The 72,089-nt window shown below is 28.4% G+C and overlaps 1 protein-coding gene and 1 pseudogene across 1 annotated transcript; both read left to right on the top strand.

The window, feature by feature from the left end:
* The first annotated feature begins 32,907 nt into the window (after positions 1 to 32,907).
* On the top strand, positions 32,908 to 33,561 carry LOC137635224 (thymidylate kinase pseudogene; annotated as a pseudogene).
* A 2,413-nt stretch (positions 33,562 to 35,974) lies between these two features.
* On the top strand, positions 35,975 to 46,278 carry LOC137635223 (uncharacterized). The gene is made up of 2 exons (XM_068367681.1): positions 35,975 to 36,107; positions 46,037 to 46,278. Exons 1-2 carry the CDS (start codon positions 35,975 to 35,977, stop codon positions 46,276 to 46,278), a joined length of 375 nt encoding a protein of 124 aa, XP_068223782.1.
* The last annotated feature ends 25,811 nt before the right edge of the window (positions 46,279 to 72,089 follow it).

The raw sequence follows: 72,089 nt of genomic DNA, 5'->3' as shown, positions 1-72,089 counted from the left end.
ATCTGGGGCTCAATATATAAATCTGCCGGGAAATAATGCTGCGGGCGTTGTTCCGAAAAAGAAAAACCAAAACAGAGTTATGTTTGTAAAATTGCGAATATTTGAAAAAACCTAAGGGCAAACTAGTGAAACTTTCGGTATTCGCTAGTTTGTTCGTCTTGGGTTTTGTATAAAAAGCATTACTGTAAACCGATCGATCCTTTTAAATTCTAGCTATTTGCCAAGCATTTTGAATACCAACATCAAGCACCCATTCTATTCATTCTAGACATAACTTATAGATAATTTTTACCGATCTATAATATAAAAGAAAAATAAAATACTTAAACACATTGCATAAGTTGCATATCCACGCTGTCTATTTTTAATGTACAAAGGTTATCCCTATATAACTTCAAATTATATTTAAGTCTGTTGTTTATTATACATTACTGAGGTATTTAATGATTGGACAATGTGTATTCTGGATGAAGAGGTACAGAACGCACATTGCAAATATATTTTGTGTGTCGAGAACATTCGCGGAATTTTGGGTGGCGCTGGTCTCCTTTCTTGGTCCAGTGCTGCTCACCATTGTACAGCATGGAATCCATTGCCGGTGTCTTAAGGCCAGGAGATGTACGAGGAGCATGCATTGTGAAAAATAACCAGTTAGGTTTGAGATAATTTCAGTAATGTTAGGAGAGAGTTTTGTAAGGGCGCAATTGATGTCATTCTCTGAGTTCAATCTATTTCACTCCCTGTTTCGGATGATCAAAAGAGCCGAAAAGCCGGCCTCACACATGCAAGTTGAAGCAAATAGTAAAAACATTTGCTCTGCCTCTAAACGTGCCAGATGGAACTCTTTGTTGTGGCTAATTCAAAATGTAGATAATTTCATGTAGTTAAATTCATTTTATGTGTGATAGCTTGTTTTTAAGCCAAGTAGTGCTTCGAGACCATTTTTTTTTCCCAGATGTTCAGTGTTATATATTTATGGATTCTGAATAGAAGCATATAGTCAGGTAGCCGAACTCTTTATTTAGCTTAAAAAAATTGCTCGCAGCTGATTTCATGTTAGAATAATGCAACAAGTGTTTTTTTTAAGTGTGAAGGCATGGAGAAGTCTAGTTCAGCTTGTTGGACATTGTAAATGTGGTTGGTACAGCCGCTATGACAGTTTCCAAGATGGCTGGCGCCAGAATTTGTTTTACTCATACTATAGGTTGTAATGGACAGAAATTTGTTATGTTTGTGACAATTACACCACATTTCAACTGGAGAAACATGTTTATGTACTTTATTTTTGTTTTGGACCACAAAAGTTTGTATTATTATTATTGCTAATTTTATGAGGAAAATGAAGATATTGGGTAAAAATGAAATGAGGGTAAATGATCTGAAAAATAGACTTAGCAGAACAATCACTACGTGTATTGAAGGAAACGAAGAAACAAACAAACATTTCACTAATGCCTAATTAAACTTGAACAGTAAATGGATTTCTGCAAAGGCTTTTACATTCACATGCTTGTGTGCATCCAAGTCCATTATGTGTACACTTGTAACGTCGAGTTGCACAAACTGCTCGACATTTGCATGTTCTGAGCCCCAAACAGGATGCAGTGATTCGATTCCCAGTCATCAGTTGTGGCCGAAGTATCTCACTACCTTCTTTTACCACTAGTTCCCACCCACTTTCCTCAGATGTGGGAAGATGTGGTTCAGCTTCCAAGGTTCTTCTCCACACTAGGGACAGATAATATGCGTGCCAGGTGTGAAGAATCAAAGCATCACGGGTTGGAGGAGGATTCTCAATTGATTTGGTCAAGCCACGAAATAGATCACACCTGACTTTGTGGATGGCGTTTTCTTGGCTATTGAGAACATATAGCTTGTAGACAAAGGACTCTGTATCAGCAATCACATTCTCATCTGGAAAGTCTTCCTTGCCGAGATTCTGCAGAAGCTGTGAGTTTTGTTGGAAGATAACCCATGCAGAGGGCTTCCCAATTCCAGCAAACTGGCTTGTACTATCCAAACCTGTTACAGCATGAAATGTGAGAAGTGATGCTCTCTGCGATTCTGTGATGTTGATGGAATAAACAGGAATAAAGTGTTGCTTTTTAGGCATTCCGGCTTTCATCCAGAGATAGGGGCTGAGCTGTGGCTGAGAGGCAAGAAAGAGAACAAAAACATCGGTGTCTCGGCTCACATCAATAGTTTGTGGGTATCCCTGTTCACTTGCATCCTTCATATGGAGAAGAATCCTAATGTCCACCTCTTCATCCTCAGCAGATGATGTCCACCCTTTTGCAAGGTCCGTGAATCCTCCGTTCAATACCAGCTCCGCTCCTTCATGATTGTGGAGCTTGTTTGCTAACTCTAGGAATAGAAAATTAGCCAAGCTCGCTTTGTTTTCATCTACGGAGATGAATCTATCCTACTGCCCAATGGATTGACTTGTTTGCACATCTCATCTGATTGCTTTCTTGCCTCGTACTCTGACTTTGAGCTGTTGACTTGATTATTTTCTTCCTTTACTGGTCAAAGGCAAGGTCAACCCTAGAACATCTGTTGGAAAACACGCGACTGACATAATCAGCAACAGCATTGGTCCATTCGCCGAGAGTTTTAGCGTTCATCCTATTTCCTAGTATCTGGATCATGGCCATTCCATCAATGACAGTGTGTAACATTATGTGGCAAGCCTTGCTGGAGAATCTTGGCAAGGTCTGCTTTGTTGAGTGTTCTGAGGTAGACGCAGTCTGCCATCAGGCACTGCCAGAGAAAGTGGCACTGCACAAATCTCTTGCTCCAACATTTTGTTCATGTCAATATCTCTGCCTGCTTGCATTGCTGTCACCACATGCGTGAGTAGTTTTCTGTTAGCCTTTAGTGCATCAGTTATTTCCTATTCAACATTGACTTCCACAGTGTACATGCTCTCAAACGTTTTAAGATTCTTTGATTTGATTCTGTCGTGAAAACCTGTTGTCTTCTTAGTGAACCGGTTCTCCACAAACTCTGACACAATCTGCTTCCCTGTAACTTCAGCATGCAGAAGGTCATTCGTAACCACTTCACTTGCAATATCACCTGTTGTAATTGAGACCAGTTCTTAGGAATTGCGATCAAATGGATTGCGAATCTCGAACAGGTCAATGAGCTTTTGCACATTATCTTGGTCTTGCTTCATTCTCTTGGAACCAAAATGTTAATGTGCAAATTCACGCTCATCATCGGCTTTTTCGTTGCCAGCTACATTGAACATTGTCTTAGTATCTCTGGTTAGCTGAGCTTTCTCATTGAAAGTTAGGCCCCATCTGTCACAGCCGGTGTCTGTTTTGTAATCCCCACCAGCCCTCCAGCTACCTTGCCTGCATTGTTAACATGTTCAATAGCCTGGTTTTCAGGTATTTCATTCAACTTGAGCTTTGTTTCTTTTGTTACAAATTCTCCTTCAAACTCTCGTATAGCTAGTTGTCTGTATAATTAATAAATCTGCATCATCAGGTGCTTGTTTCACCGAGATACCATTTTCAGCTAGTTTTCTGGACAACTGGCTGATAAATCGCGGTTTGTTATTCTCATTTGATAGGATTTTTTCTTGACTACACATACTTTGGTGTTAGGGTAAAAAATTTTATCAGTAGTTTGCAATGTGCGTGATATCTCTGCATACTTTGTACTAGATTTTTATACACCGTATCCATCAAACACAATGACTGCCTTTGTGTGGTAATACTGTTTGATGTGGCAAGCTCGAACTGAAGATCAGCAGTACTAGTGTCTAATGTATGCATTATTCTTTGAAACAGAAGAGTTGTATCAACAGAAACAATATCTTCTCGAATTGTGACACTTGAGTTTATTGTTACCAGAGGTAACACACGGTTCTTGCACTTCAATTTTACCTCACCGAAAACTTGTCCAGTTATGGCATTCATAGACTCCAATCCAATTTCATAGCTTTTGTAGCAGTTTATTTTATTATCACCAGTTATCCCAGTTGCAAGTGACATAATCTCCTTAGTGACTTTGGTGCACATTTCACGTGTATCTGGCATGCCAAGAATCCATCGACTCAATACACTATCGGTTATCCCTCGTCCATGTGTCGGCCCTCTTGGGGTCTTCATCGTCCTCATTAGCGTTTGTTCAACAGTAAAATCTGACTGACCATAGACCAGCCCAATTCTTGTTTGAGCGCCTGATTGTAAAAAATCCTTTCTTTGTAAACTTGACAAAATGTTCATCAGGCATATGCTGATGTAAATCATGAATATCTTGCAAGTATAAGTAGCACGATATTGCATAAACTAAGTGACCAGCTGGATGAAAGTAAGGTATAAACTCTTGAACACACATAGGTGTAATTCCCAATTTCCTAGTCCTTCAGCCTCTATAGAGTGTGGCATCACAGTCACCATCTGGAAATATTGCATCCAAAGCCTTGCTGTTTTGACCCTTAAGGCAACTTCTTGCTCATGAGTGTTAAATCTCTTTACAATGCTATTTATGATAGCCAATTCCTTTGCTGATGTTGCAGTCAATATTTTGTTATCATACTGCTGAAGCATGGACTGAACCTCTAGTTTATCCTCATCAGAAATGATTGCCCCAGATAAAAGAAGCTGGCCTAATGCAGCATATGTTAACAGATGTGCTCGAAGGGCTCTGGGAAAGCTGTGTCCTGTCATCATTTTGTCTGTAGATTTAGGTGCATAAAGTGTCTCCTACACTTCTTTTAATCCACTACCGGCCTTGATGTACCCAATAGAACCCATAGGTGACATTAAGCGATGAAAACCACCTAGTCGCATGAAAACTTTACCTAAATTCAAACTGTTTTCAGTAGAGGACATAATCTCTCTTGCCTTCCATTATAGTGGCTGGTCAAAAGTAACACATGTCACACTCCTACTCGCTTTTCTACATGAATCAGATGCAAAATGTAATACGCTGTTTATTGCATCAGAAGAGGTAGCCCTTGAATTAAGGAAAGGCAAAAAGCCCTTCCAGTGTGGAATATCCTTAAATTTCATCCACTTCCCACTCAACCATAGTAAATGACAAGATGACTTATTCTTTTTACTAGTAAGTTTCTTTAAATCCTCAATTTCAATCCTATTCAGTCGTGATCAAAATTCTATAAATTTAGCGCTATTATCATTTACATGGCGATATTGTGGTGGTTCGTGTGATAAATACAGATGAAAAATATACTGTTTTTGGAAACAAATCGGCTAAATTTTCTTCGTAATAACTAGAATTTTCTTTTATTTTGTTCCTTTTCCAATACAATTACATAATCAGACAATGTGTATTGTTTTGTATTGTACTTTGGTGATGATAAGGTCACACTAGTAATTATTGTACCTGTTGCTGTTTTTTTAAATTTTATTGTATTTTCATTTAAATAAAAATTCTCTTTGAATAAAAGCTCATTATCCTCCAAAATACTTTTCCATGGACAAGACGGAATTAGAATATACTTGAAAAATTCCTGGAGTTCATTACTATTTTTTTCTGGCAAACTTCTAACGATAAAATATTTATGGCTATTATTTACATCCCCTGTATATACTTCTTCGTTTTTCTCTATGTTATATTCTCTATTTGTTGGACAAAAATAAATATCTAAAAATAAATAATCACCCATTTTCAGGTCGGCAAATTGTTTAATTTCTAAATCGTCATGATCAATATTCTGTAAATATCTAAATTTGGCGCTATTCTCATTTACAAGGTGATATTGTGGTGGTGATAAATCAGGATAGCGATATCGTGGTTTGTGTGATAAATCATGAAAAGATACTGTTTTTGGAAACAGATTGGCTAAATTTTCTTCGTAATGATTAGTAATTGGTTTATTTTTTTCCTTTTCCAATACAATTACATAATCTGCAAGGTGGTTTTCTTCTAAGAAATCATTGTATGATTTGATTATACGCAAATACTCACAATTACCATCTGGATTTAACACCAATGGAAATAGTTTTTGAGAGTTTAAACCATAAACTAAATACATACTATCGAATAGCATTTTACGGCCGCCTTTTTTACAAATAACCCTCCGCTTGGTTGTTATCATTTCATGATAATAGAATATTATATATTTATCGCTTGGAATGTCATCACAAATTAAAATATTTTTATCAAGACAATACAAATAATAATGAACGTTTTTGAATAAATTAACTTTAACGGGATTCCGTATGTCGTCCCGTACGTCGTCCATCGTAAGAATAACTGAAAACAAAAGATAATATATGTATATGTATATACATATAAAACATAATATATATAAATTAGAACGAAATCAAATGAAATATATAAATTTAAGAAAATTGAATATATAAGAAAAAAAATTCAGCATAGTAATTAGAATTGTAATCAATGTTATGTCAGGTATATAAGAAAAAAATTCATTGTGGCCTTATCATTATAATTACTATCAACACTATGAACATTTTTATGGTTTAATTTCAAAGTTAACGCGAATTATGAATTTTTCAAATGAACGTGAAACAATAGCAGACATTCTCTGTTTCAAGAATTGTGATGAAAAAGAAATAGAAAACAGAAAAAATCTTATCCAAGAACCAACCACTAAAAAATATTAAAACAAGACACCAAGTGACAATAAACCACAACTTAAAAATTTAAAATATTATATATCAGTTACGAGAAAAGCATAAAAAATGATTTGTTTATTCGTTACTCATTCCCATTCTCTGAAGGAGAATGAGATGTCTAACATAACATTGATTACAATTCTAATCACTATACTGAATTTTTTTTCTTAGATATTCAATTTTCTTAAATGTATATATTTCATTTGATTTTGTTCTAATTTCTATATATTATTTTATAATATAAGTATATATATATATATATATATATATATATATATATATTCTTTTGTTTTCAGTTATTGTTACGATGGACGACGTACAGAATCCCATCAAAGTTAATTTATTCCCAAAAATTTATGATTTTTTGTATAATGATCTTGAAATTTTACTTTGTGATGACATTCCAAACGATAATTATATAATATTCTATTATTTTAAAATTAGGGATACTATTTGTAAAATCGACCGTAGAATACCAGTCGATGGTATATATATAGTTTATGGTTTAAACACACAAAAACTATTTACATTGGTGTTAAATCCAGAGGGTAATTGTGAATTTTCGCGTATAATCAAATCATACAATGATTTCTTAGAAGAATACAAGAGTACAGATTATGTAATTGTATTGGAAAAGGAAAAAAACAATCAATTTTCTATTTATCACAAAGAAAATTTAGCCGATTGGTTTCTAAAAAACAGCATATTTTCATCTTTATTCACGAGAAGAAGAACAACACTATCGACTTGTAAATGAGAATAGCGCCAAATTCAGATATTTACGGAATATTGATCATGACGATTTAGAAACTAAACAATTTGCCGACCTGAAAATGGGCAACTATTTATTTTTAGATATTTATTTTTGTCGACCAGATAGAAAATATAATATAGAGGAAAACGCAGAAGTATATACAGAGGATGTAAATAATAGCGATAAATATTTTATTGTTAAACGTTTCCCAGAAGAAAATAGTAATGAACACAGTAAATTTTTCAAGTAATATTTAATTCCAACTTGTCCGTGGAAAAGTATTTTGGAGGAAAATGAGTCTTACTTTAAAGAGAATTTTATAAAAATGAAAATGTAATAAAAATAAAAAAAACAACAACGGGTACAATTATTATCAGAGGTCATCATAAACCCGATTTAATGATTGCTAAATTGTATGATTACCCTAGTTACGAAAACTTTTGGGTTATATACAATTCGAAAGAAAAAGATTAACATAATGAAATAATTAAGCGACGGTGCCAGAGATTAATATTTAGACCAGGAATAAGAAATTTAATAAACCGTAAGTTTCTGTCCAACAAATTAAGATGAGAATCAGCGGCCGAAGACCAGACAAGAAAACAATACTCAAAACAAGGTAGAATGAAATAATGAAATCCATTCTTCAGATATTTACTCTCCTTTTCTACAGCTAACCAGTACTTCTGGCCATAATTATCGGGCTTTGGTGCCATAAATTGTGTAAAAGGACGTCTTGCCTTACTAGGAAAGAGCTGCCCGTCAATAGTTATATTAGGCCCCGGCTTGTAGCAAACAATGTTGTTATCTATAAATCTACTGCAACCTGTAAAAAAATATTACAAATTTGTCAGTTTTGAGTCTCTTTGGGCGTGTAGATTTATAGTCAAATCGCAGAAACCGCAGAATTTCATAGAATATGTTTCTTGACGTGGCTTGCTTGCATAGTGGAATACCCACTCATTTTAAAACTGTACTGGGCCCAATCGTATCTTGGTCCATTATTTATATGCTTTATGGCTTGGATGGGGGCGGGGGGTAAGTGTAATCACAGTATATATACCAGCTCAGGGGAGGTTTCAGTTAGTTAGTTGTGTCTTGGACTTGACTAATTTAATCATCACGATCATTATCACTTATTACAAGATTTTGTCAAAATGAAAATGGTTCAAGTACAATGTTCATACTGCACAAATAAATTTTATATATCTAAAAAAGAAATAAATAATGATTTTGAAAATATCCCACTCTTTGGGGATACTACAGATTTGAAACCCGATAGTTTCTTGTCTTTTCCAGACATTGAAAATTATCTAAATGTTTCAGAGTCGAGGGGAGATGATTATTTTCAAGACTTGGAAGAATTCTAAAACCACGAACAAGGGGGCATCAACATCAAAACAGAAATTCTCCCAGTGAAGATTACTACAAACCAACCCAAGGACGAAGAAAAAACAAAGAAAAGAAGATTTTTGAAATGGAAAATCGAATCAAGAACAAAATTCCCCCAAATCTATACAAAGATGAAAAAGGGTGGAACACGGATAATAAGATTTTTACGGATCCAGAATCATTATTAGAAGAAAAGAAGATTTTTAAGGTGGAAGAAAAAGCAGTCAAAGAAGAATTTCCCTCGAATCCATACAAAGATGAAGAAAAGGAGAACATCAAAAAAGAAATTCCCCCCACGAAGATTACTACAAACCAACCCAAGGACGAAGAAAAAACAAACAAAGAAAAGAAGATTTTTTATCTATACAAAGATGAAAAAGAGTGGAACATGGAAAATAAGATTTTTACTGATCCAGAATCATTATTAGAAGAAAAGAAGATTTTTAAGGTGGAAGAAAAAGCGGTCAAAAAAGAATTTCCCTCAAATCCATACAAAGATGAAGAAAAGGAGAACATCAAAAACCAAATTCCCCCCACGAAGATTACTACAAACCAACCCAAGGAAGAGGAAAGCGTAAACACAAAAAAGAAAACCAAAATTCTCAACCTTAAAAGAAAAAAAAAGAGAAACTGATGATAATACAGAAGACTCAATAGCTAGACGAGATTCTCTAAAAAACCAAAAGAGGATATTTTTTTAACCTATTGCTAAAAGAACAAGGCTCCAAAAAAACTAAACATTGAAACGTTTACATCAAATGTCCATCCCCAAGGAAAACCAAAACGCCGATAGTGTAATTTATGATTACTCACCAAAGCACAATACAAAACATAATGTAGATTGTATCAGATATGCTTTGATTATTAAATATATAACACTGATTACCAATATCTATAATTTTCCTTCTTGTCCAGTTAAGCATTCTTTATATTCTCCGCAAGTACTTTATATTGCTTTAATGTTTATCAGTACTTTCCTTTTTATGAAGTCAAAAACTATTTTGAAATATAAGTGGGTAACTATGAGTTTTATATCTTTATTCCAAGCATCCTCGAGGTGGGTAAAGTAATGGGCTGCTAAGAGAAGGATTTTTACATCAACCATATATTGAAAATGAATGTGAAATAATATAGACATTCTGTTTCAAGAATTGTGATGAAAAAAAAATAGAAAGTAGAAAAAATCTTATCCAAGAACGAACCACTAGAAAATATTAAAACAAGACACCAAGTGACAATAAACCACAACTTAAAAATTTAAAATATTATATATCAGTTACGAGAAAAGCACAAAAAATTATTTATTTATTCGTTACCCATTCCCATTCTCTGAAGGAGAATGAGATGTCTGACATAACATTGATTACAATTCTAATCACTATACTGATTTTTTTTCTTAGATATTCAATTTTCTGAAATGTATATATTTCATTTGATTTTGTTTTAATTGCTATATATATATATATATATATATATATATATATATATATATATATATATATATATATATATATATATATATATATATATATATATATATATATATATATATATATATATATATATATATATATATATATATATATATATATGTTTTCTTTTGTTTTCAGTCATTGTTACGATGGACGACGTACAGAATCCCATTAAAGTTAATTTACTAAAAAAAGTTAATAAATTTTTGTATGCTTTTAACAACAATATTTTACTTTATGGTGACATTACGAACGATAAATATATAATATTCTCTCTCGTATGACAGTTTTCACAGTTATAATTGTATATTGTTAAGATTTATTGCTACAAAATAATTGTCATTTAAAGTACGATCCGTTAAACTTGAAAGACTATATATTATTATAAAATAAATAATTCCAAATAACAAACATGACCAACTCAATGGATATTTAATGTGTAATTGTTTTACCTGCTCTTTTGGATATGCAGTTACACTTTTTGTATAATATATATAATAATTTATCTTTTCAATTAATGATTACGATCAAAATTATCGATTAAAAGATTTTTTCTGTAAATTGGCATTTTGTTCGTTTACATTCCAATTTGGTGAAGAACCACTTTTGTAAATTGGAGTTTTGCTCGTTTACATTCCAGCTTGGTGAAGAACCAATTTTTTGTAAATTGGCATTTTGCTCGTTTACATTCAATTTGTTATAGAACTACCCAAGATGAATAACAATTTCTTTTTTTTTATGTAGAGGCATTGGGTTTCATATTAATTGTAAACAATTATTGTTTTCATTCTTCACTAAATTTATTTATAAAATTATCATGATATTAAAAAAATGAGATACAAAACGTATTTTATACTATTTTCGCCAGTGACTTTATTTCTTTGTTATGTCTATTTAGATTATACTATAAAGGTTTTTCATGGTAGGAAACTCGAGGAGGAAAGAAAACCGGGGAAAATTCATAGATGGGGTATTTAACATTTATTGTTGGTGTTCTTGATAATATAATGTAGTGTGAAATAAAAGAAAAGTTATACTATAACCTAGAGTAAATTAAATTTATTTTATCTTAAAAATCTTAGAGAATAAGAACGGGATAGAGTTAGAGCAGGACAAGAATTTTAACCCATAGTAAATTAAATTTATTTTATATTAGTATTGTTAGAGAATAAGAATGGGATAGAGTTAGAGTAGGAAAAGAAGTTATTACTATAGGTTAATAATATTATTTCTTTTTTATTTAAAAAATGACTACCATTGAAATTGAAAAATGTTTTATAAACTGAGAAACAAAAAACGTGCTTCTAAAATTTGTAAACAGGGACGAAGTTGACACAATAGATTTAGATAATATAGATTTCAAATTAAGCCAGGAAAAAGATTTACAATTTATTCATGATGTAAATAGATATTTCATAAAAATAATGCACAAATCGGATAAAAATAAATATGATGGATGCCTACCAGTCCGGTGTATTTTGCCTAATTATGAAAGTAATAAATTTATTAGTCCCAAATATTTGATCAATTGCTTTATAATTATGATGGAACTTTTATTCCACGGGAATATAATTAAAGATTTACATATCTTTAGTGGAGATACAGATATCGTTTTACCCGCAACCCCCGAAAAAAGGAAATCCATCATGGAAGATATGTTAAAGTCATCATCATCCACTATTGCTTCTTTGGGTATCAACGACGATAATACAGAAAATGAAGAAATGATTACTTTTCAGCAATTTTTACAGTGTTTTATGGGACAATTTCAATCAATCCAAAACATGCTAACCAAAAAGATGGAACATTTTGAAAATGATCCAAAAATCAAAAGATATGTAAACATAGCCGGGGTGTTACGCCATTCAGCGCAAGAAGAAGGGGGGAATGAAAAACAAGATTTAATGGGCGATTTCATTTCAAGCGTGGAAGAGACAGCCAATTTCGTACATTCTTTTATAAAAACGCATAGAGATATTATCTTACAAAATTTGTTGAATAATGAAAGCAGTTTAAGAACGGTGTTAAATATAATGATTAATTTCCAAATATAACAATTTATGACAATGACCATATTTCATTTACATTAATGTTCACCACGCTCGGTGAAATATTTAATATTGTTTTCATGTGTCTATTTACTAAAATATCCATGACTGCATCAATGACTGGTTTAATATACTACTCGACTATTATTAAGGAATTAAATTTATTTGAAAAATTTCAAGATCATCTTCAAATGCCAATAATTTTAAGGCTTATGTATGCTTTTTATGAAACCGACGATAGTTTAATTTCTAATCTAATGAATGATAATAAGATGTTAGAAACAGAAACATATTTTCAAGAGAATCATAAAAATATATACAAGCAAATAATTAATAGTGAAAAAAATGGAATACTTTTAAAGACAAATGACAATGATTGTATTAATTTTACTGAAAATTTATCTTTTATTTACAACGTAGCCACGAGATACGACTTTAGTGATAAGAATTTTAATGAAGCTTTATATTTTCTTTTAAATAAGTATAGGAAAAGATCATATGAATATTTTCTTATAGCAGCTCTTAGTGTTTATTTAAGTGGGTTGGTTCGCAGTATGGCCTTAGATAAAAAGAATAGAGAATTAAATGGAAAACAATTTATTGCACCAATTCATCGTATTTTAACATATTTCTATGTTTATAATAATAATCCAGAAATAAGCAAAATTATTATATCGAAAGACGATAAAATTATTGATTATACGATTCTAAATAAATTTTTAGAGGGGTTTAGTCATATTTATGACGAAGAATTAAGAAACAGCGTTAAATATATGATTAATATCGCTGGTCGTTTGTTAGTAAATTGTAATCAACCCCCAGAATTCTAAAAATGGTTTACATATATATACTTATTTGGGATCCATAGGTAAATAGGTAGTCCATACTTTTTCAAGTTAATATATTACCAAAAATTTAATAATAATTATGTTTGGGTGAAATTTACAAACATTTTTCATGCATGTATGAAAAAAACTTGATTTATTTTTCAATATATGAGTGTCACATCCTACAATCCTACAAAAGTTTACCGGATTACTTTAGCTATAATTTTTTCAGATGATGTAATGGATACCCAAGGAAGTCACTTTGACTTATCTCTGTGAAACTCTTCTTAAATCACATGAATCCCCTTTTATAATAATTTTACATCATATGTTGAAGATTATAAGATAATTTTTGCTTTACTACAAGCTAATGAATGTTTTGCTTTCACTATTTTCTAATTTCCTTGTGATTCAAGTAAATTTTCTACTGACAATTTTTAGAAAAAAAAACATTTTGCATTTTACTGATATTTGTCGAATGAATACAGAGCCTAATGCTTGTTCGACTGTTCATTTCATTACAAATAAAGAAACAGATGAGTGTATTTTGTAAGATATTGTTGCTTCGGGTGGTATATAGTGGAAGCAGATTCTAGCTGATAAATGCTCAGACGGTAGAACAAAATATTTTACGAGAAATGTCAAGACCCACGGGCCATACAAAAAGATGTATCAATGTTGGTAGCCCAACAAGTGCGCGGCGACCAATGATTGACAAATGCATAATAAAGCACACCAAAAATTGTATAATTGCTGAAGCCCATAGACAGAATATAAGCCAAAATTTCTCTCTAAAAGAGGAAAAACGAAGCATTTATTGGTGTTATGAATGCCCGAGGTGTAGTATGTAAGAATGACAGACCTGTGCATAGCCTTTTGAGAGATAAATGAGTGGGTATTCCACTATGCAAGCAAGCCATGTCAAGAAACTTATTCTGTGAAATTCTACACCCAACTAACTGAAACCTCCCCTGAGCTTGTATATATACTGTGATTATACTTACCCCCCCCCCCCCATCCAAGCCATGAAGCATATAAATAATGGACCGAGATACGATTGGGCCCAGTACAGTTTTAAACCCCAGTTGGTGTTCTGATCCAGTAACAGAAAGGTATCAATATAAAATAACCCGAAAAAAATGTTTTTTGACGTAAAAAACATAACACAAAAAGATGAATTGGCTTTTTTGCAAGAGAATAGCAAACAAAACCTATCATCGCCATTCAACCCAATTCTTTTCCACGGGGAAAATATGGATACTCTAAAAAAAATCCTTATAAGCACTATAATGGAAGAAGAGAATTCTAGTCTCTATTTATGGTGCATTAGAGAAATTCATCTCATTAATATATTAAACGAAAACACTAAACACAATTCAAGAATGACTTCTATACTATATTTTATAGAAGAAAAGGCCATACAACTAATATCACCAAGAGATGTTGGTTCTCTGTATGGGGTTTTTTCGCATTTGTACTCGTACAAAAAGCGTCTTTGTAATGAGATTTTATTTCTAACTAACGCTCTTAATGTTTTTCTATTTGGTTTAAAGGCCCAAGTATGTTGTGATTTACAATTAGCTGCGTCTAATCAAATACCAGAAGCCACTAACACAGAAAATGACAAGAAAAATTTTAACGAGTCTCTCGAGGCCGGTGATCGCTTTAAGGCCGTTCAATATTTGGGTGCTGTTTATAGAAATATTATGGGCCTAGAAAATAATGAGGATATTTCTTCTCTGTGCCCAGATAATATAAGTACACGGAAGAATAAATTCCTGGAATGATTCAAACCTATCATAATTAAGGAAATTTGTGATCTAAAAACTGAATCACAAAAATCCACAAGCAAAAGACTTTTGGAATTGTCCATTTGGTATAGGTTCAATTATTTCAATAACCGACCATATTTTTCTGGGCAATTTACAGCCCTAACTTCAATAATGGCTTCATTGATGGGTTTTAAATTGGATCCAAAAGCAATGTAATCTATATGTTCAACGTCACTAAAATACTTTGGTAATATCTGCACCACTCGAATAAACCCACAATTTTCTTGGGAAAACGATCACCAATCCATAAGAAATTACATTCGCACAAATAAACCTTCATGTAAGCCAAAGTTCTTGGATACTTATTGGGAAAATCCAAGTTGGAGGAAAAATCACCATACCATCTTAAATGTTGTTAAAAAAAGACGACGCTCATCATCCTCGCCACTAATAACGAAAAAACAAAAAATGGTTATAGTAATATTATAAGAAATTTGCATCCACAACGGAAATACCACTCCAATTCTAGGGACAATACTGACATTGCACAAACGCATTAGTGTTGGGTGTGCTACATAGTGTAAAAACGGGCCCACAACTACAATTAACTCAAATGACACCAAATTATTCGTAAAAACACAATACTGATCAAACGATGAAGATTTGGACCTACTAATCATGAAAAGGGCAATGTCCAGGCAAAACTTCTAAGAAAAAAAAAGCATTCTACGTTTTTGTGACATTAATGAATTTGAAAGTAATACAAAGTAAAAAGAAAATAGACTGATTGCTGCTACCTTTGAAATTTGGTATTTTCGAAGAACGCTTCAAGTGGTTGAAGATAAAAATAGCCAAAAAACACTGATCAAATATGCTGTCACTACAAGTGTAAATTGTTTCTCGTTAAAATGTTATTATATAAGACAAATATTTCCAGCGCTGTATTATTTTACTTATTATTTAACGTCAGCGTTTTTTTTTATGTTTTTTTTTTTTTTGAAAAATAAAATGCTTATGGTTATACACAAGTCTTCATTTATCCATACGGGGCTATTGAACCCGTATCATCCTAGTGATCATATATGAAATCACCCACAATATCTTTTGTTTCTTCCTATTTAAATCGTCATTTTGGCTATACCAGTGTGTTTCTAAATCAATTTTATGCTCAAATCCAAAATTTTATGAAAAAAATTTAGTTAATAGAATTATAGGGGGTAATGGGTTGGTTGATAATGACCATAAAATTTTTTATCCTAGATTCATAAGTTTTTGTAAATTAATATGTTAAAAAGTATAATGCTCAGATTGTGCGTTTCTATTTTTCACACCAACAATGATTTTATAACCAATTAACAACTCGAAGAAAAAACGAATTTGTAGTAACATTAATGATTATAAATAGATATATATTAAAGACAAAAATAAACCTAACATTTCTCTTTTTAATAAAAAAAATCTCAAGAAAAGATTAAGGAAAAACATAAACCCCCAAATGAAAAAAAATTGTACAAAAAAAATCTTATTAATAACGCCAACTTTAATGAAGACGACGATGATGATTACTATTCTTCCTAGTGTATGAATATTGGTGGCTTGTATGAAATTTTGTTCATAGGATTACTGTTTTCTTTTATATTATTTTTTTGGCTTTAGTTATTTTTGACTAACCACACAAAAATATAGAATATTTTAAAATCAAACTTAAAGAAGAATCAGTAGAAATTTGTGGGAAAAATATTTTATTTATTAGTATATTATAGCCAGTAATATATTTACTTATTTTCTGACTTGGATTTATTTTTAGATTAGTAACATTTAGAATGTCATTCAATGATACACTGGTATTCTTAAAAGAGTTAAAGTAATTATAGATAATGGAGTTAGTTTGATATATATTATAACTCGAATTTTTCAAAAATAGCACTTGGCCTTTATTTCTACAAATGGGGTATGTTTCGTTACCAGGATCAAGGGTGATATCATATAATGATTCATTAATTTTTTTTAAGAAGAATAACTCATATGTTTATAGACATAAGGAAAGTTGATGTATATTTTGTCCCAGACCCGTTATGATTGTCAGAGAAGAAAGATAACCAACCACGCCGATGTGAATACCAACAAACAGCTCGGATATACTACTCAACCGCAAGAATGACGAAATATAAAACTTCATCATATCCAGTTCATCGTAAATTCGTAGAGAAAAAATATTATCGTTGAACTGCAACGCCTTTCCTTGTATTTCCAGATTCTGGTAATAAAAGAAAAATTAGAATTTCGGATAATGTTTACGAATTCTTCAACATAAATCACGTTAAAGGCTGGGAAAATATTCCCGAAGACAATTATGTTTTATCATCGGTTGTTGCCGTCGATATTGATAATTTTTATAAACGAAAAAAATGACTCAAACACTCAAAATAGAGGTTTACGGCAACTGCCATACAAAGTAAAAAGAAGTTTGAGGACGGTGTTTTAAATTATCGTATAGTTGAAGACAATCACTTGGTGGATGAACTTTACTTACATAAATTCAAACAAACCGGTTTAACAGTGTTAGATAATCTTAAAGAAAGTAAGGTAATTCAATTCTATTGGAATAAAAGAAAATATGTATTTGAAAATATCAAAATTATTCCAATTGAATAAACTTTGTATGTTATGAAATAGATGTTTCTCAGAAAATTATTTCGGTTTAATGTTGGTGGGGGCTCAGTCACCAGTCATCGCGCCAGCCTACGAAAGGCAGTCGACTAGATTTAAATGTATTTTATAATAATACAATATATATTTACAAATGTAATATTATTAAAAAAAGCAATTTCTTGTTCATAGAAATATTTTTTGAACTAACTGATAACAAAGAAGCTTATTTTTTTTTTAAATCTCAGTTGATTATCAAAGTAAATCATAAACATTTAGGGCCACCAGTATTCCATATGTAGTATAGATTCTGTTATCGTATCCAACATAAATAGATTTTGTGTAGTGTGTAAGTTTTATGATTGTATAGCCATAAAGAGAAATTTCGCTTATAAGATTTTTGCGTGTATTTAATGCTATATCAATAAATGCCTTTTTATTCATTCCGTTTAAGAATCTCCCCAAATAATTGCCATAGATGGTCAATACTAAATCGCGAAGCATGAGATCTGATCATTTCTTTAATACTATTATGGATGGGGATTTATGGTTATATTTCCTTTATAAAGGTTAAATAAGAAGAATCTTTATTAATGATTGATAAAAAATCCCTACATTTTATTGTTGTTATGCTTTTATATTGCCAAATAAAATGACATAGTTGTTTAAATTTACAAAATAAATTATATGTTTTTAGAGAACCTTCCTTTAATGCCATGTCATACAAACCACTCTGAATTTCGGTAGAATTTAATCCAAATAACGAAAATAAAGTTTGTCGTTCATCGTGGTCAAAATGAACTCGTAGTTTTTGTTGTGAAATTATATTGTATTTTGGGTGAAATAAATGAATTAATTCTGATTGACTAAGTAAAGTCATGGATGGTATTACGTGTAGACAATCACCATCAAAATCTGCATTATTTCCTTCTACGATGGATGTAGATATACCCATACATTGATACTGCCAAGTAGTTTTGACGCTATGAAATGTCATACTTCTCAAATCTAAGGTTGGGTAACGGTGACAGAGAACATATTTAGGACATCCTAGTCTACAATATATATTATACGGCAAAATACATTCGTGAGCATCTAGCTGAAATCTGGGAACGATTACAAGTCTGGCAGATCTAACATATCTTCTATTACAACAGATTGTTCTACTATAAATATAGTATTTTTTCCTCCACCCCCTCTTGATATTATAGATCCATATTTAGTTTTAATATTTTTTATATCAACTTTAGGATCAATTAGTTTTTTAAAGAAGGATATAGTTTTATTCATTTCAATAAAAAAAGGCCATAGGGGGTATGATTTTTTCTTTGTTATTATTATCTGGCACAATTACGTTGATTGAATAGTTTAAGACGTCGGGTTCATAATTCAGTTCATTTTTTGATTTCTCAGACAAAGAATCGTATACACTTTTATTTTGTGTGATACCTGTAATGGTTATGATGAAGGATATGCCTGATTATTACTGGATTGATATGATTTATTTGTTTGCTGTTGTTGGTATTGCTTTTTAAGATGATGTAAAAATTCTTTATAAAAAGATTGATATGTTATCATGCATTTTTTATTTAAAGGTCGTAAAATATTGTAAAAGGTCATTTTATTAAATTGATAGTTATTACAATCAATGTTTTTGGTCTTAAATGTATTATAGCAATTAAAACAAGAAATAATTTTCGAGGTAAAACTAGTGTTATTATACTTATCTTTTTTACAACACAGGAAGCAATTTGAATATCGGCATCTAGGACATACACTAATTGTAATTTTCATTATTTTTTTCATACAAGATTTAGTGATAATATTTTTTTTGTTAATTTCAAAGATTTATATCGATCATGATTATCATATTTTTCATTGGGGGTAATACTATTTTGTGTGTATGAACAATTATGTTTTTTATTAACAATTGTTTCAGCAATTTCGAAATAAGTTTCAATAGATATCGTAGGTATTTTTAAATGATAATGTTTATTATCACCACTAGTTGTGGTTAAACATTTTCCTATAATCACCCCATCTATCACTGCAGATGTGTTTTTTTGTTTTTTGTTGGGAAATAACCAATTGATGTTTCCTTTATTATATTCCATTGAAATATATAATAAAATATATATTATGATTGTTTATTCCATCTAATTAAAATGGGCTATATATATAAAAAAATATTTTTGATAAAAATAAAAAAATGAAGATTAGTCAGAATATAATTTATATCATTAATATATTTTTACTGTGTATTCTAGGTATAATGGTTTTATGTCCTCTATATATTTTTCCCAAATATTATACTGATGCTAATACTAATAAGTATATTGAAATATTAAAGAAATATGAACGATATTTCATGCCAGCTGAATTTGTTTTAATATTATTATTAGTCATTCTTAATGGTGTACATGTGTTTAAGCCTTACATTAACAATAAAAATGACAAAGATGCTGTGACTGATATATAAATTTATTTGCTTTATAAAGTATTAGATTAAAGGGCCTGAATTCATCAAAGCCGGTTAGAATGAAAAAACATTATAATGTTCACCGTAACAATATTTATTCACAAAAAAATATAAAAACACGTTGTAATAATAAAATTCCATTTTGCTAAATTAAAATATTTTAAAGATATCAAAATCTTTCAAGCAAAACTTTTATTTCATTTATAAGTAAAATGTCATTATAAAAGATCAAAACTTTTTTCTTTACTAGGTGCCATATAATTTGGAATTTCACAATATTTACCAATAAAATTATTTGGACAAGCACATTCAAACGTTCTGAGTCCACGAATATTATAATAATTATTTATTTTGGGAACAAGTTCGCCACCATTAAGAAGAGCTGACATTATTGAGTTTTCCTTGGTATAATTATATGCACATACACCAGAAGAACAAACGGGGATAGTTTTTACATTCTCAAAGTTTATTAGCATACAAGTTTTTGCGCAATCTATATCTTCCTGGCAATGAATTATAGAACTATTACAGTTCACAATTTTGTTTTTGGATGATGATAATGATTTTGGTAACTGAGTTAGAGGCATTCCATCCAAATAAACTTTTAAACTTGAATTTTTATTTGAATACAAAAAAGGCTTTTTATCATTAACACCAATAAAAATTATATAAATATTAAATAATAATATTATGCCCCACAATAAAAAGGAGAATCTTAACTGTTTCAGCATTTATATTTTTTAAAATAGATACGGTTAATTTGATCATGCTTATTGATGTTACTGGATATGAAAACCATAACCACAATACTTTATGGAAAAAAAAAGTCTTTGTTTTACCATGTATGGAAACAGACAAAAACGACGGAACTTTAGAAATGTTTTTGAGATTCAACATAACTCATAAACTAAAAACAGAACAAGATAATTATGATAATCTATTTAGAAAATACCCAAATATCAAATTTAATCTTATATATCAATCTGATTTGGCCAAAGATATAAACGGAATTTGCAATGAAAAGGATTTGGTGGGATTTTTTTTACAGATGCATTTAACTTTGTGGATTGGATTTTGTTGGCCAAAATTAAACTTTTATCCTTCAAAGCAAACCCATTTTTCAGTTCCTATTTTAAAGGACGGAAAAATGTGGCAATTGCTGCTTAAAAAAATACTGGACTTCAGAGATGAAACTCCCATTGATATAAATCAATGGAAATATTTTATTCCTAATCCCATTCGATGTTTATTTTGTAATGATTATCCACGAGATTTTTACCCTGGAAATTTTATTGTAAATCCAAATATTTTGTATACGAAAACATTTGCATGAGTTGATAAACAGAAATTACACAAGAGAAAAAAGAAACAAACGATAATAATGTATAGTAAAAATAACAAAATATTAAATTGGCCCTTTTTAACAAAATATTGTGGAGTCATTAATGAAATGAATACCATAAATACTTTGGGTAACATGGCATTTTTTACCCCAGGTAAGATATTTACTGCCTTTTTTTATATCATCATTTCAAAGTTGTTAAAAATTCGGATTCATAATAATATCGTTGAAAATTTAAAAGATTATTATAAGAAAAAAGGAAAAAAAAAAATTTAAAGCACTAGGCATAGGTGTTAATGATTTGATACAAATGCACCGAATCTGCAAACGAAAAAAGAATTATGACATTATTTTAAGCTGTGATCAGAAAGTTATTATTGTCTCCAGAAAAACTATTAGTACTAGTCCTACTACTACTACTATTAATACTACTACTACTACTACTACTACTACTACTACTAATAATAATAATAATAATAATAATAATAGTAATAATAATAATAATAATAAAACAAAAAGAGCATCCAAACATAAAAAAACATCAAAAAAACATAAAAAAACCAAAATTATTGTCTATCAATAACACTAGTGGTAGTAAGAATGATTGATGGTTATCAGCAAATGAAAAAGAAATCTCTTTAATGGGAGTCTTGACCAAAACTGGTGATGATTTAAATTCTGCACTAGATAACGAAGAAACCACAGAAGCTATAATAGTGTGGCTTCATTTCCCGAAATCCCCAGTTAATGATACTAATATTATATGCAACCTATCACAAACCATAAAAAGAGGAGAAATTGACATTGCTATATCACAGACTAGTATTCTTAATAAAGATTATGTAGTTTTAGATAATAATAAATATACAAATGAATTTGATGATTATAATGCCTGAGGAGATAATATTTCCTTTGGGTGGGTGGAAAAAACTGACGAAAGAGAGAGTGATAATAATAATAGTAATAATGCGTTTATAAACAACAATAATAATCTTGATGTGCATAGAATTGGGAGATTTAAAAAAAACGCCCCCACAAATTCCTTTTACAATATTTGCGGAATAGCTTGTTCACTTCAAAAAGTTTTAACCAAAGATTCTAAAACGAAAGAACCTAAATATATAACCAATAGTGAAATAGGTTTCATTGATCTGGTAACTACATCAGACACCCCCAAAAACTGTGGATTGATACTGGAATGTGTGATTGATACAGTAATACCAACATATAGTTTAACAGTTGGAGAAAATACGCATAAATTATTACTAAAGCTTTTTCTGATTGTCCAAAAGTTGATAATCCAGAATATTTGGAAGAATTAGATGAAAACTATCAATACATTTGTGCCAACCAAGTATTATATAAGTTTTTCAGGAAAACACCAGAAAAATTTATCACACCAACAACTAATGTACATAACATCTCAGTTTGGTATATTTAATTACTTTCGAATTGTGCAATATGCATTAAAAAGAGAAGTTCCTTTCATAGAACTTATAGATCCCTCAAGAAATATATTTTAGGAGTGTACCAGTTTTGAAGGTACGTTATTCAAATTACACAGAGATGGGCTTTTTTATTCACCAACCGAATTTCTATATTTACAGCAAGATATTATTGATGATGAACAGTTAGTGGGTTCTTTGGGGTGTACAACAAATTTATGGGGTGGAGAAATGGGAGAAAAATTTAAAATATATATGGTCCCTCTATTAGAATAACACCACACCCTAATAAATGCCATTTACCTCGCACTGGACACGCAGCATTTTCAGTAAAGAATTTTGTAGGAATCTTAAGAAATTCCTTATCAATAGGCCAATTACACCAAAAGAATTTAACCGTGGCTTTTCAAAATACAAAATCATATCCTTCGGAATTTATTGATATTGCAGGATGTTACCCCAAAATATTAGTTGCATCTGGATTTAATAATCAAGAAGATGAGATACTTATTAGGAAAGGGGCAATAGAATCTGGAATGTTTTCAGCAACATTCTATGAAACTGCTGCTGTTAAGATGAATTATAATTATAAAGCTTCTGACGAAAACCCATTCCCAATAGAATTTATACCCGTGATTACAAAACGTACAATACTAAGAAAGAGGCTTCAAGTTGGTATATTTAAACTGAAAAATACTTGTAGTCATATTAATAGCAACCTAAAACTTTCAAATGAACTTTTTTCCAGTGAACTAAAAGTAATAGAAATCACCACTGAGGGGGGGATGGGGATGCCTAGAAAGTCCGATATCTTTGTAGATAAATTGGAAAATGTTGTAATAAATAATAATAATATACGCAAAGACTGGATTTTATCGGTGATTTGGGAAGGACGGGGTAATATTATGGACGTGGACGCCCCAACAAATGATTATTTCCACAATTTGGTATGTTCATCAAAAGAAAGGGCCAAGCTTCGAAGGTCTTTGGCTTTTCAATCTCAAAACCCAAACTATCAGAAATTTCGTTGCGAAATGATTCGCTGCGATAACATAGATATATCACAGTATATGAAGTTATATCTGACATATGCAAGTTTATTCACACCATCTATAGGTGATAAATTACAAACAACAACTTCAAATAAGGGTGTTCTCTCTGAAATTATTTCAGATGAAAATATGCGGTTTGTAATAATCAATCCTAAATACGAGGGAAAAAAAAACACACACAATAATGCCAGATCTTATCATTAATCCTCAATACCTGAAGAGACAAACCCTAGATAATATATTTAATACTGGTGAGATGTTAAAGAAAGAACAAGAAAACAAAACATCGATTCCATATATGAACAACTGTTTTGAATTTAATATAGAAGATTCTAAATATTATTTGGAGTTGGGAGATTTCTATGCTAGTGGAATACTAATAAATCCTATAACAGGACTTCCTTATTTGACTGCCGTAGAAGATGATACTAGGGGCGTTGATTATCCCTATCATGAATATTTTAATGTAGATGACGTATTTACATACACTAGAAAATTAGAAGATTATGATCATACTAATAGGCTATGTTATAAAACTACTAAAGCCACCATCTATAAAACGCGATATTTTCTTGTTCATAACCATAAATCATCTCTCATGATGCAATGTTCTTATCCAGATGATATCATAAGAACAAAATTTTCTGGTACACCAGTGAAAGGAAAACGAGGAGGGTTTGCAACAGGCCCACAAGAACAAATGACAATTGAAGGCCTTGGAGCTGAACGCCTTAATTACGAAATTTCCCAATTTAGATCTGATTTTTTTGAGTTTCCAATCCAACCCACCAAAGACGAAAAAACAGAAATGAGCGATGAGATTATCCAAGGTTCAAAAAAACTACAAAGGGTTTTTGATGAATCTAATCAATACGAAAATATTGATTTATCATTAAAAATATAAAAATTAACTCATATGAAGAAAAAATCGGAAAAACTTATTAGTTAAAGGAATTTCTTTTTTTTTCTTTTCCAGTTATTACAATGAAATCCCAACAATAATAAAAAAAATTATTCATTATATCATCATCAAATATATATTTTACTGATGGTAATAATGATAATTACCAAAAGATTCTATTTTCGAATTTCTCGCCATATATGTCTGCTTTATATATTGGTTTGACACGAATAAAGGCCTTTCTACATCCACGTATTTTATCTTCATCGCTTTCACATGGAAATAAAGCAAATCTATCATCTTTTGCTCCTCTAATTATCCTTTCATCGTGATTATAATATTTTATATAAACAGTTAATGTATGAGTTTTATTATCATATGTTGGACGATTATATGGACACGCGGTACATGGCTGTTTTATGTAATTAAATATGTTCTTAAAGAAAACACCACAATCACAATGTCCAGTTTCCCAGTTGTATCCGGGTGCAGCTGAAAATGAAGGTAATGCCGCTAAACACGGATCCCTATAGCCCGTAGTTTTGCTTAAATTCTTATTAAAAATAAACCCACAGGCTTTATCACACCGACATCCACCTCTATCTTGAAATTCTGTGGAGTGAAAATCCGACGGTTTATATTTTTGGGGTATTTCCTTTGGAGAAATAATATTATTATCAATGGTAAATTTACCATTTTTATCCTCTCTTTGGCAAGGATTAAATTCATTGCGCTCAGCATCATATATACCAGGAATCTTTGAGTAACACTTCCATTTATCATGCATAGAAGGATATTTCCAATATCCCCATATTTCATTGCATTCGACGCCTGTGTTAATTGGTGGTTTTTTATATACACAATAAGATTCGCCCGATAATAATTGCATTCCATTAGCAGCAACATATGAATGAAGATTATCATCTGGGATATGAATTAATTTCATGGCGTTTGAATCTATCCCAAAACCTTTCTACTCATTTTTTGACATATATTTGGATTATTTCTATCTTCGGGCGAAACAAATAATGCTGTCTCTGTACATAATGATGACTTTTTAATATTATTATTATCGTCATTGGATATAAATTGATAAATAATATCATCCCCCTCCCCTTCCTCTTGCTTACTGGTTTGATTCTTAATCCAATAATTAATATTAGTATTTTTTTCACCACAGCGATCATCTCCGCCAAGCAAGTCTATATAGTTTAATAGTAAATGCCGATAATATACATATTTCATAATTTTCCAAAGGAAATAAATTAATGTTATTATTAGGGGAGTTAGATAAATAATGCATATTTTCATTTTTTGGATATAGAATAATTTCAATATGAAACCAGAATAAAGAGCGAGAAACATACCCCTCTATCTCCAATTAACTTTTACATAAAATTATATAACCATACAACATAAATGAAAGCATATAACTACGTTAATGATTTATTACTTGATATAGAGGAGGGTTCTTATACTCTCTATGTTTATACATAAAGCATATAAATATAACTATCAAATATATCAAATTAGGTAAATATAAATACAAAATGATAGATATGAATAATATTATATCAACAAAGAAATTTATATTTCTTGATTGTAAATTTACATTTTCGCTTAAAATTAATCTTGGTATATATATATATATATATATATATATATAAGTTGTTCTTCGTTACCTTTATTTTATGAAATTATTATTATCTTATCATTTTCATTGTCGCTGATAATTGTATTATTTTCCATTTTGAAGCTCTCCTCTATAACTTTTGAGCTATATTGGGGATAGTTCAAATTCCATTTAACAAAATTATAATCATCATTATTATCATTGTGGTTATCTACTGCCCGTTCCATTTTTATTATTTTTGGCTAAATAGGTAGCAACATCAAAAAAATAAGTTTCAAAGATGACCATATATATATATATATATATATGTATGTATATATATATATATATATATATATGTATATGTATATATAGCCAATGTACCAGTCTTTAAATTCACCAGTCCATTAGTTAGTTAGTTAGCTGGTTGGTTGGCTGGCTGGTTGGTTGGTTGGCGGCCGAATCTCATTTATAATTGGTGGTAGTGTAAATAATTTTCAAAAAAAAAAAAAAAAAATAACAAATAGGGCAAAATAATGAAAATCTAGATCGGTGTAATTAAAACAAAAACAGTCAATCTATTGAAATAGACGAAGGAGAAGACATTGGTCTATTAGAACACGAAAATATGGAATTGTTAAACAAAAGTAATGGTTTCTGTTTATTGGATAACCTTTTAGATATAGCAATAAATCTTATACACCGTGCCATTGTAAGTATGGAAACTATCACAAAAGATTTTATAATGTACTTTGATGGATAGAAGTCCAGACCATGATTATACCGGTAAAATTCCACCCAACAATAATATTATCATTATTATCATTTTGGTTTTCCACTACCCCTTTCCATTTTTAAATGCCAGGCAAATAAATATTAACAAGAAAATTGTGAAAAAATATGTAATCAATTATATAAACTCTGTTGTTTGTAATAGTTGTCGTTGTAAAAACGTATAATATATTTTATAAGTTTAACTACTATGTCGTTTTATTTTTGTTTTTTTTGGGGTTTGTTTATCCTTGTCCACATTACAGTTACAGAACGTTTTATAAAGTAGAAGTTTATAATTTTTAATATATACAACAAAACCTAACTGGATTTGGTGGAGACCCCGCCTAGCATACCAAGTTGTTTTCAATAATATTAATGAATCTGATTATACTATGTGTGTGATTCAAATTCTATACCAACTCTCTAACTGAATATGCAACAAAAAAAATTATTTCTATGTCTGTCTGACAAGCAGATATATATTTTTGTTAACAACAACAACAATAACAAATAAAATGCCATATAATTCCTAAACCGGAAATTCCAAATGAAGTTAAAGTTACTGTACCAACCGTGTGTCACACAATTGTACATAATTCCTTTTGTATATAATATGCTTGTATCTTCGCTCTTCCCTCGCACTCAAACGAACTTGAAAATACATGTCTGCTGTTTTGCTCTGAACATTGTCTGTCTATCGAGCATGTTATGTCCTGTTGCCTTGAGGTTTTCTATATAAAGAAGAGTGTTCCTTAATATATAACTCAGTCGTTTCCAACCTGCCTTTGAGTTCACAAACCCTCTCTACGGCGCCGTCACATTGGTGACCCTGGAGTGACTCGCTCCTCCCGCCTCCCCACACCCCCCTCCCCCTGCCTCTCACCATTACTATGACGCCGTCAACGCATACCTTCTGCAGCAGTACTCGCCGTCGCCAGCCACCCGTATAGCAACGCTTTTTCAGCTCTCTCAACAACCGTTGGAGGACCAAAGAGTTCGCTCACCCTCGGGAAAATGACCAGTATCACTCGCCTGCAACCTGCCGCAGACGGCTCTCCTCGTGATGTGAACCCACTTCATGACTTTCAAACCTTCATCAACGCCTCCACTCGTGACGGAGAGGACATCTATTCAACTTCAACCGAAGCTGACGTGAATGTCGTAGGACACGCCTATGAATGCCGTAGGACATACACGCCTATGAATGCCGTAGGACACGCCTATGCATGCCGTAGGACACACGCCTATGAATGCCGTAGGCCTATGAATGCCGTAGGACACACACGCCTATGAATGCCGTAGGACACACTCGCCTATGAATGCCGTAGGACACACACGACTATGAATGCCGTAGGACACACTCGCCTACCCCGTGACGAGCCAGAGCGGCAACAGCCACCCATCATCCACCACTCGCTCGCACCCAAACCAACGACTTCTACAGCCACTCACTGTCGCTAATCAGCACAGTTTTTACTACTACCTCTCCAGATTCAGGGCACCTATTTAACATGTTCAGTATGTCATTTTTAGAGGGGGAGCCATGTACCAACCGTGTATCACACAATTGTACATAATTCCTTTTGTATATAATATGCTTGTATCTTCGCTCTTCCCTCGCACTCAAACGAACATGAAAATTCATGTCTGCTGTTTTGCTCTGAACATTGTCTGTCTATCGAGCATGTTATGTCCTGTTGCCTGGAGGTTTTGTATATAAAGAAGAGTGTTCCTTAATATATAACTCAGTCGTTTCCAACCTGCCTTTGAGTCACAACCTTCTCCCTGCTCATTTATAATTGGTGGTAGTGTAAATAATTTTCAAAAAAAAAAAAAATAACAAATAGGGCAAAATAATGAAAATCTAGATCGGTGTAATAAAAAAAAAAGTCAATCTATTGAAATAGACGGAGGAGAAGACATTGGTCTATTAGAACACGAAAATTTGGAATTGTTAAACAAAAGTAATGGTTTCTGTTTATTGGATAACCTTTTAGATATAGCAATAAATCTTATACACCGTGCCATTGTAAGCATGAAAACTATCACAAAACATTCTATAATGTACTTTGATGGATAGAAGTCCAGACCATGATTATACCGGTAAAATTCCACCCAACAATAATATTATCATTATTATCATTTTGGTTTTCCACTACCCCTTTCCATTTCTTAAATGCCAGGCAAATAAATATTAACAAGAAAAATGTGAAAAAATATGTAATCAATTATATAAACTCTGTTGTTTGTAATAGTTGTCGTTGTAAAAACGTATAATATATTTTATAAGTTTAACTACTATGTCGTTTTATTTTTGTTTTTTGGGGTTTGATTATCCTTGTCCACATTACAGTTACAGAACGTTTTATAAAGTAGAAGTTTATAATTTGTAATATATACAACAAAACCTAACTGGATTTGGTGGAGACCCCGCCTAGCATACCAAGTTGTTTTCAATAATATTAATGAATCTGATTATACTATGTGTGTGATTCAAATTCCATACCAACTCTCTAACTGAATATGCCACAAAAAAATTATTTCTATGTCTGTCTGACAAGCAGATATATATTTTTGTTAACAACAACAACAATAACAAATAAAATGCCAAATAATTCCCAAACCGGAAATTCCAAACCAAGTTAAAGTTACTTATTTAAGAGAGAAAAAAAACACGAGGATGTATGTAATGTTGATATAAAAAACTGAACAAGTTTTTTTATATCATTTATTATATATCTGATAACTTAATGAAGATATCTGTTTTTTTTTATTGTGTTCTGTATGTGCATTTTATGGTACAATTTATCATTTATTGATAATTTATACTAATGGCATTTTTTTCCTAAATGACATTATAAAATGAATATTAACTCTTTATAATTTTTGGGGGTTTAAAATATGTTTTATTTCTTTGTTCTGGAAATAATATAAATTAAAAATACACAATCCCCCTTTCGTGGGTTTAGCATATAAAATGTGGTGCACAAAAAAAAAATATATTATTCAACAACAACTAAGATACAATGGTAAATGGTTCTATTCAAACTGGAACTATTCTTAATCCCAAAATTTTAATTAAAGTTTCTACCAATGAATATATTATAGATGGTTTAGACCGGGGAGACGTTGAATTAAAAGATTCAAATATTAACAATAAAACAAACACGGGGACAAATGAAACTAGTACTGATGTAATTGATAAAATCACAAAAAAACGAAAAAGGTGGTGGGGGAGATGTTGAAGCAAACGATTCGGATGTCGATAATAAAAGAAACACACGGACAAATGAAACTAGTACTGATGTAATAGATAAAATCACAAAAAAAAAAATAATACCAAACAGAAAGATATAAGATTAAATAAGAATATTTTTGGAAAAATATTTTCACATTTACAAGATAGTGAAGATTGTAAGAATGAATACATAGAATCCTCAAACTAGTTATATTATTTACGCTGTAATTTAAAACACAGAAAAACCGGACAAACGATATGTGGTTTACCAACACCACCACTTAAAAGTCAAATGGTATTAGATATTTTTGATGAGGTTTTAGAATTCTTCAAAGATTGGAATAATTCTATAATCTTAGATGAAAAAAATATTAAAACCAACTAAATATTACAAATTTTGATGGCAAAATTTAAGGATTTCATTGATGTGGCTACAATGAGTATTAAAGACTCAAACTCTTTGTATCTAATGCTTCGTCTGTATTTTTATACATATTTGTATTATGAATATTTTACTGTAACAGGAGACACTTCAATAGATATTAATTCTACTGATAGTATACCTATTGCAAACTGGAATAAAATTTTTGATTTTTCTGCAATTTCATTAAATAAAAGATCAAAGAAAAACGACAAAAATAAAGAATATAAATATAAAATTTTGTCGAAATTATTATTTAGAATTCTGACAACAAATTTAAATGAAGTTGGTGAATATTCTCCCGCATCAACACAAACAAAAACCTGGTTTTACCTCTTATATGCAGAAATTGATAACAATAGTCTAAATGAGGGCGATAAATTTGTTAGGGAATATTGTGGAGTTGCTAGCATAATGAATATTCTTTCTTTCTTTTATGATTTATTAATTTTTGGTGTGGAACATTTAAAATTTAAAAAGAATAAAATAAAAATTAAAATTGAATCTTATAAAAAAATATAGTAGTTACTAAAATATGATAAAACAAGACAAGTTTATCAAAAATGTTTATAAGGATTATATAAAAGTGTATATTATAAAGTTTTTCATTTATTTTGCTCTAATTTTACTTTTTATTAAATTAATCTTTGATTATAGAGCTTGTTCACATACAAAGAATGTTTATATGCAAATAATGAATGTTATTTTTGCGGCCCTAATAATATTGATTTTGTATATTTTTTCAACTGGAAAGTGGATAAATTACCTACCAATGCGATGTGTGAGACACACAAAATGATGTTATAAATTCGAAAACGTTTGCCATAGAAGCAAAATATAGTTTATCTGGCTAGCTGGGCGGGTTGTATATAACTACATCGGCCACCACCAACTAGTAGCCACCCGGCAGCTATTCTTCGTTGATCAATATATACCCGTAAAATAATATTATTGAGAAATTCTATAATGCCCCGCTCAAAATGATTAAATTCTGATATAAAAGTACAAAATTCTACATCGAGCGAGTTATATCCCGATAATAATATAATTGTGGTTCTAGATTATACATTTCACGAAGAAGGTAAAAGGAAACGCGTTGAAACACTCCCACACAATTTTTTTGTTACAAGTAATGAATTAATTTCTGACGAGAATACTAACAAATATATAGTAATTCATAATGTATTAGTGTATAAATATGGTAAATTATTACATCATAATTTTAGCCAGAATGGAGCCCCCCTCAGTAAAGACCTTTTAGTTGATTTTATCCACACATGTTTTGGGGGCAAATTTCCTATAAATATTATTACATTTGACTCTAAAGCAGCCACTATAATAAATTATCTATTTAGAAATCATAAAAAATTATATGAAAATGTGACAATTAATTCAGATTGTTTACAAAACTCAAAGGGTCCCAAAGTTAAAATCTGGAATGTTTATCCAAAAAATGGACTTAATGTTTATTGTAGCTATAGGATATATTTTCCCAGCGATGATAATGGTAAAACAGTTCCTGTAGTCGACGACAAAAAATATAATTTTTATTTTGGTTTTCACTATCAAGTATTTCTTAATTTATTAGAATTTTATAGAAATTACCCAGAAAATAAAGAAAAATATAAAACAACTCGTCATCACCCCTATTTGAAAAAATGAATAGTTCCTTTTATTGTTGATTATGATAAAAAACTCATTAGATGTATATTATTTTACGACATATCCTTTATTATATTAGGTTATTTGTACCACTAAAGTCAAAAATAAAAGCATATAATACTTATAACGTCTAATTTTTTATTAACCCGAAAATATACCATATATTTAATTTTTTTCTTTAATTGAATAAAAGGAATATATATACGTGTCAAATACATTTTTATAAATTATGTAGCTTGTTTTAATACATAATTTACTACAACCAGAGTTTTATTATTTTCTTATATATATATATATATATATATATATATATATATATATATATATATATATATATATATATATATATATATATATATATATATATATATATATATATATATATATATATATATATATATATATATATACTGTAAATGATTAAAAAATTAGCTCAAAATAAATAATATGAACGGAAGAGAAACACACATAAACGAGGTTATTATTCCTAGCCGTAGTGCGTTCGTAATTTTAGAAGGTTGTGACAAAACGGGGAAAACAACACATTAAAAAAAGTTGTTCGATTCTTTGAATACAGCTGGATTATCAGCAATTTATATTGCATTTCCAGATAGAACCACAAAGATTATTGACGGCTACTTGGCACATGGCGATGAACACGAAGATCACTGTATATATCTTCTATTCTCGGCTAACAGGTGGGAATTGCTTGCAAAAATTGAATCAGCATTGCTTGGTGGTACTTCAGTAATAATGGATCGATATGCATTTTCTGGAGTGGCATTTTCTGCAGCAAAAGAGGGTATGAGTTTGAGTTGGTGTAAACAAAGTGATATGGGTCTTCCAAGGCCAGATATAGTATTCTTCATGGATCTGAGTATACAAGAAGCCCAAAGACGCGGTCGTTATGGCGAAGAACAGTATGAAAAAGCCAAATTCCAGAAAAGAGTTAAAGAGAATTATCATTTATTACAAGATGAATCCTGGAAAGTAATTAACGCAAATAAGACCAATGAGATAATACAGAAAGAGTTAGTAGCTGAAGTTTTGAATATCATTGACAACATAAATGGAACAAGTATAGGTAAACTTTGGTTATAGTACGGTACAATGTACAACTGGGGACGAGACAAAGATTTTCTGGAATGAATAGATCAATTAATAATTCTCTTTTAATACCTGATAAATATTTATATTTATATTCAAGTTAAACATGAAGGTTTGTGTATTTCTGTCATTTGAATAAAACTTTTTTTCTTTACTGGCCGTTTACATATTGCTAATAATGATAAAAATAGCATAATGAAAATACTAACCAAATTTAAGATAACTAATATTTTATTTCTAATATAATTTATATATAAGATGTGATGTTTTTCCATCTCAGACATTAAATAATGATATCCTTCATAAAAATAATCTATTTCATTTTTATAATTTTTATATGAATAAATAATTAGTGGTTGTTTAAATAGTTTTATATTTTGTATAAGATATAGCTGCGAAAGACACAATCGTAATTGCGCGTTAAACCATGGTTCTTTTTTATATCTATGACACACATAATAAATTGCAGCCACATTTGTATCAGATATTTTTGTAAAAACATTTATAACAATATGCATAATTAGTTGTATTTTTTAAATAAATTGATACTCTATATTTATTATTAATTAAAATAATTTTAATCTATGCAGCGCGTTAAAGCACATAAAGTGACATTATTATTATTTAATCTTATTTTTTTAATACATTATTTTTCAATACACCTCCGATGACTTATATATACTGTAGATAATATATTTTCAAGAAAGATTAGGTGTCAATTCTAAATAATTAAAATGTTTTACGTCTGTAACAAGAAATATCTTAACAGTGTATTCCTTTATATATTTACGTGATTTATAGATACATAATTTGAATTGTATTTTAGCCTGTAAATCATTATATTGAGATGTTTTTCTACAATTTTCATTATTATTTAATGAGTAAACGTTAATAGATTGAACTTTACTGTCAGTTAACCATTTATTATTAATGTCTTTTTTTTCATAATTTATATCAACCAATTTATCTAAATTTAACGAAATATTATTCGTAGTAACATTATTTAATATTATAGGATTTAGTTTTTGCTTAAAACTAAGATTATAGAATTCCGTTTTAAAATTTTTTATAATTTCTTTATAAGATAAAATTAAAATCCGTGGTCGAATTATTGATTTTTGTTGAGCCAATAATAATACATTAGTTTTAACTATTTCTCTTTCTGATATATTATAATTTGGTTCCTCCATTTCGTGAGTAACTGCCATTTTGAAATCTAAAAGCCAATCTTCTTTTGATTTATTCAAAATATTAGTCGAGTTCAATACATTTTGTGATAAATGAATTTTGGATTATGTCTAGTGATGGTTACTATTTTATTAGACAAACAATTATCAAATACACTTAAAGAAAATAAGATTATTATATATTTATACATTTTTTAATTTTCTTAATTGCTGATAAATTTGGTTTGATATCATTATGGTTTGTTTGTGTTTTGTTGGGTTTTCTTCCTGGGTAATAGGATAGAAAAAATATGCTCGAGAAAAAAAGTCGATTGAATATCATTATTATATGTAATTATATCGTCTAATTAGTTAATCAGTTATTATAATGGTAGGAAAATTAAAAAAATGGATAAAATGTTATTGGTTTATTTATCTATATTAAAAATATTTTTGTTTGTTATTATTTTAATGCTATTAGCAACGAATATTTTTGGTAGAAAAATTGATAATATAAGTACAATTATTCTTACATTCATTCTTTTAATAGAAATTATATCATTTAATAATTTTATTTGGCCATTTCAAGATTATCAGTTAAATAAACCCCCACCAATACAAAAATAAAATAAGGATATTGTATTTGATAACGAATTTTCAGAACACTTGAATAAGTAACAAAATAACACATTACACATAAACAATTATATATAATATATGTTTATTACATGTTTATTATTATTTCATTTACAAAACGCCCCCTAATTATAATAATAAATGTTCGTAATAATAATTAATTAATTGACCACAACAGCGGCCTTTACAACGAGGAATAGTAATAATTTTATGATTCAATATAAAATGGAAACTAAAACTATCTCTCCACATATTTACTATTGTATACATTGTCATCATTTTTTTTAAATAATTAATTTGGAGAACAACTGCTCTAGCTGTAATACAATATGTACCACATTTATTCATGTACAGGATATAAAAACCAGAACAAACAATAAAACAAAAGATATTTCATCAATATTAAACAAGTATTACGCAAAATTTTGTTCTACGCCCAAAAAGATTTCTTGTGATTTATTAACAAGCACAAATGGACGTTGCTTTTATTCTCACAATTTAAATCAAAATATGCACAATGTAATAATCCGTACAGATTCTATATAGAAATATTTATTATACCTTATATTGGATAAAAAAGTATAAAAATTGCCTAAAAATAAAAAATGACAAACAAAGATACTCATAGTATTGAAACTTTTATTAATGACCTAAATGTACAAGAAGAACTAGAAGGAAAAGAAAGGATGCAAGAAAACCTGATCAAAGAAAAAGAAAAATCCACAACCAGCGAAAAGAGTAATAGTTTGCTATCAAAAACAAATTCCTTTCTATGTAAGAACATCTCAATGAAAGTAATGAATAAGGTGTTATATATTATACTTATGATATCTATTTGATATTATGCACGCCATATGTCAGAAAACCAGCTCGATGAAACTATTAATATCTTCAATAAAATTAAAAGCACTGGGATGTTTAAACCCTTGATAAAAAATGTTAGTATTTAATTAACAAAGGTTATTATTTATTTGATTCATTGTCGTTGACCTTTTTAACCCATTCTCCCTGAAAGATTTTTTTCCTTTGCAATCATTTTTTATAAACGAAAGGGTGATTGATATTTTAATGGAAAAAAATTATAAAACTGAATGACAATATTATAAAATTCAAGGATATTAGTTTCAGTAAGTGTGAGTTGTTCTGATTTATTTTATTTGCCGCAGTAATATTATCATTATATACTTCCATAGATATAGTATTTACAAATGAGTGTGAATATTTACAACTAGAGTTTGTGTCGGGGTCTTTAAGTGGTATATCGGTTGTATTATATCTACTTTTCTCGCACCTATTGTCAAAGTTATACTCCGTAGATATAGTATTTACAAATGAGTGTGAATATTTACAACTAGAGTTTGTGTCGGGGCCTTTAAATGGTATATCATTTGTTTCATATGCATTTTTCTAGCATCTATTGTCAAAATTATATTCTGTAATATCATCATTTCTGGTTATTATTGTAGTGGTGATAGAGTGAAAAGATTCTTCAAATTGTGGAACATCCGTAGATTCACCAAAATTACGGTTATTATTATAATAATCCTCGGTTGTTATTTCAGTGTTGTTTAAATTTATGGGCATTGATTTTACTAATATGATATGATTTGTAAATTGTGTATAATAACCACACAGAAGTATAATAAAAGTATACATTATTCTTATATGAAATCTTTTGTCAAAGACCCAAGTAATTTACTGGTCGGTCGGTCTGTCAAAACCTATAAGATGTATCTGCGCGTTTTGCTTACATATATAAGAGGGCATAAAAACAAATTAAATATATTATTATGCTTATACCAATTAGTTATTTTTAGTTTGCCTGCTAACCAGTCAAGTCCAAATTTAAAAATTACAAATTTCCACAATATTATGATTGCTATTCAATTAAATAATAGTAAATTTTGAATTTAGGAACTAAAATAATGGGGCGTTTTTATATTATTCAATTATTTATTAGTAATCATATTATCATCAGTGTTATTATGTTCGTTTGTTTTAACTAGATTTGTTCTTTTCAAAACAGTATTTTGTTCGTTTTCCCTTTTATGATAAAAAAAATGCATTAATGAGGTAACTATCAATAATAAAAATAGTATAAAAATAACAAGACCTTCCATTGTGAGTATTTTTTGATATTATATCACCCATTTATTTTGTTTCGGCAGTAGAAGAAGTATTATCAATATAATCAATAAAATCTATATTTTTACCATTATTATTTTTATAGTATTCTGTTTTTGTAGTGAAAGAAGTAATAACCCGAAAAAGTGTATCATAATCTGTAAAATTCATATTTTCAGTTTCCTCATCTATATAATCTTCTTTAATTTTACCGGGAGAAGAATCAAAATAATCTCTACCAATCGTTGATGTAATATTTAAATTTATATTATTATCATGATATTTTTTAGTTGTAAAGATATCATCCACGCCATGTTCGGGTTCTAAACGCCCCCCGCTCTTATTATAAAACCTAAGAGGGCCAGTTACATTTAAACCATTTGCAGCTACCAAAATATAAGAACACATTCTGTTAAGATTATTATTCATTTTGATAAAAATTATATAAAATTATCTATCCGCCCCAAAAATAGAATTAACCCACGATACTTAATTTAGGAACATATATATATATATATATATATATATATATATATATATATATATATATATATATATATATATATATATATATATATATATATATATATATATATATATATATATATATATATATATATATATACATATATATAAGAAGTTGATCAATTAATTTTCAAGAGATAAAAGGACACATATATATACATATATTTAAAAAAAAATTGGTTGATATTTTTTGCATAATTATTATAAAATATATTAATCCATATATCCTAAATTATATCCATTTTGTTACAACCCAACAAATTATGAAAAATATTATGTTATGGGTTGATTAATAAATTTAGTTTATTATTCATATAATAATGATGTGTGTGTGTGTTATACTACCGACTAAATTGATGAAAAAAATGTTTTTCGTTATAATATTAGAAAATGCAGTATGTATCAATATTTAAATATATTATAGCACTGTTGTTGGTTTCTTTAATATTAATTCAGAGTATGATTAAATATGAAAATGGCAATCATAAGATTTATATGATAACTTATAGCATTATTTTATTCATGATATATTTTAGTGTAACAGTTTATGATTATAAACAAAATACAAAAAAAAAAATAACTGAAAATGAAAAAATAAAATAATTCCAAATAACAAACACGAAGTCTTTCATTACGCAAGTTTACTCTTTCACTTAAAAATAGTTTTGGTGTATAGCTCGTTCAACACAAAGAACATATTTGCTACAACTTTGAAGGTTTAAATTTGTACCAATTCACAGCAACCCAATTAGGAAGATCAAATAAAGAAGGCACGGCAATTGGATGGAATTAACTGGCTGGTTGACTGGCTGGCTGAATGACTGACTAGTATGAAAAATAATACAAATTATATTACACCCCAAATTATTGTTTGTGTGTAACGTGTTATTTTGTTACTTATTCGGGTGTTCTAAAAATTCATTATCAAATACAATATCCATATTTTATTTTTGTATTAATGGGGGTTTAGTCAATTCATCAATTATCGTTACAAACAGGTAATATTATAATTGGGGGGCATTTTGTAAATGAAATTAAAATAAAAATTTAAAACATATAGTATATATCTACTTTTAGTTTTAAACCCACATTTATTTCAATTTATAAAAATGTATTTGACACGTATGTATATATTCCTTTTATTCAATGGTATATTTTCAAGTTAATAAAAAATAGACGTTATAAGTATTATATGCTTTTATTTTTGGCTTTGGTGGTACAAATAATCTAATATAATAAAGGATATGTCGTATATTTGGTTGTAGTAAATTATATATTAAAACAAGCTACACATATAATTTTATATATCCACTAATACATTAAATTATTTGTAGCCTATTATTAAAGCTGAAAATAAGGCCTAATTATCATAATTTTTTTTCTGTTTTTCATCAACGACTACTTATTTGGCTGCCTCTAATATTTTCAGCTCTTTTTTTTTACATATTTATTGTAAATGATATATAAAAAGATAGTACAAAAAATAAAATAAAACAATTTAAACAGATTATCATAAATTCTAACAAATAGATTAGATTCTGGGGCCCCACCAACAATATCATCAACAACATTTAATGTTTCCTTTGTTAAAGACCGCAAAAATGTTGCTCGCTCACAAACGAACATTAATTTTTATATTTTTCGTGTGGAATAATTTTATCAAATGGTGTGCTTCCTGCTAGCATGTTAAAATTTTTTTATATTACACAAACCATCAAATCCTAACTGGCGTATTTCATCTATTCGTTCTCTGTCTATAACAGTATCAGAATAGAGAAATTCGTCATAATTACAATCCCATTTATTCACATTAAATAAGGGATGTTCATTTTCGGGTAAAATTATTATGTCCTTAGTTATTACTGAATCATTAATAGAAAGACCTTTGTCAATACAAAAATTTCCATTAATTTTATACTTTATTAATTTTTTTATCTTGCAAATTATATCTAAAACACCCCGTATGTTCGGCTTGTATTCGTGCCAAGTGAATAACCATTCCAGTAACTGTTCCAGAAACAAAAGCAAATTTAACAATATTACTTTTATTTTTCATTTTCTTAAGCGATAAAAATAGATTAATCCATATAGGATTATTATTAACAATATTTTTTCCCCTGGCACTTTTACAAAAATCGGCGGCCTTTTCTAAACATTTAGCTAATTCTTTTTCATTTCTAAAACCAAAACTTACTGCTAAATCGTCAACCTCTTTTAATAGTTTTTTATATGTATTGTATGGTAAAGTTGAACAGATAAATGCATTTGTTTCGCCAGGCAATGATGGATTATTTCCACTTAAAGTTTTATTAAAGTCATCGTATTTTTTCCATTTATTTATATCATTAGGTATATATTTGGATGTGTCATTTGTTGTATTGAAAGTATAATTATTAAAATCTTCAATTAATGTGTTGAAATTTACATCATCCATCTTATTTATATTATTAGATATGTTGACATTATAATTTCTAAAATTTACACTATCTGTAAATTTGTATTTACCTATAAGATCCGTTATATTATCAATAAATGTAAATTTTACCATGTTAAATCTATTATATTTTTTACTAGGGTAAAAAAATTAATTAGATACATGGTGTATCTTTAAGTTAATAAAAAATTAGACATTATTTCAATTTATGAAATGTATTTGATGTGTATACTGTATATATTCCTTTTATTTAATGAAAGAAAAAATAATTTTTTTTGGTTATAATGAAATATAATAACCAAAAAATAAAATAAATTCGTTTTAGGTTTTTATTGTTATTAAGATTTCATTGTGATTGTCCACTTTCCATGTTCTGTGTCTTTTTCTTTCCATCCAAGTTAATGGTTATTTATTCAAAAAACATGACACAGATAAAATATTATTACAGTTTTTACAATCTATTATTAAACTTATATCGTTTATTTCATTATGATTAAAAAGACGCAATAATAGATTTTCTAGTTCGTTGCGAAAATAGATTTTAGGACATTGCATTGTGTCATCCAATGTAATGTAGAAGAAAGGTTCCTCGTTGTTTTTATTTGCACATTGACTACTCAAAGTGGCATATAATAAAATATGTTTCTTTTTCTTTACATTTCTCCAAAAGTTTAAAATGTCATCAGGAATATTGCTATTAATAATCTCAATACCACCAAGTAACATACTATTACACTGATTAGAAAAATCTAAAAATGTATAACGCTTTTCATATAATCTTGAATTTTTTTGTCTATTCCACAAAGGAATAAATCATTTATTGATGGCAAATTTAAAAGTAAAAAAAGTTGATTGAATGTTGGTGCCAAATAATAGTCTATCATTCTTTTTTTGGAGCAATGTATATTTTTTTTCCTTTTATTTGACATAATTATTGGTAAGTAATTTTGATGATTGTCGATCAGATCTAATGATAGAAAATTCTGTAAAGCTTCCTCGATATAATTTTTATAAAAAGATTCATTGTTATCAAGAATCAAATGTAAACATTTTATCATAAGCTCATACACAAAATTGGGGCATACGGATAGGAAAGCCCGATATTTTTTATTTGTTATCATCGAGTTTTCCCATGTATAATTTTTTTCTGATCAAAACTAATCGCTTAAAAACATTTTCAACTTTTAACTTAATCTTGGGGTATTTTTGAAATGCATTATATTTTGATATTAGTTATGTTATATGAAGGGGGATCGATAAAAAGATACTGTCTGTGTTGCCATACAAACATACTGTATTGGAAAAATTTTTAGTAAAATAATCAATGGCTTCGTTCAGGAACCACCTTCCATAATTTGTAATCATATTGGCAGCCATAGGAGAATATAATGGAAATGTATTATGAGAATATAAACCATAAATTGAATTTATCATCAATTTGAAGATAAGGGACTGGGACGACCCCTTTCTATATTGCCGTCGTTTATTTATGAGATATTCACAAAATAGCCGAATTGGAGTACAATTATCATTATTTTCCATGAATACTTTTCGTGATAAATAATAGTAATCTTTATTGCGTTTCGTTTTCATCCAAGGCGAAATATTAAAGTTTTTATGAAAAAAACTTATTATTTTCAAATTCGTCATCAGAAACCCGACATATTTATCCTTTAATTATCCCAAAAGTTGACATAATATTTGGATAAATTGATTCAAAATCAAAACTTCCAATGTTTCTCTTTCCTTCAATATAATAATGAATTCCCTTTTCTGGTGGTAATACCAAACCCCCAACTAATACATTATTCTCGTGATTATTATCATTGGGTGGTATCTTATAATAATAATGATTACTATTATTTATAGGAGCAATAACAATTGACTGGAAAAAATTTTCAAGTAAGCGCGCAGCAATGGCTTGGATAGAAAAAAATTCGCAATTTTGAAAATAAGGGCCCGTAAGCGTGATTTGGACTTAAATCTGCAATGCTGAATAAAGACAAAACTCATGAAATCATTTCTGTTTTTTCTAAAAAAGAAAATTATAATTATGCCCCCCACCATCTTTAGCGATATTACATTTAATATCTAAAGCTTCACAAATAATTTTCAATTCGTAGGAGGGAGGATTATGTCTAGGAAATTTTATAATTGTGTTTTAAAATATCTCCTTATAACGTAAAGCATCTATGTTAATTTTCCAAGGTGGTAGAGGAATAATTATTTCAGAAGAGAAAGAATTTAAAGAAGGATGAAGGTGTTGATTCTTGTCGCGTTTGATTAAACCATAAAAAAGACTTCTATCTAACAGATATTGAAAATCACATTTATCTATATTCCATCCAGTTATTAACAAACCAGTCTCTTTAATACAACACAAAACACTTAAAATTTGTTTAATTAAATGTTTTTCATTGGCATTGCCACTTAGATTTAATGTCGATTTAGATATACAATTATTATTATTATTATTCAATCGTTTTCTTTTATTACCATGGGTGGTGGTATAAAAAACACAAGACACTATTTCTTCTTTGGTGTTTCTTTTTATTTGTAAATTAGTTATTCTGTAACCAAAGAAATATTTTAGAATATTTATATTATCAGACAAATATTTCAGTTGGGTCTCTGGACCATCCGAACCACGCCTTTACTTTATAATGCGGAACAACCCCCTAAAAGAAAATATGTTTTAGGTATTTGTCGTATTTCTTTTAAATCTGTCATGTCGTATGCAATCAAAATAACACTGAATAACATTTCTATATTTTCCTATAGCATCAATACCATAATATTCTTGTTCATTTTGAAACACCTTATATAATAATTTCATTTGAAGACAATAAATTTTTTATGACTGTACCAATATTTTTCTTGGAGTATATTTCTAGATAAGAAAAGACTTTATTCAAGATGTGTCCCGCCCTTTCTTTGGGATACAATTTGATTTGGATGTCTGAAAATATTTTTCGCCTTTCTCGCAGTGTAGTTATACGAGAAAAAAATATATCTACATTTTTGGTTACAATTACAATATGATTATATTTATTAGTAAAATAAGGATGTGGTAAAGGAATTATTATAAGTTTGTTTGAATTATAATCTACAGCAAATATTTTTTCCCTGGTAGGAGTTTCGTCCCAATTATATATCCACATATAATTATGCAAACTAATCTCTTTTTCTAAATTTAAAATTTTTTTGGGGGGGGCGTAAAACATAAATTTCCACCCATCAAAACTATTATTTTTCTACTCAATTGTTAAGTTTATATTACTAAAAAATTTCAATATACTACGAATCGATTATGAAAAAAACAATAATACGATTAATGGCTTATTACTTGGTATGGGGGAGTTTTTTATGTTTAATGTGTTTATACAAAAAGAATATAAACATAATTATCAAATATATCAAATTAGGTAAACATAAATATAAAATGATAGATATAAATAATATAACAATAAAAAAGTTTATATCTATTTCATTTGATTTTGTTCTAATTTCTATATATTATTTTATAATATAAGTTTATATATATATATACATATATATTTTCTTATGTTTTCAGTTATTGTTACGATGGGCGACGTACAGAATCCCATTAAAGTTAATTTATTAAAAAAAATTGATGATTTTTTGTATAATGATATTGAAATTTTACTTTGTGATGACATTCCAAGCGATAAATATATAATATTCTATTATTTTAAAATTATGACTACTGTTTGTAAAATCGACCGTAGAATACCAATCGATAGTATATATACAGTTTATGGTTTAAACACACAAAAACTCTTTACATTGGTGTTAAATCCAGAAGGTAATTGTGAATGTTCGCGTATAATCAGATCATACAATGATTTCTTAGAAGAAAACCAAGAAACAGATTATGTAATTGTATTGGAAAAGGAAAAAAAATAAACCAATTACTAGTCATGTAGAAAATTTAGTCGATTGGTTGCCAAAAACTGCATATTTTCCTCTTTATTCACGAGAAGAAGAACAACAATATCGCCTTGTAAATGAGAATAGCGCCAAATTCAGATATTCATGGAATATTAATCATGACAATTTAAAAATTAAACAATTTACAGACCTGAAAATGGGCGATTATTTATTTTTAGATATTTATTTTTGTCGACCAGATAAAAAATATATTATAGAGGATAATGTAAAAGTATATACAGACGATGTAAATAATAGCGATAAATATTTTGTCGTTAGAAGTTTACCAAAAGAAAATAGTAATGAACCCAGTGAATTTTTCAAGTATTATTTAATTCCAACTTGTCCGTGGAAAAGTATTTTGGAGGAAAACGAGTCTTATTTTAAAGAGATTTTTTATTTATATGAAAATGTATTAAGAATAAATAAAACAGCAACGAGTACAGTTATTACCAGAGGTCATCATGACCCCGAATTAATGCTTGCTAGATTGTATGATTACCCTAGTCACGAAAAACCAAATACTAGAACGTTTGGGTTTACAAATCATTTTATTAGCGAATAAGAGAGGATAAATAAACAAAATAAAATAATAATAATAATAATAATAATAATAATAATAATAATAATAATAATAATAATAATAATAATAATAATAATTTAAAAATATTCATTGTGGCCTTATCATTATAATTACCATCAACAACATGAAAATGTTTATGGTTTAATTTCAAAATAAACGCGAATTATGAATTTTTCAAAATAATAATAATAATAATAATAATAATAATAATAATAATATATGCATATTTAATAATCTTATCATATATAATATGTATATATATATATATATATTTATATATATATATATATATATATATATATATATATATATATATATATATATATATATATATATATATATATATATATATATATATATATATATATATATATATATATATATATATATATATATATATATATATATATATATATTTAAAATTTGAAAGAAAAAGCGTGACACAAATGTTGTTATTTCATAGAGTTAATAAAATCCTATATAGGAATTTTATTAACTTTTGTAGTAAAGTTAATAGAATTATACTCAAAAGTTCATAAAATTGTAGTTTTTTGGGGATTTGAGTTTTGTCACGGTTTTTTTAGGTGAAAAAAAAATATTTTTTGCGCTTCTTTTTTTTTTTTACTAATTTGATTAACTAAAATACACAATTGGTGGTTGACACACATTAAATTAGAAATATTTTTTTTTGTGGGAAAAATATATATCCAAATATTTTTTTTTATTAAACAGGTTAATGTAACCTACTTGCTGGGGAAGCACACAATATATTGAACAATAAAAGGACAAGGGTGAGGCAACGGGGCTCATTTAATAATGAAGAGAATAAACGTAAAGAGCTCCGTGGATAAGGGGCCCATCGTCCTCAAAAAAATTAAGTAAAATCTTTCTACACCTGGACGATTTTTAGAGGAAAATTATTATTCTCCACTACCCACTGCGGCAAAAGAATTTGACGACCCACTTTTATATTATGATGAATACATTTTTTTAGGTTGTGAAAAAATGGAGACCACAAAACTATACCCCCAACTTTGGTGAAAAAAACAGTAACAAGTGAAAAGGAGGAAAAATATGAAGACAATGATGATGATAAAGAAGATGGTGGTAAAGATAATAATTTTCTGCGTTTATTGGAAATGGAGGCCATTGACGACGACGACGATGAAGAAGAAGAAGAAGAAGAAGAAGAAAGGAAATCAAATGATAAGGCGGATATCGACAATGACGACGGCGACGAAGAAGAAGAAGAAGAAGAAGAAGAAGAAGAAGAAAAAAGAAAAAGACGATGACGATTTTTTAATAAAAAAAAACGGAGATTACAAAACTATAGCCCCCATTTTAGTGAAAAAATTATAACAAGCAAAAAGGAGGAAAAATATGAAGACAATGATGATGATAAAGAAGATGGTGGTAAAGATAATAATTTTCTGTCGATATTAGGAATAGAGGACATTGGCGACGAAGAAGAAGAAGAAGAAAAAGACGATGACGATTTTTTAATAAAAAAAAACGGAGATCACAAAACTATAGCCCCCATTTTAGTGAGAAAAATTATAACAAGCAAAAAGGAGGAAAAATATGAAGACAATGATGATGATAAAGAAGACAGTGGTGAAGATAATAATTTTCTGCCGATATTAGGAATCTCGTCGACCCCACAGGATAACGATGAAAAAGAAGAAACAATAAATATGCATGAGAAGTTTCTAAAAATGAAACACCTTTTTTTCGATATATTTAATTTCACCTCAAAAAGGTGTTTTATCGGACATGAATACAATTTATATATTGAAATAAACAATTTTGAAGATTATGTAAAGAAAAATAAAAAGAAGGGTATTGTTCTTGCCTCAGAAATAAGAGACGCGAATAGAGAACATAAATTTTTGGTAAGCATCACAACTAAAAATTTTCCTAGGAAAATTTGTGATGCCATCTTTATAATTGATGACTCTAAACAAAGTATCAACAAAATTATACCAGAAATGAAAAAGCTGTTAAGTAGAGGATATAAAAACATATCCCTAAGCATAAAATACCACACACATCATTTTTATAAGATAATTAACTTTCTGTTGAGTTATCTTTTAACAGCTTGTAATATGTCAGATGTAAACTGTAAAATATTTGTATTTTACAGTTTCCATAATAATGATGAATTAAATTACCTAAGGTCATATTTCAGACAAGAAAAATATGAACCATGGGAAATTTTTCTCGATAAAATTGTTCGCGACAAAAGATTTGACGATGAAATGAAATCGTTTGGTGGCAACAAGTACACACATATACTTAAAAAACAAAAATGTTATTCGATCGCCAGAAAATTTCCAGACATTTTAAAAAAATTCAAATCTGTTATTATCAATGATAAAGTTAAAAACTGTATCAGTCAGGAATTTAAAAATATTTTAAAGTTGTTTGTAATATTCAACAGTTGTATAACACAAATGAATACTGATGTTATAAAAAAACAACCAATTGATAAATTGATGATTGTAATATCTGAAAGCAACATTGAAATTTCTGTATTGCTTTCAAATGACATAAAGAATATCATTATATTAGACAACAATCATCTATGTGATATATTAAATTATGATGTCATTGGCCAGTGTATATCGTGTTGTTTGAAATCCACTGTGCCTGCAATAAAAAAAATTATAAAGGCGAAAGATACTTACTCTCTTGAAATTAAGGTGAAGTATATCGAAAAAAAAAAAATATTTGATGAAGAGGAGACAATTAATTCCATTTTATCTAATACTTTTGAAAAAAATGGGCTTTGTTGTAAACGCGAAAGTCTGGAAGGTATTACAATTATAAATGTACATCGTATTATAAAATAAAGTTATATCTCATATTTTATACCTGAAATATTTTACCTAGATTTTTGTTATATCAAGTAATGAATCATTAATGGTATTATTATTATAATTTTTTTAACAGGCTCGTGGTATATCTAAATTTTGTAATAACAAACATTTAAATAAATTTTGTTTTTATATGGTTAAATAAAATAACACGATTGTTTAAATTTACAAAATATATTATATGTATTTACAATGATGGTTATTACATACGGCAACGTCATTGGAAAATATGGTGATTGATTAACCAATAACATATATATACAAAGAACATTGAACCAAAATAATTTTACATTTGTAAATATATATTGTATTATAAAATAAATTTAAATCACATATTCTTAAATTATTTCTCATTTTCTGTGTATAGTTATATAATTTTATGTAAAGTTAATTGAGAGAGAGAGAGAGAGAGAGAGAGAGAGAGAGAGAGAGAGAGAGAGAGAGAGAGAAAGAGAGAGAGAGGGATAAATTTCTCGCTCTTCATTCTGGTTTCATATCACGCGATAAGTGCTTTATATATAAAACTTTCCTTATTTTCATTTCATTATGAGCGTTTTAAGTGAGAGATGTTTAGCCTTTTTATGTGATTATTATACTCATGGACATTCAGCAACACAAATAATAGAAAAATTAAGGAAAAAATTTAATGACGATATAATAATGAGGAGTATGATAAAAGAACTTACATTTTTTTTATGATTATATACATTTCATGAAAATAAACCACACAAAAAATTATCGTTATTTTCTTGATGTGGTACATTCACAATTACCATCAATAAAAAGAGAAAAAACAAATGAGTACACATATTTACAATTATCAAACACAAATAAAGAAGAAACAGAATGGCCCCGTACAACTCATACAACAAAAACAGACAGTTTATCTATCAATAAAACAAAAACAAAAAAAAACACTTCTCAATCTTCGTCATTCTTGCCACAAAACCAATATATTTGTCCTCAGAAGAGACATAACCGTGTAACGATTGCAAGACAAATACTTTAAGATATAGGTATACCCCCATCTTTCACCGAGGAAATTATTACAAGAGACGAAATATGGATAAAAATTTATGATGCAACCGAAAAAAAAAATACAAAAACCTCATGTTAACTGTATTTTTTTATTACAAAGGCATCCTTTACCACGAATATGCTTCACTGAATCAAACTTTAACAAAAGAATACTATTTGGGAGTTCTCCAGCAATTGATTGGGGCCATAGAAATCAATCGACCAGATTTGTGGAAAAGTAAAACAATGCGACTTCATCACGATAATGCTGCTTCTCATACATATAATTTGATAAAATCATATTTACACACCCATTTCAAATATAATGTGCCACATCCATCTTATAGTTCTGATTTGGCTCCTTGCGATTTTTGGCTTTTCCCGATAATCAAAAAGGAAATCTCTCTAGAAGATAGAAAAAATTTAAATGAAAATAAAGCCAAAAAAATAATAGATAAGATATTATCGGAAATTCCAGAAAAAGAGTTTAAAATATGTATGCTCGAAAAATATAAAAAGGTTTTAAAATTGTGCGTTGAATCTGGTGGAAAAAAAAATATCTCTTTCAACGCCCCAGCATACGCTTATTCTTAAATAAACAAATAAATGGATGTAAAATTATATTGCCCCAAACATTTTATTATGTATAATATTTATTCTTCCCAAACATTTTATTATGATATTTATCCTCCATTAAATCATCAGATAAAAGTTTAATTACCCGAACTACAAATTTGTTCATATCATCATTAGCTAAATTTAGTGATAATATATTCCTTTTTTTTGAAATACATATACTTGGGCTACCTGGGAATAATAATTCATTTTAATATTTATCTATTTCTTTTAGATAATTTATATCAATATTTTCCTCGCCCTTACGAGCTCTGCGTTTTATTCTTTCATTCAATATTACATCAAAATTTAGTCCGTGTAAGTAAATAATTAGATCTGGGTTAAACAATAACATGTTTGATGCAATATTTTTATATAAATCATAGAAATCTTTCCTTAATAGATTCTTATCGGCGTGCATTTTACTAAAAACTTCAATACCACTTTAAATAGATCTTTCTCCAATGATTACATGTGGTCCTATCTCGGTCCTTTCATTTTGAATTATATCATAAAAGATATTAATTATATTTTTCATGTATGTAAAATTATATCCAGTCTGAAATATTTCTGAAAATTCAGATTTATTTTTGTAATATTTTTCTAGGTTGTTTTTGTTTGCTGTATCATTCGACCATTCATCAGTAGGTTCTTGTAAAAACGTCCAGCGCACATTTTTCTTCTTTAGTTGCGATTTAAACCTTTCTAATAAAGTAGATTTGCCGATACCAATATTTCCCTCGATTACTATGTATATTATTTTTTTTTTCTTATTTCATCTAAGATGTCCATGAATTGATCTTCCATCCTAAATAGTATTACAAATAAAAACTGGTATAAGTTATTATATACTATACATAAAATATCTTTATAATAATAACAGTAATTATGACTAACCATACAAAAATATAGATTATGACGTATAAATAATATTGGTGGCGCGCATGAAATATTATTCATATAATTACGGTTTTCCTTTATATTACCTATTTTCTTTGTCTTTAGTTATATTTATGTGAATTATAAGCAAATAATTTATTGTAAATAATATAAAAATGCATTAAATAAAATAAATAGATAAAATGTTCTTGTAACTAATTTAATCACAACAATTATCTTTGTCGTTGTCCGACAAAAAATATTATGGAAATTAATGTTTACTGGCGGTTGTGTACCAAACAACGCAAAGTAAGATGAGGCATTTAGTGTACGACTATAACTAATATTCTTATTAAACATAATATAATCTAAAGCACTAGAAATGTGCATCGTATTATTTTCATTACAAGAAATGTATTTTTCTATGGCTCGTTTAATTTCTCCGTTGGCTCTTTCTACTGATCCTTGACTTTGGGGATGATAGGGTCTGCCTTTTATTCTTTTAACTTCGGGCCACACCCTTTCTAAATATTCATTAACTGTTTTATTTACAAATTCGCCTCCATTGTCCGTTTGTAGGATTTTGGGGGCCCCTAATATACCAAATATACTCCTCAATGCATCGATTATAAATTGAGCCTTTTCATTTTTTTAAACTCTTTAGTACACAAAATTTAGTTTTATTATCTTGGTAGTTTAGAACATATCTACAGCTAGTATCTTTTATCTTATTATCATTTAAAAGTTTTTGGATATCTATCACATCTACTTGCCCCCTCACCCCAAATTCTGAAGAAATAATTGGTTTTATGTTTGTTTTTTGTTTTTTTATTCTGCTTTTCTTTTTTTGATATTTTTACAAGTTGAACAGAAATTAGAAATGTATATTTTTACGTGGATATATTTAATATTTGCAGCATAGTTTTTACAAGCTTTAAAGGTTTTCTTAATTCCTCCGTGTAAAGAATTTATGTGTGCTATCTCAATCGTGTCATAAATTTCTTCAAAAGATATATACGGAATTATTCTTTCGTCGTTCTCTTTATTTGGTCAATTATTACCCAATTTCCTTCATATTTTTTCAAACAAAAATGACGTTTGACATAATAATATAATATCTTATCTTTTTTATTATCGATAGAATTGGGGGAATTTGAAAGTAACTCTATATAATTAAGAATCTTTTTTTTATCAAAGTCTTTCCTTGTGCCGTTTAAATGTTGTTGGTTTTCATTAATCATCTCACTAAATTTCATTTCTTGAGAAATTTCATTGGTTGGGGAATAATTCATATTTACTCGAAATTCTTTCACTACTCCCCCCCATTCCACCCCCTCCTTCTCTGTTTATTGCTTTATATATACTATAGGCAAATAAAAAAAACCATAACCCATAACATATAAGAAGAATCATGACCTTACAGGTTAAAAAATTTCTTTGTATATAATAATAATAATAATAATAATAATAATAATAATAATAATAATAATAATAATAATGATAATAATAATAATAATATCTTTGATTAAAGAAGCACAAGAGAACGCATTTGTTATAAAAAACATAAAATCGTTTTGCAGAACTATTTTATATTCATTTCATGAATGAATTGTCATAATATGAGCCCAATACAATTTAAATCGCCTTTTTTGGTCTAAAAAGACCAATGAAATGTTTGATTGAACATTATTAATGAGATTTTATTCGACGATCTTTTATTAGGTGTCGAGTATAAAAGTACGCTGACCAAAGAGTAACAGCAACAGTATAGAAAGAGCGTTCGCTGTCGTAGGACCAACTTACCCCAACGAAATGAATCAAGAAAACCAGACTTCACCAACAACTAGCCCCATCAACCTGGGCACGGAAGAAACACAAGCATTGATTCAAACGCACCAAGATATTGCTGATCTTATAAAACAAATCCAAGAGAATAATAATTTTACCGACTACACCAAAGAAGATATTGAACTGCCTTATTGTCCTCAGGCGACAAAAAAACCATCAATAATCAAAGACAATTTTGAAAATACAATGGATATAATTCGGCCAAAACAAAGGGATTATTTTTCTACTATTAATAAAATGTGTAATATGCTCTCTCTAGCAACAACTTTTTCCCAACCAGAAGATTTATCAGAGGAAGAACAAGAACGTATGGTCAATGAATTCCTTGGTGCTAAAAAATATATACAAAATTTTTTGGAATGTTGTTCTGTTGATATTTATAAAGTAGATGTTCCCAATAGATTATCCCCCATTTTTACGGTTCTGCCATACAGCAATAAAGGTAAATCTTCGGCAAATTATATACAAGAATCACGATATTAGATAAAGCTTATGCTTGATGGTAAAAATTGCCCACCCAACACTTGTTTAGATGTTTTAAAAAGTTTACACGTGTTTATATATCGTTCAGATGAAGCTTACATATATACTAGCTATAACATCGAAACTAAACATTATAGGGTTGGTATTGTGTATAATAATGGTTGCCTGTTATATTTGAGAAATTTTACGGAGCCTTATATGTTGGCTTTATATAAATTTGTAACTAATGTTTTATAAACAAAATACATTTTCTCCGTATATATATATATATATATATATATATATATATATATATATATATATATATATATATATATATATATATATATATATATATATATATATATATATATATATATATATATATATATATATATATATATATATATATATATATATATATATATATATATACTAGACACCCAAGCCTTTGCTTTATTCATGTGTAGAAATTTATTAGTTGGATTAAAGTGTAGAAATTATTTTGTTTTTTTGAATAATATTGAATATTTTTTGAGGTTTATATTTTGTATTGTTTTAACTTGATTACATTGAAAATATTTAAGTGCCACTAATAATGGCATAAAGACTGTAAATTTTAAACGATCGATCATGGCATCTCGAGTTTCATACCTATTCATATATTTTTCCTTTGTATTCTGGGATATCTCCCCGAAAAAAACAAATTTATTATAAATGTAATCAGGTGAAATTACATTATTACTGTTTAATTCTATTTTTTCTAGTTCTAAATGCATATCATTCACAACCAATACCGAATATTCTGCTTGATAGAGCTTATCATCTAATCCAATCCACTTTTCGTAAACACAAAAATCATCGTTGTCTAACCACTCATTAAACTTCTCTGTTTGAATATTTGATAAATAATACTTTCCTTCTTCTGTAAATTCCCTTTTTTTTGTAAACTTTTTGTTCTTTTGATCAATCACCGATGTGTGTCCTTGTGGTAAGCTATATTGTCCCTCGCCAATACTCCCATAGGGAAAAGATGAAAGCAACACATTATGGCTCTTGTTAGTATTCATAAATGCAGTAGATTTTATTTTGTTATCATTACTATTTTCATTCTTTAAAAGAAAATTAATAGCTGCGTAAAATGGTGAAACGCACACCAAAGTTTTATATGGATTTGTAGATTCAATACACATAATACAGTAAGATGTTGTTTTTCTGTTTGGCGATTTATTATTATTTTTGTTATTATCAATATTATACATTTTTTTCTTATATCTTCGTTGTACTTGTGTGTATACAGTATATAATAAATGTTTATAAAAGTGTATTTGACTTGTATATATATTCCTTTTATTTAATGAAAGAAAAAATCATCCCTTTTTGTTATAGTTCTATATCTACCTTGGGTTTTAAACCAATATTTAATTCAATTTAAATTTTATGACAAAAAGAAAAAAAAAATACACCGCCATATTATTTATACGCACAACTCAAGGAGTTATTTCTAGTGCTGGTATTAGTTGATACAATTAATCAATGAATTCTTTAAAAATTTGAAATTCTGTTTGGACGGCATTTTCAGTTTCACGAACATTGTTTGATAACACGGAAGATTCAATGGCTTCGGCTAAAATCTTTGGAGTTGTTTTTATCAAGTGACAACACCCATAATTATGTACTAGTTGGGAAATCTGACAATTCAAAATCTTTTTACAAAAACCATACATGGTATTGCAAAAAAAAATTTCATTATTTAATGGTTCTTTTTCGTTTAGGTTTAATTTATTTTTTCCTTTATATTTATTCTTATTTGAACCAATTTTATCAAATACCTTATTTCGCCTAACCAGTGTTAATTGTTGAAATCTACCAGTCATAAAAATCCACAAAACCGTAACAAAAGCACTATGAAGGAAATCTAACAAGACACAAAGAGAATTATAATTTAACATAGAAGTGACTTGTGTTTGATTATTATTAGTATTATTATTGTTATTAGGAAAATATGAAAGAATGTTTTCATTACTATTATTAAATGATAGGGGATGGGAAAATGTTCCACTTAATATTTTAGCATTATTATTTTGTAGGGAAAATATATGAGTAAATAAGTTACAACTAATAATTTTCATGCGTCCCTCTTTTATTGGTTCAATTATTATTCTATCGGGGTGTATAAAATAGGGTATGTATTTTACATTAACATATACTGATATGATTTCATTTAATAATCTCATATACATATCCATGTGTTTTTGTTTGCGTTTATGCAGTTCTTCAGTTTTTTGTTCGCAATCTCTATTCAAAAATACGCCCAAGGTTAAATATAATTGGTCGTCACAAATATTTTTAAAAAATTCCATACAGTATTCATCATATGATCGTACAATTAACGTTGGAAAACACACAATTTCAGAAAAGTGTTCTCTAAATTCTGGTGTGAAATTTAATATTTCAGAAATAGATTTTCCATCTTCTTGTTGAATATATATTAGATGAGGAGTTGAATAAATAAAGGCCAATAATTTGTTGTTTTTTTATTAATAAACAGGGAATCTTTTACATTGCCAATAAAATATAAAGTATTTATGGTTGTATGGTAAGAATAAAATCTTAATATATTACTCTTGCCATTTATTTTCATACATTGAAAATTATCATCATCAACTGGATTTATAAAATTGGGTAACCCGTACGAAGGGTAGGCTCCGGGTTGAGAGGGTGCTAATTGTAAAAATATTTGCCAAAAATACACTAATCAAGACAGGCTAATGAAATTTTGAGGCATTATTAGCACTATAATAAGGCATATCCTCTGTAAGTTTTATCATCCTACAGGGAAAATAAAGGATTTTATGAATAAAAATGTGAAAATTGGAGCTAGCGACTTAAAGTTGTTTGGTGACCAGTGAGAAACTAATGTCTTGAATTGAAATTCGCTCTGTAATTATGTTTGTTTATCCATATGGAACAAGCAGACCAAGTTTTATCAAAATCGAACAGTAAATAAGCACACAGAAAGAAAAAAACGAGGAGGTTAGGTTAGGTTAGGTAGTGATGGTGATGGAGGGATACCTAGAAATAAATATTCACCAAAAATTAAAATTTCGATTTAGGGAAAAAACCTTCTGTGTTTTTCTAGGTATTATGTCACTTAATGGCCTAAAACATCTAAATATTATATTACTTAAGGCATAAGAGCAGGACAAGCAAAGAAATATTTCTCGTTTTTTCTTTTTCGGTAGAGGGGTGTATTTCTTTGCTTGTCCTGCTCTTATGCCTTAAGTAATATAATATTTAGATGTTTTAGGCCATTAAGTGACATAATACCTAGAAAAACACAGAAGGTTTTTTCCCTAAATCGAAATTTTAATTTTTGGTGAATATTTATTTCTAGGTATCCCTCCATCACCATCACTACCTAACCTAACCTAACCTCCTCGTTTTTTTCTTTCTGTGTGCTTATTTACTGTTCGATTTTGATAAAACTTGGTCTGCTTGTTCCATATGGATAAACAAACATAATTACAGAGCGAATTTCAATTCAAGACATTAGTTTCTCACTGGTCACCAAACAACTTTAGTCGCTAGCTCCAATTTTCACATTTTTATTCATAAAATCCTTTATTTTCCCTGTAGGATAATAAAACTTACAGAGGATATGCCTTATTATAGTGCTAATAATGCCTCAAAATTTCATTAGCCTGTCTTGATTAGTGTATTTTTGGCAAATATTTTTACAATTAGCACCCTCTCACCCGGAGCCTACCCTTAGATAAGATTTCTATGCGATATTGTTCGTCTTGAAATTTTGGAGAATTATTCATTTATCAATTTTTTATTTTTTGTAAGTATTTTAAATTTTTATAGATGCTGCAATAGAATTACTTAAATTCTCAGCAAGTTTGGTTTCACTGTGATCAATGGGTATTTCTTTGATAATATTTGATATGGCATCGTGGCTATGCAACAATTGGTGGTAAAAAATATTCAAGTCGTTTGAGATATTTAGAGGATATGTATTGCACAAAGCATATATACAATTTCCAGTCATATAACTAATGTTAACTATATCATTACAGCTTGAATCACAGTGCCATGTTATAAAATTTGGATTTATTAAGCTCAAAAATATACTTGTCAGTAAAAACTCAACTTGGTTTTCATTGGCATGGTTACGTTTCAATTTTATTTAAAAAACTCGTCTAAATAAAGCCAAGTTAAGGTAATTGATTTCATTAAAAAAACAAACGGGCATAAATTTATCTTTCCTTAAAATTGTTTTTTTTTTCGGAAAAGCGCCTTTCTTTAGTCAAAAGTTCATGATATAATGTAAGTTGTTTATTTTCTTGGTTATATCCCATAATAAATTATCTTGCTAGTAATTGTAAAGTGTCTATTATTTTTCTGTGTCTTATATCTTGTAACAGGTTATAATTCTTTATATCATGAATAATTATATCCATATTCTCTTTTAATATTTTCATTACCCGTTTAGCATTACCGTGATTACCAAATATATATACATGCTTGATATTGTATTTACCCATAACGTGGGATAATTCCCTCCGACAAAAATTAGATTCGGTATTATAAATTTCATCCAAAGCACCATCAAAGTCCAAATGAAAATATTCATTATATATAAAAAGATTTTCAGTTTCGTGTCGAATCATAGTTTTCCAATCAAAAACTATATATGATATTTCAATAGGAATATTAATATAATATTTTTGACGTCGTCTTTTTTTATATTTTCATAAGAACCAGTATTTTCAGTTTTAAAATAATTAAAAGCTAATATTATTCGACAATCGGTTTACTCGGTTTCCATGATTAATTAATCTCTAACAATTTTATTATGTTGTTTATCGAAGAAATTAAAACTGGTATGAATAAAGAATCAATAGAATTTCTTTGTGTTATATATGTTTATTTGTAATAATATAAAATAAAATTACATTTTCAGTTTAAATGCAAATTTTTATAAAGAAGTACCAAAAGTGTATGATGATGATGATAACGATAATTTAATAACATTTTATTTTACTTTCTATTAAATATCCTTATATTAATAAAATACATGCTTGGATGGATTTATTTCATTATGAGTTATAATATGGCATAAAAGCATTATTTAGTGTGTTACCTATATTCGCAGAATTTTCAAATGGACGAAGTATAAATTGTTGTTGGGGCGTTGGTGAAGGAACGAAGGATGATGATGTAGATGGAAGAGTTATATCTTCTATAACCATATAACCATTTTCGTCTACTTCCCTTTTTGAAACTACGAGGAACATTGTCATTTTTATTTCTCTTTCTTCTTCGTCTTTCTTCCCTCCAATTATTCTAGGTGGTTTTTGTTGTTGTTGTTGTTGTTGTTGTGGTGGTGGAGGTGACAGCGGCGGTGGCGATGGAAAAAATGAAGAAACGTGGAGGGAAAGGCAAGGGGATAAAGGAGGGGTTGGCATACACGAAGAAGAGGAACGCGATTTAAAGGAAAGGGTCTTACGATTATTGTCTGTTTGATTCATATCAACATAAAACACAGAAGAAGCTTTATCTGGGGAATGGGGATTATTATTATATTGAAATGATGAAAAATATTTGGGGGAACCAGAAACAGCAACACAGGGGGGGATACAACAAATCATTGTGGGTGGGAGAGGATGGAGTTGGTAATTGTTGGGTCTCCAATTGATTTATAATAGATGATTTTTTTTTTTCAATTTTTCTTTACTGACAAAAAATCTAGATTTTGGATAATTAACCAAAAATAAAATAATTGTAGTAAACATTAATACTGCTTGTACCATCAAACACAACAAACAGAGATAGAAAATATTTTTTATCCAGAAAGGATAGTCTGTAATATCATTGGTTTTGTTTTCTAAATAATTATAATTGTTGCGGTTCCAAAAATTTTCATTGCATAATATTATTGGTATCAATTTTGTATTGCACGTTGATAATTCAAAAGGGTCAATAAATTAAAAAAAGATGATTTATTTTTTTCTTCTTTAATGATCAGATCTTGGCTTTTAGAAAAATTTCCTTCTTTGTTTTTATATAGTTTGAGTTGATGATCCTCCCGTTTAATTTTAACGTGGATTTGAACAAAAAAGAGAAGCACGGTATTATTAACCTTTTGAACAAATGTCTTAGAAAATGTATAATATAATAAAAATTAGTCTGGATTTGGAAATGCTACGGGGCCATAATGTTTCTTTAAGCTCGTTTTTCCATGTATATGAATTAAAAACTTTTTCATTTCCACAAATGGTAAAAAAATGAAGATACGTGTCTGTTCATCATAATGTTTACTTCATTGATGAGTTGGTATACATGAGTGATTGTTTGTTGAATAGAAAAATATAACACATTTGCCTCTTTATATGTTGTTAAATTTGAACAAGGTAGGTCCAGAAGAACATTAATTTTTTCTATGTTATCAAGCGTCAATGACTCAAAATCTGAAAATGATTTAGAAAATAATATATGTCCAGGATAATTTGGAAATTCCAGCCACCCCCTTTCTTTGCTTGATTGTTTTATATAATCATATTTTTCATAATGATTGAAAATCAAAGTTTTATCATCCCCATCATCAAACCCGCGATTAACAACGTGTGTGCCATTAATAGTTATTATTAAATTATTCAAATTATTAATTTGCTGTTCAATTTGGGAACATGTTATAAAGGAGTTGTTTAATTTACCTTGACATTTTTCTAGTTTATTTTTTATGTTATCTGTTAACCCGGCAACCAAGTTATTAATATTATTATTATTGTATGGTATTATTAGGAAGTAACCGTTATCATCGATAAAAGTTACATTTCGTAGATACTGAAAATGATTATAATTTTCTTCAATATATTTTAAATAATTGTAATCTTGCTGTTCATTGTCATCGTGACACGTATTCAATGCAATGTTATTTGATAATAATAACACACATAGTATAAAGGCGTGGTCTAATATTCCTTTTCTTTCAGACATTTCTTATAATCATATATAAATGTTTCAATTTTTTAAATACCAAAATTTTCAAACTATCATTTTCAATAAATTAATAATAAATTATATTAATTTTCATTAGAAAAAAAAACTGCCACAATTGCCACCCAAAACTGTTATACTGTGCATGTATAAACCAACCAATATGGAATGAAGTGCCAACTTATCTATTTATATTATTCTGATATTAAATAAGTAGCAAAAAAATATATATAAAAAAACGTAGTTATCCACTCAATAATAAGACATACACACCTTTTTTTATATTCAAAAAAATTTCGATTTCTTTTATAAAGATAAGAAGATACTTTTATTACATGTAGTGGTTTTCATTTGTGATATAATTATATATGTCAATTTTTTTGTTTTTAAATGCTTCATATGTAGTTGTAATTTTTTCAATTAATTGCTCTAATAACAGAAAATTTTCCTGTTTAGCCTTTTCATTGTTCATGAAAAATGTAATAATATTGTGGTATAACAAAGTTCTGTTCATTTTCATTATCATTTTTAATTTTTGAATTTGTGTTGATGATGAAATCAAAAAATTTGTTTGTATTTTGAGCTTTTAAAATTATTTCCATGAAGTTACAAGCATTAACTAAAAATAACAGTTTCGTACCGGCCGAAATATTTGTTTAGGGTTTTCAAAAAAAACATCAAATTTATCAAAAATATAATCTTTATCCTTTTCCTCAAGAAAGTTAATATCATTATTGATTAGAAAAACCAGTTTTTCCTTTTGATTAACATTCAGAAAACATTCGCAAATAAAATTACATACTTTTATTAGTTGCTAGGGAGGATTAAAATTGTAGATGTGTTTGAAGTTTTTGTAATATTTTTCGCTTTCATTAGTCCAAAATCATCCTTTTTTAAAAGGTTCAATTATATAATGCTCAATATCACATAAAACGTCTTTTGCTCGTTCATTTTCCTTTGATTTCATATTTTTTTAATTTAGAGTGGAAAACTACCAAGATGTTTTTGTATTAACAGTTATCAGCCCACTTACTTATATAACATTTTATATTATATTGAAACACACACACACACACACATATATATATATATATATATATATATATATATATATATATATATATATATATATATATATATATATATATATATATATATATATATATATATATATATATATATATATATATATATATATATATATATATATATATATATATATATATATATATATATATATATATATATATATATATCTATATATATATACGGCAATGAATAGCTGAATTCAAAGATTTTTGGTTTTCACGATAATTTATTTAAACCCCCAAAAACACGATACAAATATTTATATAAAACAAAAATAATTGATATACAATAAATATAGGAAACATAAAAATGTCAAAAAATAGGACGAAAAATAATAAAAAGAAAGGTTGTTATACTACACATAAATAAAAAAGTTTGACATGTTCAATTCTATCATTTTCCCGGTAATACTATTACATTTGACACAAGTTGCTCTTTTCATAAAATCAATTATTAGTTCTTTGTCCATTTCAGGTTGATTAGAGTACATTGATATAAGATTTTGGAAGTGTTTGCACTTTACACAGTTAAAAGTATAATACACGCGATATCTTATTTCATCTACGAATATTGACCGATAAAAATCAACAAATAAAATAGATTTACTATCAAAATTTACAGCTCTGACATTACAGGATTGGAAACCCAAATCAACAAAACTTAGTATATTATTATTTTTTACTAAATCAAATAAATGTTTATTGTGCGGTTTTCTGTCACGATTTAAAAACCTTTCAAAACTAAGATCGGCCGCAATATAAATGGTGGCCAAAGAATTGAGAACCTTTTCAAAATCTTTACATTTTTCTGTGGCTTCATTTTTTTGGGTAACAGGAAAGTCCGCTTGCTTGATATTTTGGCTCATTTTTTTTTTTTTTTTTTTGTATTCTGGGTGCAATGACAGAATACTGCTGCTGCTACTACTACTAGGGTTAACTAATGCCAAGTTCTAAAATCTGTGTTACGTTTGTTATTATTTATATTTTATCATTATTTAAAAAAAAATAGTTGCCGAATTATTCTTCATGAAATATACCTATTTTATAAATAACCATTATAACAGAATAATTTGAGAATTAAAATTTTTTCTTACAGATGATATGAATAATCAATAATATTTTAAGGTGAAGGGTAAAAAATTATTTATGGTCATTGAAATATCATCATTTTGTAATTCATTGAGTTTTTTAAATTCACTGCTTCGATTTTTATAATGATTCCATGAGCTCATTATTTGATGCTCGATTGGTATAATATCCTTCTCCTCATCATCATTACCATAATTTTTACTCGTTATATTACTTATTGTACTTTTGTCATAGGGTGGGCGTTTCTTTTTTTCTTCTGTATGTTGATATTTTTTGTGGTTGTTGCTTGTATATTTTTCCTTTTTGATAGTTTTATTACTTTCATCACAAAGTTTTCTTTTTTTGTTTTCTTGGATGCAATTGTAATAATACCGTTCGAAAGATCTATCTGTTGTTAAACTTAAAGCTTTGTCTGACATGCAATATGCTGGGTGCTTATCCATATAAATCTGAGAGGCATATCGTACTCTAGTTAAAGCTACAAAATATAAATTACGCAATAAATCTCAATGAGAATCCGTTTCTAAATCAATTCCCACTTTGTATTTTAAAGTTTTTCCTTGTACACTATGCGTTGTTAAAGCATAACCGAGTGTTATGGGAAATTGTTTGATGATTAAATAACCCGCGTCAGTTATGTGTTTATTTTTCAAATATTGCGTTTCAAATGAATGCCTATTTAATTTGACAATGCTTTGATGATTATCTTCATCGTTGTTATCATTATTATTATTATTACCAACCTCATCTAGTTTTTTTTCTATAATGGCATCTACGTCATTAGTTTCATTGGTTAAAATTTTACACACTTTTAAAGACATTCCTTTTACAAGTCCACTAGATAAAATATTTGCCTGGCAAATACATATAGTTCCCTTTTTTATTTCTAACACTGAATCAATACCTATATTTGTGTATACATCATAATTCTTGGAAATTCCTTCGTCTATTATCGCTGGAATTTTATATACCATACCTTCTCCTTCCTTTTCTAATCTGTAAACATTTTCTTTGCATATTTTTTTGTTTGTGGCCACGATTAATACTTTTCTTGTGTCGGGGCATAATTTGTAGTCACTTAATGTTCCACCAATTTTTATATTTTCCCTAAAATAATTTATCATATTTATTAGTGTCATTTTGTCTATACAGTTTTCGTTTTCTAAAATATCACTAAAGCATGTGATAAATTCTTTAAATATACTCTCATTGTGGCTCGCAAATCTTTGTTGGGTTTTTAAGCAATGTATATTTATTTGATCATGTTTTCCCCAATCAACATCATAACAACTCTTTAATTTTAATTCTGGTGATACGGAGGGTAATTGATTTTTACCATAAAATAATATATATATAGTTTGATTTATGGGAAACGCACAAAGTAATAAGGCGAATGATAGACTTGTTATTAAAGAGCCTTCGTCTATTAAGACAACATATATATATGGTCGTTCTTAAAATTGTGCTTATAATATTGCATTAGGCGTTTTAGACCAACGACTTCAATTATATTTGATATCAACTTATCAAGCGAAGAATTTTTAAGGTTGCTTCTTATTTCTTTTCCGCATTTTTCAAATTTCTCAGCCACATTTTTATCAATTTTGAAATTACCAATTCCCAAAATATCAAAACAAAAGGATTTAATAGCTTGATTGATTGTAATTCCCCTTTGTTGTAGCGCTATGTGATTATTTGGTGCCACAACTGTTAAATTTATCTTGTATCGGAGACCATTCCCATGAAATTGACAAAAAGCATTATTATTATTTTGCAAAAATGATTTTCCCGTCCCCGGGAGTCTGTGGCATGAATATATTGATAATTCATTAGATAGATTATTACATAACTCTTCATTATTATTATTATTATTATTATTATTTGAAATTTTTAATGCAATGTTATCCAGTGCCTGTATAAATAGGTCGTAAAAACATATTTGATCCTTGGACATGATACTTTTACATTTGTTTATAATTTTCAATTCATTACAACCCAAATCCTTTATAATTTCTTCAAGTGAATTATATTTATTGGTTTCATATAATCGTAAAATTAACGTTTCAAAAATACATCGCATTATTAAATAATGATATAAGTAAATGATATATATATATATATATATATATATATATATATATATATATATATATATATATATATATATATATATATATATATATATATATATATATATATATATATATATATAAAATATAATTATATATTAAAAGTCAAATTGATTTAATCGTGTGTTTTTATGCATTTTTGTTCAGAATAATCCTTATGAGAAATATTACATATGTTCAATAACGTTTTAAATTTTTATACATCCGCTAGGACATAAATTATACCGTGGATACCACCACCCATAGGAAATGTTGCTACAACATCAAAATATGTATATATATCATTGCGTTTAGTTCGAAAAACACACTTATATTTTTCATATAAATCATTTGTTTTATAGTCACAATAATAGTATACTTTATCAATAAATAAAGGGTGTATCTTTAATGTCAAGATATTAAAATTAATATGCGGAAAGGGGCCATTACTCTTCAAATTACCATCGCTATTATTATCAGGATCAATAAATTCTTTTAAATAAAATGATTGATACCATAACACCATCTTTATGTTTTCTTGTTTTGTTTCACTCATTTCTATATGAGATTGAATGTTTCTTTGATTTAACCGATGATATTTAGAAATAATATCTTCATCGTTAATGGAATAAAAATATTTTTTATTGTAAGTTAATATTATTTCTCCAATATAATAATTCTGTGGCGGTGGTGTATATTAAAAAAACCCCGTAATATAACATTTTATTTTTGTAATTTAAATTCAAAATAAACCTAAGTTTATTAAATTCATTATTTTGGTGGAACAATTCAATTTCATTAATATTATTGAATAAAAACTCGAATGATAATACTTCATAATAATACCAATATATTCTTTCGTTCCATGGAATAGCAATTTTTATTTTGGCTACATTATTGAATGAGTCTAGATACCTGGCATCTTTGAAAAACTTATTTAAGCCACCCTTAAATTCACCTGGATTAATTTTTTTTTATAATAAAAAAATATGGCAGATGGAATGATAAACAATGGTTTACAAGAACACGAATTGGAATAATTCGATTTACAAGCTCTAATAGATAGCTTCAATTTTGATGAAGAATCATATAATGAACATTTTCAGATTTTTGAACACCAGTTGATGGGCAATTCAGATATTGACGGTCAAAAGTTGGATGAGACGTTACTACCAATTTATAATAATGATGATATTGATATTATCAATAACCAAGACATGAATATTACAACGGATACGACAGAAAGCCACGGAGAAATAAATCAGCAGTCAAAACTTCAACTATTAGAGGGGATGGGCATGAAAATTAACTCAACTCCACCACAACCAACACCCAAAATCATCAAGGGTAAAGACATGAACAAAATGCAAGAACTTTTTAAAATTGAAAACGACTCAACAAATTTCCCCCAGAAACCTAATGGTGCTTCCAAATAAAGCAGCACTCCAAACCCCAACAACGGCCCCAGCCCAGGTAGTAGTAGTAGTAGTAGTAGTAGTAGTAGTAGTAGTAATGACAATTTTGAATCCTTTGAGCAACCACCCCTAATATATAAAGACCAAAAAAACAATATAAAAATTCTAATTATGCAAACACTGCATGGCAATAAAATTAACAGAAACAACAAAGAAAATAATTTACAAAATAAATATTAATTTCAACAACCAAATAACAATCAATTACATTTAGAGGAGAATACATCAACCGCCACTTCTATTTCTCAAAAAGAAGGAGATGAAATAAATTCGTCTTTGTATAAACAAATTCATCAACAACAACTACCACCACCACAGAAGCAAAAACCTACACAGCCCGCACAAATGACCAAACAACCAAGAGTAATAGTAAAAAGAAAATTTGATGATGAAAATGACGATGATATTGTATATCCTTTGAATAAGAAGAAACCCAAAAGTGATTCAGTTAAAAGCAATCGGTTATATATTGCAAAAAAATCTATGAAAGATGATAGTAGTAATCGACAAAGATATTTTTATCCTAATCATATTGCTTTATCATCACCAAAAATAATAATAGTCCTAAATATGGTGGAACCGAGTATTATCTATTTAAGAGATCGACAAAAAATACTCCCACACAATTATCTAGTTTACAGGTAATTTTTTCAGTTTAACATATAAGAATATTTTCTCTCAGGGAAAAAATAAGAAATAAAATTTTCACATCAATTTTTTTTATTAATAATAATAATACATAAATTATTATAAATAACAATAATGACTTTATTTAATGATAATGATAATAACATAAACATTTTTGAAACAAATTTACATACCCCAAATACCACAATTAAAAAATAAAAATGAAAACAATTAAACAATAGAGCTCTTCTTTCTTCTTGTATAATACTTTTTGTGATTATTGTCATTCTGACCACTGTTATTAAAATAATCATTTTTACATAGAATTTTATTTTTTTTGTGTTTTTGTGTTATTTGTATGACAAAGCCCTTTTAAACATACTCGTTGTGCTTTACGGCAAGGACATTTTAATGTTAAACATATACTTTGACATTTATAACCATTAAACATTGCCCCTTCTTCGTGTTGTACAACGGTCGTTAAAGGCATTGATGCGTTTTTAGAAAATGGAAGAGGAGGAAGAGGAGGAGGGGGAGGGGGAGGAGTATTATTAATCTTCATAATAACATTTGTATTTTCTATTATTCTTTCCATATTCTCACAATTTTCAATTGTCGAGGGAGAAAATAGATTTTTAATTATATTAATCTTATTCAATGATGCAATTCTATACTTATCTATATCTGGTAAATATTCAACAATTTTCCTAACATATTATTAAAATTCATTTTATGAACTTTTTCAACTTTGGGTATATGAATTTTAACAATTGTCCCTGGGTGGTATATTTCTAGATTATTACTATCAATATTATTCTCGCCTACCGTAACGGCCTGTTTCATGTTGATGGATATTTGTTTTCTCAAAATTTCTAGCTGCTTTGAAATATCAGAAATCTGATTTGATTCTTGGAGTGTGTCCATTTCTTCTTCATTAATAAATTGTTCTTCTTCTTCTTCTTCTTCTTCTTCTTCTTCTTCTTCTTCTTCTTCTTGTTCTTCGTTAATTCTTAATGAAATAGGGGGGTTTCGTCCAAATATTGCAAAATACAGAGAATATCCAATTGTACGGTTTAAAGCATTATTTTTTTTTTTGCATTTGTACAAACGGTAGGCCCTATACCCAGTTTATGTTTTGATTATCCGCAATCCAACAATATCTTGGTTGGATCTTTCAACCGATCCCTGAGATTCGGGGTGTCTGGGCCTTCCTTTAACAATGCTAATGTTGGGCCATATTTTATTTAATTTATCAGTAAAGTTAAATTCGCGTCCATTATCTTATTGCAAAATTTTTGGACAAACAATTGTCATGAAGATATCTATTAAAATATTAACAACAGACGTTACATCTTTATTAACCAATGGTCTCAGAATGCAGAACTTTGTCAAATGGTCTTGATAATTTAGAATATATCTAAATTCACAAACATTTATTGTCGACATGTCCATTAAATCAACCTGGCCCCTCTCACAAAAACCACTTGATATGATTGGATGAATTTGGTTATTGTATTTAGAAGAAATATTTAACCTTTTCTTCAAACAATTATTACAAAGAGAAATAAATAAATGAACTTGATATAAAGAAATATTAATTATGCCATTTTTTTAAAGATTATGTAGTGTTCTTTTTTCGCCCCCATGTCCACAATTTATATGAGATTTGAAAATATTATCCCATATTTCTTCTACTGGAATAAGATACGAAGAAGTAGGGTAACGAGAGTTACTCGGCTTTTTTTTAATCAGTCTCTCCTTACTCGCGATAACTCCGGTTTTATAGTTCCGCAACAGATAATAAGACATGGCTAGTTTTGTATGATGATTCAATTCACTTTCTTTAATACTTATATATTTATCTAATACTTCATTGTTCACCATTGATCTAGATAATATTTGTTTTGTGTTAGAATTTCTAGTTTCTTTCCCTCTCCACGAATACTTTTCTTCAAGCTTCTGATAGAAGATTTTCTTTTTTTCATCATAATTGGTTGGCATTTTAATGTTGGGTATTTATCAATTTTTGGGTCTTCAAAATTCCATGGCACGTCGGGTACCTAAAATAAAAATATACTTATATATATATGTGTGTAATCACATAAAAGCAGACTACTCGTTAATACTTATCATACTTGTTTTGGAATTTATATTGCATTTTCAAAAACAATGTTTAACCAAAGAAAAAATAATAAAAGTGTCATAATAAAAAAATTATTGCGTGATATGGTAATCAAATCTGATGATTCTGATGTTTTGGATTTAGAATATATTCCAAAATCATTCACCGAAAAAAAAATTATATTTTTCAATAAGAAGACTAAGAGAAATACAAAAAAATATTTTTGAAAGAACTTTGAATGAACTATATGAAAATTCCAAAGAAAAATTGGTAATTATTACCAATTCCACCACCCGCAATTTAAATTTTTTAAAATTACACGATAATATTACTAAAATGATATTTCGATCAATAGAGGTTAATTGTAGATTGATATCTTATTTTGATGGAACAAAAACTAATATAAGTGAAAATGCACCATCAAATACAAACTTGAATAGAATAAGTAATATCAAATTTAAAGGAGACCTTCAGATATTGATTGAAAATTTACTAAATAGATGCCTAAGTGATATTTTGAGTGTTACTGATTATGACAAAAATGCAATAAGAATGAATTATGCCTCGGCGTACGTCCCGCTTGGTTGTAGGGATTATTGTACACTTCCGTGTAAAAATATAGAAAAAAAAATAATGGAATCTGATGCAAACGTTTCCAGCCTAGTTTCATTACACAATAATAATTTAAGAAATTTATTTCAATCAAAAGATACAAATATATGTTTCTTTAAAAGACAACTCATTGGAAAAACATTTATTCCTTTTATAAACAGAAATAATAAAGAAAATAACAAAGAAAGAATAACCAAGGATAAAACCAACAGTGATGATGATGATGATGATAATGATGATGATGATAAAGCTGATGAATACGATTTTTTTTCTAACAACAAACAAAATGATCTATCATATGAATATTTTAGCCAAGATATAAACCCAGAAAACGATTATATATTTTATAATTGTTATGTTAAAGCTACTCAAAATATGAAGGAAGATTTAGAGGCGTCTATTTTAGGAATATATAATCTCGAGGCTTTTAATGAAAACGAAAATTTTTTGTCTAGTATAGGTAATAAATCGTGTACAGCACTGATGGACTTTCAGCTAGAAAAAGTTGGTATCAGCCACCCTGGACTTAATTTATATCTAAATCTAAGAAATGTAAATTGTGCGCTAATATTTTATACAAATATTATTAGTGAAAATCTATTACCTTCGGTTGATGAATATCTCATAAATGAAGTTAAAAATAAACCAAATGTCAAAAATATTTAATTGATAATAATATTGTCAAAAAAAAATAATATTTGTAATTGGGTTACTAAGAATGAAATTGAATCAAGCGACGATGAAAAAGGAAATATCAGCGAGCGACAATGAAAATGAAATATCATCAAGATTTTTTATTGATAATGATAATGATAACGACGATGATGACGATGAAGAAGAAGAAGAAGAAGAAGAAGTTTGCAGTCAACCGAAAAAGCGAAAGACCCAATAGAAACCTCATTATTTTTCAATCGTCATCATTTCATCAATAAATTAAATGAATTAGTTCAAGTTCGATGAGGGATACACATAATTGTTGAACTAATAAAACTACATAGATTATCACGCAATTGATTTTCGGGTGATATTTTAATTAAATAATTCTTTACATTTTCAAATGTATATTTCTGTAATACATTTCAAGGAACTTTCATTCCTTGGCTGTTGATTGGATTATATCGATTACCCGTCAAAATGCCCACAAGATGAATAAGAATGAGTGTTGCAATAATGTGTGGACTATTTTTTTCGATTTTTATATATAACAAATTACTAAGATAATTAATAATAGTGATGTGTCCTAACCATTTATCAACATTTCTTATGTCTGTTGAATATACCAAATATAATTGTTTATTATTGCTAATTAATCTACATACATCAAATAACCACATTGGTATACCAGGAAAAACTGGATGGTTGATAACTAATCCATATCTTTCAATACCATCACTTAGCATATAACTAACATAAAATTTACTTTTTCTACAATCAATAAAATGGGCTATAATTGAAAACCTATTAATATCTGCTATAAAAATATCATCATATTTATATTTGGAACCAAGAATTGTTTCAATAAGAATATTATCATCGATTAGATATGTATGTATATATTTATTAATCAGAGTATTTTTGTTATCAATGTTTCCTTCGTTTAGTGCTTTGTAATAAATTTTAGAAATGAATTCGTACAATAAACCATTTTTCTTATCATATCTAGAGGACTTTCTAGTGATATTTTTATTGTTATGGTTTCTTTCCCGTTTTTTATTTTCAAGATATATATCCATATCTAAATGTGGATATATATATATATATATATATATATATATATATATATATATATATATATATATATATATATATATAAATATATATATATATATATATATATATATATATATATATATATATATATATATATGTATATATATATATATATATATATATATATATATATATATATATATATATATATATATATATTGATAATTTGTGTTTTTATCATTATTTAAGAAATTTTAAGTATCATTCTTAATAATTATAGAATAATTTTTACTAGCTTTAATGATGGTGTGGCTTTGATCAAATTGAGATTGAATTTGAGCGTGTTGAAGAGTTTTCCATACAATGGCTGATATATCTATGCCAGGCTCATATAATTCCATTTTATGTATGTTTTTTTAAATAATGATAATATTAACCCCAAAACAATCTGTTTGTTTATTTATTACTTTTATTTTTTTTGTAAAGTCGGTGTGCGATTGTGAGGTTTTTTTCAATATCATTATTATTATTATATTTATTATTCTTATATATATAAATTATGTTATTTTCTATCATTATTTATTATTTCAATTATATTTTGCTCAACATATAAATAATTTTTCAAATCGCGCTCATCTTCTGCGTAAATGATGCTTCCAAATAAGGATGGTTCTTGTTTTGGTGATTGAGACGAAAAATTTGCTATTATATACACATATATATATATATATCTTTGGCAATAGCTGTGTCATAAACTTTTCCAATGAATTTAAATCATTCATTATTTCTGTTTGAAAAGAAATAAAGCGTATTTATTGTAGATTTATTAATTTTTAAATTAGTGGGGGTTTGTATTATTGCAAAGACCGGCTTTGTAGTGTACTTTACGGAGAATATATTTGGACAATTATTTATATCATCAAACAAGGGACCGAGCAAATTATATAATTTGTCATTGGTATCGACACACGGAACAAAACTTTTAAATGTTACTACTGTTTTATTTTGTTCTAAATTCATATTTATTGAATTTTTTAATTATTAAAAAAATGAAATTACATGATGATTCTTTGATTCAAATTCCGATAGATAATATAGACTCTAATTTGATTAAAAACTATCTCAAGAACAACCCAAATATAAAGGAATATAAAAAAATGTTTTATTGTCGATGGCACCGAAAAATAAAATCTAGAAAGGGAAAAAAATATAAAAAAACATGGGAAACAGAAATAAAAATGCCTTCATTTATGCTGGTAATCCTATATCAAATTATAAATCAAATAAAAATAAACCCGCCCAACAATTTTTTTGTTTGTGTGAAAATAGATTTTGGGAAAATAAAATGTATCATGACTTAAAAAAAAAACAATTTCCAAAATTGGTTACTAACAAAGATTTACTGAGTAATCATTATTATCTGAATACATTTTCCAAGGAAGAATATGATTTATGTGATAATTTATCGGTGGTCAAGCTAATAATAGAATATAAAAACGGGGAATTAATGGTTGATAATTCAAATACTTTATGGCATTTTTGGCAACCATATTTGGATAATAATGTGTCT

The sequence above is a fragment of the Palaemon carinicauda genome, unplaced genomic scaffold (assembly GCF_036898095.1).
Source record: "Palaemon carinicauda isolate YSFRI2023 unplaced genomic scaffold, ASM3689809v2 scaffold104, whole genome shotgun sequence".
Taxonomy (NCBI): Eukaryota; Metazoa; Arthropoda; class Malacostraca; order Decapoda; family Palaemonidae; genus Palaemon; species Palaemon carinicauda.
The sequence above is the reverse complement of the archived record's forward strand: the minus strand, read 5'-3'. Positions and strand labels throughout refer to the sequence as shown.

What these genes read in the sequence shown, in the direction of transcription:
- LOC137635223 (XM_068367681.1), top strand. Translation starts at nt 35,975, where the DNA reads ATGACAAACAAAGATACTCATAGTATTGAAACTTTTATTAATGACCTA. An exon ending in ATCCACAACCAGCGAAAAGA is followed by an intron (nt 36,108 to 46,036) that starts GTAATAGTTTGC and finishes TGAAAAAAACAG; the next exon opens with TAACAAGTGAAAAGGAGGAA.